At 44.3% G+C, this 72089-nt stretch overlaps 1 protein-coding gene and 1 long non-coding RNA gene across 4 annotated transcripts; both read left to right on the top strand.

The window, feature by feature from the left end:
• Positions 1-18530: 18530 nt before the first annotated feature.
• Positions 18531-36016, top strand: LOC148686541 (uncharacterized). 3 transcript variants are annotated; one of them, XR_015948634.1, is made up of 3 exons: positions 20673-20749; positions 30059-30250; positions 34600-36016. It is a non-coding gene; the product is annotated as an uncharacterized LOC148686541 (long non-coding RNA). The 3 variants fall into 3 exon arrangements; XR_015948633.1 differs by lacking the exons at positions 20673-20749; positions 34600-36016 and adding an exon at positions 18531-19264 and having other exon boundaries at positions 30059-30472; XR_015948632.1 differs by lacking the exon at positions 34600-36016 and having other exon boundaries at positions 20668-20749; positions 30059-30472.
• A 20009-nt stretch (positions 36017-56025) lies between these two features.
• SOX3 (SRY-box transcription factor 3) lies at positions 56026-58251 on the top strand. The gene has a single exon (XM_035125760.3). It carries the CDS (start codon positions 56026-56028, stop codon positions 57022-57024), a length of 999 nt encoding a protein of 332 aa, XP_034981651.1. The 3' UTR covers positions 57025-58251.
• The last annotated feature ends 13838 nt before the right edge of the window (positions 58252-72089 follow it).

Raw genomic sequence — 72089 nt, 5'->3', positions numbered from 1 at the left:
GTGACTAAGCATGATGAAGTTTATGTTCAAGGCACACTAAAGGATGGTGTATATGAGCTTAATGTTTCAGAGAACCAGCAGAACCAGTCTGCAAAGGTGGCGCAACCAAGTCAAAAGGACGAAGGAAGTCTGGAACTCTGGCACAAGAGACTTGGACACAGAGACACCAACGTTATTCTGGAACTACAGAAAGGTGATCTTGTGAGAGGTCTGCAGGTAAAGCAAAGCAACACAAATACACCAACATCAAAATGTATAACTTGTGTTAGTGAGAAAGCAACTAAACCTTCTTTCCCACGTTGTGCAGAGAAGAGAAGCACTAAAGTATTGGACATTGTCCATACAGATCTATGTGGACCAATGAATGTGTCTTCTCTAGGAGGTAATAAATATATTTTGATATTTTTGGACGATTTCTCGAGATTCTGCGTAGCCTACTTTATCAAGGAGAAGAGTGAGACAGTGGAATTGTTCAGGGACTATCTTAACATGGTCAAGAACAAGTTCCAGCGAGCCCCTTCCATTTTAATGTCCGATAATGGTGGGGAATTTTGTTCACATGAGATGCAGGCCGTCATGGCTAGAGAAGGCATATCACACGTGACCACAGTTGCCTACACACCCCAACAAAACTCAATTGCAGAGAGGAAATTTAGATCCATTTTGGAAATGACAAGGTGCATGCTAAAGGAAGCTAACTTGTCACACAGGCTGTGGGGTGAAGCGGCTCGTTGCTCAGTCTATCTTCAGAACAGACTGCCCACAAAAGGCGCAGAGCGCACACCATTTGAACTTTGGCATGGAAAAGCCCCAAATTTGTCACATATACGTGTATTTGGAAGTTTGTGCTACTATCATGTGCCCAAGGAGCACAGACACAAACTTGATTCCAGAGCGAAGGCAGGGATCCTAGTTGGGTACGCTTCTGGAGGAAAAGGATATAGAGTCTTGGATCCGCAAACTGGCAAGACAAGTTCGCAGCATGTAATTTACTTCGATGAGCAAGGCAAAGTTGATACAAAGGACACTGCCATTGATTGTTCCAAGGAGCCACAGGATGAGGAATTTGTGATTTTTCCTTTTGAACCAATACAAAGTACTAATCCAACTTCTAGTGTCGTAGCACCCCCTATAGGTGACACCCGAGAAGACGTGGAGGTCCAGGCCCCTGGCAGCACCAGAGACGAAGATGATGACGAGCAGCTGTATGGGGATATGCCACTGCTGGAGGAGGATGAGGAAGCTGATGCGGTCGAAAGACCAGAGGTCAGACGCTCATCCAGAACCAACAGAGGTGTTCCACCATTACGGCTGTCCTACCTTACAAGGTCGGCGTCTCCACAGGAACCTTCCAAATGGGAAGAGATAGAGAGGATGCCACCAGATGAAGCCAGTCTCTGGAGGAAAGCTGCTCAGGAGGAGATAGATGCACTTCATCGGAACAGGACCTGGACACTCACAGAACTACCTCCTGGTAAGGAAGCAATTGGAAGTAAATGGGTGTTCAAGGTTAAAAAGGGTTCAGAAGGGGAGGTGCAACGCTACAAAGCTAGGCTTGTGGCACAAGGTTTTTCCCAGAAGTATGGAGAGGATTACGATCAAGTGTTTGCACCGACAGTTCGATACAGCAGTGTCAGACTACTTTTAAGTATTGCAGCATCTAAGCAAATGTCAGTTTACCATATTGACATTGCGACAGCCTTTCTTCACGGCGAAATTTCTGAGCAGATTTATATGAAGCAGCCCAAAGGTTTCATTAAACCAAATGAGGCACATCTAGTGTGCAAGCTGCAGAAAGGACTTTATGGTTTGAAGCAAGCAGCGAGGGCTTGGAACCAGAAACTCCATGAGATGCTGGTGCAGCTTGGGTACAAGCAAGGGACTGCTGATAAGTGCTTGTACACCAAACAAAGGAATGGACAGTTTTCGTACATTTTAGCCTTTGTTGACGACCTTTTAATTTCTACGTCAAATGAGAAAGACTATAAAGACATAGTCAAACACCTCAACAGGGAAGTAGAGGTCAAGGAACTTGGAAAAGTGAAATACTACTTGGGAATTCAAGTTGAGAGAGAAGAGGATGGATCGTTCTTACTCAGCCAAAGGCAAAAGATAACTGAACTGATTGAAAGCATGCAGATGCAGGACGCACACCCAGTTGCGACACCGATGGCCACAGACTTCTTGAAGAATCAACAAGGTTCGAAGTTGCTGCCAAACAACACGCAATACAGGTCAGCGGTCGGCAAACTTTTGTATTTGGTTACCACATGCAGACCTGACCTGGCAAGTGCAGTGGGGATCCTAAGTAGGAAAGTAAGTTGTCCCACTGAGCATGATTGGGCTGGAGTTAAGAGGGTTGTTCGTTATCTAAAGGGAACCATGGACTGTAAATTAAAACTGCCAGCTGTCAGAGACCCTAAACTGCTTGGGTACACTGATGCGGATTGGGCTGGGGACAATAAGGATTATAAATCCACAAGTGGCTATGTTTTTATGTATGGGGACGGAGCTATTGCATGGGGCAGCTATAAACAGAAATGTGTAGCTTTATCGTCCACAGAATCTGAGTACATTGCGGCTTCGGAAGCTTGCAGAGAGATCCCCTGGCTGGATCAGCTCCTGAAGGACTTTGGCGTGCCAAGAACGGGACCTGTCAGCTTGATGGAGGACAATCAGAGCAGTATGAAGCTGACACAAAGTGAAAAGTTCCTTGCACGCACCAAACACATTGGGGTCAGGTACCACTACATACGCCAGGTGATCGAGGATGGACTTGTTGAAATGTGTTACTGCAACACTGACCAGATGACTGCAGATGTCCTAACAAAGCCCCTGCCAAGAGAGAAGTTCCAGGATCTTCGTGGCAAGCTGGGACTCTTGGGTGGTTGATTAAAGTTATTTATGTATGTTTTTGTGTATGTTGTGAATTGCCTGAGAAGGGGTTTGTGGGATGCAAAGGGTTAAGTGCAGTCAAGTCACAACAATCCCTAGATAGTCCACTTGGAGGACTGAGGAGGAGGATATGACTAAGCGTAGTTTCCTCTTCCTTCACATGCAAATGAGTTGAGGAAGTGGCAGATAAATCCTGAAGGAAACAGCCATTTTCCCTCTCTTGGACCAGACCTCTTGGACTACACACATCTTAGTGAGTCTCTCCCTCAAGGCCTCCAGCCTAGAGAGAGAGATGAGATGGAGTCTCACTTCTTATAAGTGAACTTCACAATGTATATATTACCTTTTAACTAAGCAAGTCTACCTCTTGAGTGTGCTGTACCTCGAGATGCTTGTAAGTAAACATCTTTTATACTTTTAAGAGCATTGTGTTGTGTCTTTTCTTTTAAGAGGGAAAAAGGGGAAATACCAGGAAAATACACTTTATTTTAGTGGCTTAAATCAAGCCTGCGCAAACGTTCTTCTGCTGTGTATTTTGCAAAAGGGGAATGTTTTACTCTGCTAAAGTTTTGTGCTTGCTAGCGCAAGCGGGGATAGGATATATTAAACAATATCTCCTCATCCACATTCCTGAACATTCCCACAATTCCATCGTTTAAGTATACACTGTGCGAATAAGTTATCTGTTTTTTTGTTGAAGAGTGAAGAAGAGAGTTTTAATTATGCCACACTGGAAAGTCTGTCAAGTGCAGCTCTGTTGGACAAAGTGGGGAAACTGCAAGAGGGGCAATACTCTGGTGGAAAGCTCCACCAGTGACGCCAAAGGTGACCTTGCTTTCCCAAAACGCTGCAAGGGGGGGTATGCTTAGTGGTGTCCTCCAAACTGTGTCAATGGTGGAATGGGAAAGGGGGGGGGGAGCCAGCCTCTCCTGCTCTGACTGCAGTGAGTTGGGGGGGGGGAGTGGCAGTCCCTCTGCCAACAGAGTCCTCCCATCAAGATGCAAAACAAATGCCCTTCCTGTTTATTTGAGCGGGAATCATAGCTCATCTGATTTGCATGCTGAAGGTCCCAGGTTCAATCCTTGGGTATAAATCAACTTCCCATGTCCCTGTATGCAAAGTTCAGTTTTTATTACAGCAAAAGCCAGCAATACAGAATAACATAATTCCAAACGAAAGAAAATCAGCTATAACAACACCAGAAATAAAACAATTACACAAAAGGGATTTGCAATGTGTCATTCAATAGAAGGGATTTACGTTTCTTGATAGCTAAAGTGCAGAATTTAGCCACGTCATATGACACTGGGCTTGAGGAATCTTCCAGAAGGTTCAATCATTGGGTATAAATCAACTTCCCATGTCCCTGTATGCTGAAGTCTTCAAGAGAGAAAGAGACAGGAGGTTGAGGGTCAGTGCAAAATAGCTGGTTTTATGGGCCTCCTAACAATGTCCCTGGATATACCCCACGGAGTAAAATCTGGGGGGAAATGTTGGTGTGTTGGTGTTTTTTAGAAAGCTTTACAAATTGCTTAAAGCGGGCCTTAGTGGTACAGATAATAAAGATGTACGTAACAGCTAAAATCCAGAAAATATTTCTAACTGCATATAAATTTATAATTAATAAATCGTTAAAATGATTATGAAAAACAATTATCATTAAATGTGAAACTTCCTATCGAGCAAAAACAGGATGATGCACTACATTAGAAAACACATGTTTACTTCTACATGTCTGGATAGGCTTGCCTAAAAATAAAAATAAATATGTTTCAAGCCATTGCCAAAAAGAGAAGAGTGCCAAGCAGCTGGGAGTTCCAAAGTGTAGCAAATATTAATTTCTTATAAGTATGTAGTGAATATTATGTGGCACCGGTAATAGTGCCAGTTCTGCAAGCCACATAGATGCCAGTATGATATGGCTTGCGTCCTTGAAGCAAGGAATGAGTCAGATACCCTTCAGATTCCTTCTTTGGATTTAATGACAGTTCTACCTTCATTTAAAACCCTGGCATGGAAGAAAGATTGCCAGGAGGAGGGACGGTTCCCCACTTAAGTACTTATTACATGCCTGAAGATCTGATGGAGTGGCCGCCTTCAGATTCTAAACCCTCCCCCCTCCCCCTTTGAAATGTAAAAAGTTAAGAAACATAATTAAACGGCAACTACATTAACATTTATATAAAATATAAACCCGCTGCTTATCCCAAATCGCCAAACAAATTACAGCTGGAACATTATAAAAAAGGAAGAAGATGAAGCAGAAGAAGGGGTTGGGTGAAGGGAGAAAACGCACAGCTACTTATCAAGGGTACCATTTGAAATTACTGCTGGTACTACAACTCTAAATGCATAAGACGCCTTAAATACAAGCCCCGAACATTTACATACTGATTTCATGAGCAAAGCAAAAGGTATTTGCCGGTAACAGTACAGGACTCAGCATTTTTATTGTCTGAGTAATCCTGGCTTGCTCTGATATGAAAATTCAATTATTTTAGAACTGGTCCTCTCATTAAATTTTGACAAGAAGCACAGGCTCAGTACTAGTTCTGGCTCTAAGAGACCCAGGGTGCTTGTCAGCTCTCCGGAGAATTTGAAAATGCAGTATTTTTACAGGACAAGATTATCTGCATTTTTTATTTTTTTTATTTTTTGCATTAAAAATAATAATCAAATACATTGTAATAGGCAGCATTGGTAACTTGGCCTTCATTTACACATATTGAACTTCATTTGTTGCAAAAATGTGTGTGTGTGTGTGTGTGTTTAAGCAGCTCGAAGCACCCTTGTTTATTATGAATTTTTCTCATTCTCTCCACCCCATTCTTTTTTATTAAAAAAAAAATCAGGGGGGAAACACATATAGGTGTCTATTGGAAGGCCAGCAAGCTTCGTCCATCTTTTGTTAAAATTGCTCCCTATTAACAATTTACATCAGTATTTGTGGTACCTGTTCAAAACATGTGTTTTGTTTTAGGTGTATCTTCATATATTTTAAAATTATTTTTATGTTCTCAAATCCACTAGCAAATGTAAGTGTCAGTGTGGGCAGAAAACCCCACTCTACGTTAAAGAAGCTTTGCCCCAGAAGATTTCTCCTCCAATATTATGTTTTTTGGAGTATCACAGAGTTACAATTACTACTCGCCTGATAAGGCTGTATGCATTGCTCTTTATATATAAAACATTTTCTGCAATGGGAACTTCAATTCCATGCCAAGAAAAGGTAAATTCTGCAACCTTCGCAGATTTGTTTTTAAAATTAAAAATAAAATAAAAATCAGCATTTGGGATTGTAATGCATTCAACAACCCTATACTTTTTATTATTGCATATTTATTTATACTTTGCCTTTTTACTGATGGGACTCAAGATGGCTTACATATAGAAATGAGAACATAGGAAAAAAGCAATACTTAAAAAGCCATTAAATATCATTATTAAATACTGATTAAATAAATAGACGTAAACGATATAGCCATACAAAATCTATACAGATAGTTACAATGACAACAGCATGGCATCAGTCCTTTCATTAAAAGAAGCCAGTTCCCAAACGCCTTTTGGAACAATAAAGTCTTCACTTAGTGTTGCCATATTTCAAAAAGTAAAAATGAGGACACCCCAAAAGTTGTTGAGCTTTCCCCCCTAGGAAACCACTGAAATTGTTGAGTTTTTTAAAGAGAAATCCCAAAATTGTTGAGGTAATGTAAATTGTTGACATATGGCAGCCCTGGTCTGGCTTCTCTAGGGAGGGAGTTCCAAAGTCTGGGAGGAGCCACCGAGAAGGCCTTCTCCCATGTCCCCACAGAGCATGCTTCTGGGGTGGCATGGCTGAGTGAAGGGCCTCTCTGAAAGATCTCAGAACCCAGACAGGTTTGAATGAGGGAATACAGTCTTTCAGTTAGCTAGGACCTACACTGTGTAGGGATTTATAGGTCACAACCAACACTTTGAATTGTGCCCAGAAGCAGACTGGTAGTCAGTGGAGCTTTTTCAAGCAAAGGAGTCATATTCTCCCTATAACCAGCCCTGGTTCACAATCTGGCTGCAACTCTTTGAGTCGGCTGAAGCACTTTCCAAAGTCAAACCTATGTAAAGTGCATTACAGTAATCAAAATGGGATGCAATTAAGAACATGTCACTGTGGCCAAATCAGACATCTCAAGGAATGGGTGTAGCTGGTGCACTAGCTTTAACTGTCCAGATGCACTCTTGGCCATCACAGAAACCTGAGCAGCCATGCTTAGGGTTTCAATGGGAAATGTGAAACTGTGTCTTGAGAGTGCTAGTGCATCCAGCACAGTCTATTCCCTGTTCTGCCTTCCCCAAGAGCACCTCTGTTTTTTTTCTGGATTAAGTTTAAATTTATTCACCATCTTCCAGTTTATTGCTGATAGCAGACACCAGGTTAGAACCAAGGCATCTCCCTTGTATTTAGGTGGAAAGGAGAAATAGGGCTGGGTATCATTCAGCATACTGGCGACACCCAACCCTGAATCTCCAGATAACCTCTCCCAGCTGTTTCATGTAAATATTAAAGAACCCTGAGGGAACACACAGGCCAACAGCCAAGGCATCGAACAGGAGCCCCCAGCACCACCTTCTGGGTTTGACCCTCTAGGAAGAAATGGAGCTGTGGTAAAAACAGTGCCTCCAAGTCCCACCCCAGAAAGGCAGCCCATGGTTGATGGTATCGAAAGCTGCTAAGAGTTTCAGCAGAACCATCAGGCACACACGCCCCCTGTCTAGGTGCTGGCATAAGTCACCCACCCATAAAGCAGGGCTAGGAACATTTTCAAGCCTGAGGATGGAATTCCTTCCTGGGGAGGCTTCTGGGAGGTAGTGGTGGGTGTGGCCAGAGGCCTGAGGGGGCACAAAAATCACCTACATGACTATGGAGTGTACTGCACACTGTGTATGTAGTGACATACACGCTGCCACCGTCACAACAAGTTCAAATACAGTAAAAACTTCTTGACCTTGCACTGCGTGCAAAGGCGTGGGAATTTTTTCACTCTTCTTCCTCCTCGCCTAACCCTCTTGACACTTGGGTCAAAATGTAGTAATTTCTCATGTAGCTATTGCAGTAAAGTGATTAGGGGGGTAGCAATACAGCTCCTTGGCAAGGGCCTGTAGGTACGTCTCTGACCAGAAAGAATGTGGGTGGGGCCAGAGGTAACGATGTGACTCTTACCTCTGGACAAGAGGCTGTTTTCCAGCCACACAAAAGTCTGAGGATTCCCCTCATGCTGACACATCTTTCTCCATCCAGGCAGGCAAGAAGTGTTACCACAACCAGGGACGCATTGAAGACCAGCAAGGTAAGAGTCGAGGAGCAATGGGCCAGAGAGAGGTGTGGTTGGGGTGAGCAGAGAGGGCCAGAACACTACACCCAGCTCTCAGGCCTGAGGTTTTCCACCCATGCAGTTAGGTAGATCTTAAGAGCACTTTGCATGCACGGTCTTGTAATCCTTCTAACCCACCCTGTAAGGTAGGCCTGCTTCATTATTCCCATATTGCAAATGGGGGCTGATAGAGGATGCCCTGCTTAAAACTAGCAAACAAGTTTTGACATTCCTGGTCTCAAGCTCAGGCGGAAATCCTTTGTACATTGAAGCCTTCTTGACCTGAGCGTGGTGCCTAGGACCCTCGTACTTACAGGACTGTCTCTCCCGGTGTTCCCTGTGGGACCTGATTTCTTTCAGCAGGGCCTGTAAGACAGAGTTGTTCTGCCTGGCATTTGGCCTGGAGCCAACCTGATCCCCTCCCCCATTTTCTCTTTCTTTCCCCCTTTTGTATGAGGCTGCATTTTTAATTTTAATGTATTTAGTCTTGTTGTTTAATTGTATTTTAACTAGTTGTTTTATATTTGGTGTTAGCTGATGTGTTTGTAACTTTTATTGTTTTTTGTTTTTGTTGTTTATCGTTTAGTTTGTTAGTTTGTTTTCTGTATTGGTTTTAAATTCGATTTTAAGGGGAGGGGTTATTTTTAGTTTGTAATTTTTTGTCTTTGTATTGTTTTATTGTATTAGTTTGTTTTCTGTATTGGTTTTAAATTTGATTTTAAGGGGAGGGGTCAATTTTAGTTTGTAATTTTCTGCCTTTGTATTGTTTTACTGAATTTTTTGATTTACATAGGTTTTAGGGAGGGATTTTTAGTTGGGTGTGGGAATCTGTTAAATTTTAGTGTATTTGTAATTTTTATTGTTTTATTGTGTTTTTCTTTTGTTCTGTTCTTTGCTGTTTTTTACAGAGGTTTTATTTTGTTTTTAAGGGGAGGGGTCAGGGCTGCCCGGGAGGGGGTCCCAGCAAGCAAAATGGCTGGGGCAGATTCCACAGGGGGTGATGCACTGGGACAACCGATCTCAGTAGTCACGGGTAGGAGGAGGAGTTACGCTAAGACCAGACCATGTCATTACCGAGGAGGCAGACTTAGTCGTTGTCTGAGGACTATCCCTGCCTCCGGGTCTGGTCCTGACCGGACGGATATTGGAATCAGCAAGGGATACCCACATGACCTGAAGGTGCTGCTGTGCAATGCCAGGTCGATGATGAATAAGACCACTGCCATTCACGACCTGATTGTGGATGGAGGATTTGACCTGGCATGTGTGACAGAGACCTGGTTGGATGAAGCAGATGGGCCCGTTCTTGGCGCTGCTTGTCCACCAGGTTTCTCTTATGCACAGCAACCCAGGCCATCTGGGCGGGGAGGGGGGGGTTGCAGTGATTTTTAGGAAGTCATTAGTTTGCACCAGGCGTCCTATTGGTAAGACTGAGTTTTCTGAGTGCATGTTCTGGAAGTTGGGCAATAGGGGCAGTACAGGATTCCTTTTGGTGTACCGACCTCCCCGCTGCACCAAGGATTCCCTGCCCGAGCTGCTTCAGGTCGTGTCGGATGTGCTCCTGGAGACACCTAGCTTGGTTGTCTTAGGGGATTTTAACATCCATGCCGATACGACCTTACAAGGTGCCGCTCGGGACTTCGTGGAAAGCATGGCCACCATGGGGCTGTCCCTGAATAAGTCTGGCCCAACTCATAGCCGCGGACATGCCTTGGACTTGGTGTTTACCTCTATGGATGTTGGTGATCTGACATTAAGTAAAAGCGAAACAAAAGAAGTGCCATGGTCAGATCACTTTCTGGTGCAACTGGACTCCTCCACAACCCTTCCCCTCTGCAGGGAGGTGGGACCGATTCGGATGGTCCGCCCCCGCTACTTAATGGATCCAATTGGCTTCCAGAGAGTGGTAGGGGATGTTTTATCCCATGTCAATGGCCTTTCAGCTGATTCCCTGGTGGCCCGCTGGAATGCGGAGTTAACCAGCGCTATTGACTGTCTGGCTCCGAAGCGCCCTCTCAGATTGCATGGAGCCCGGACAGCCCCGTGGTTTTCCCCGGCGCTGAGGGCGATGAAACAGTCGTTGAGACGGCTAGAGCGCCGGTGGCGGAAAACTCATTTTGAATCAGACCGGACACGGGCTAGAGCTCAACTTCGAGCCTACCAAGTGGCAATGGCGACGGCGAAGAGGACCTTCTTCACCGTCTCCATCGCATCTGCAGAAAACAGCAGCAGGAGACTCTTCCAGGTGGTTCGCAATTTAGCGGAACCACCTGCTCCATCCGGGCCCAGTACGGGCCACATGATCTCCTGCAATGATTTTGCAAAGTTTTTTGCAGATAAAGTCGCTCAGATTCGGGAAGAGGTAGACTCCACCGTGGGAGCAGGGCCGGGGCGGGGGAGTGCTAGAGTCCTGTCTAGTCAAGTTTTGTGGGATCAATTTCAATCTGTTACCTCCGAGGATGTGGACAGGCTGCTTCGACGAGTGAAACCAACCACCTGTCTCCTTGATCCTTGCCCATCCTGGCTTATAAAAGCTAGCCGGGAAGGGCTGGGCGATGGGCTTCGCGGGTTGGTAAATGCTTCTCTCCATGAGGGAGCCTTCCCAGACCCGCTGAAAGAGGCGGTTATTAAACCGCTTCTTAAAAAACCATCTTTAGATCCGGCCAATATGGCCAACTATGGCCCAGTCTCAAATCTTCCATTCTTGGGCAAGGTGATTGAGCGAGTGGTTGCTGAACAACTTCAGGCACGCCTGGAAGAAGCGGACCATTTGGATCCCTTCCAGTCAGGATTCAGGCCTCATCATGGGACTGAAACTGCCTTGGTCGCACTGGTCGATGATCTCCGGCGGGCTAGGGACAAAGGTAAGAGCTGTTTCCTTGTTCTGCTGGATCTCTCAGCGGCTTTTGACACCATCGACCATAACATCCTTCTGGACCGTCTAGAGGGCTTGGGAGCTGGGGGCACTGTCATGCAGTGGTTCCGCTCCTTCCTCCTGGGCCGTGTTCAGAAAGTGGTGGTGGGGGATGAGTGTTCAGACCCCTGGGCTCTCACTTGTGGGGTGCCTCAGGGTTCTGTCCTCTCCCCCATGCTTTTTAACATCTATATGCAGCCGCTGGGAGAGATCATCAGGGGGTTTGGGCTGGGTGTCCATCAGTATGCTGATGATACCCAGCTCTACCTCTCTTTTAAATCAGAACCAGTGAAGGCGGTGAAGGTCCTGTGTGAGTGCTTGGAGGCGGTTGGAGGATGGATGACGGCTAACAGATTGAGATTGAATCCTGACAAGACAGAAGTACTGTTGGTGGGGGACAGGAGGCGGGCGAGTGTGGAGGACTCCCTGGTCCTGAATGGGGTAACTGTGCCCCTGAAAGACCAGGTGCGCAGCCTGGGAGTCATCTTAGACTCACAGCTGTCCATGGAGGCACAGGTCAACTCTGTGTCCAGGGCAGCTGTTTATCAGCTCCATCTGGTACGCAGGCTGAGTCCCTACCTGCCCACTGACTGTCTCTCCAGAGTGGTGCATGCTCTAGTTATCTCTCGCTTGGACTACTGCAATGTGCTCTACGTGGGGCTACCTTTGAAGGTGACCCGGAAACTACAACTAATCCAGAATGCGGCAGCTAGACTGGTGACTGGGAGCGGCCGCCGAGACCACATAACACCGGTCCTGAAAGACCTACATTGGCTCCCAGTACGTTTCCGAGCACAATTCAAAGTGTTGGTGTTGACCTTTAAAGCCCTAAACGGCCTCGGTCCGGTATACCTGAAGGAGCGTCTCCACCTCCATCGTTCTGCCCGGACACTGAGGTCCAGCTCCGAGGGCCTTCTGGCGGTTCCCTCACTACGAGAAGCCAAGTTACAGGGAACCAGGCAGAGGGCCTTCTCGGTAGTGGCACCCACCCTGTGGAATGCCCTCCCACTAAAGGTCAAAGAGAACAACAATTACCAGACCTTTAGAAGGCATCTCAAGGCAGCCCTGTTTAGGGAAGCTTTTAATGTTTAATGGATTTTTGTATTTTAATGTTTGATGGATTTCTGTATTTTAGAATTTCTGTTTTGTTGGAAGCCGCCCAGAGTGGCTGGGGGAACCCGGCCAGATGGGCGGGGTATAAATAAATTATTATTATTATTATTATTATTATTATTATTATTATTATATTAGCCACTCTGAGCCCGGCCTTGGCTGGGGAGAGCGGGGTATAAATAAAAATTATTTATTATTTTTATTATTATTATTATTATTATTATTATTTATTAATTAATAAATGCTGTAGGATACCAGTTGCTGGCCCAACAGCTAGAGAGGGTGATTGCACTCAGGACCCCCTTGCAGGCTGCCCAGGGTCATACTGTGAGAAACATTATGCTAGGTTAGAGAGGCCTTTGGTCTGATTCAGTGGAGCTCTACTGACGTGCTTCTGATGTTCTTAGGTACCATAGATTAACTCCACAATATTCTCTCTTTTAAATGCACCTTATCCATAATGGCTGGCTTGAGTTTCACATCCCTTATCAGCACTATACATTTAAAACAGTATCATACAACTTTTTAAATTGCATTTATTAGTTTTTACCAGTGCTTTTCTCTTTAAAAAAGTGTTTAGGGGTACTCTCATTTTCCTACTTATATTGAAATACTGCCCCTCAATGAGGCCAAACTTAGATTCACAAAATGTTTAGGGGTATGCGTACCCCTGTGAAACACGCCCCCCCCCAAGGAAAAAAGCACTGGTTTTTACAAACAAACAATATGGAGCAATAACACGATACATATAAGTTAACAACAGGTGGTGCCATTGCCATTATAAGATCGCAGTAGTTTTCTATTAGAGCAGTTGTACAGATTACCTGTTGCCATCCTTCTAATAGTGTATCATAGCATTTTAAAGAGTTGTGGCTTCCTGCAAAGACTCCTGGAAGCTGTAATCTGTTAAGCATTAAGCATGCTGAGACTTGTTAGGAGACCCCTGTTCCCCACACAGTCACAATTCCCAAAGTTCCCTGGGAAGGGGGATTGAGTGTCGAAACACTCTGGGAACTTTAGCTCTGAGAGGGAAATTGGGGTCTCTTAACAACTCTCGGCAGCCTAAACAATCCCCAAAATTCTCCAAGGAGAAGCCACGACTGCTTAAGGTGGTATGATACTGCTTTAAATGTGTTTATTTATTTTTATTTCATTTATTTATTAAATTTGTATACAGCCCTTTATCCGAACATCACAGGGCAGTTCACAACATACAAATGCAAAATGAAAACACACAATAAAACAAAAACAGTTGTGTCCAACTCTTTGTGATCCCATGGACCATAGCATGCCAGGCACTCCTGTCTTCCACTGCCTCCCGGAGTTTGGTCAATCAAACTCATGTTGGTACCTTCGAGAACACTGTCCAACCATCTCGTCCTCTGTCGTCCCCTTCTCCTTGTGCCCTCAATCATTCCCAACATCAGGGTCTTTTCCAGGGAGTCTTCTCTTCTCATGAGGTGGCCAAAGTATTGGAGCCTCAGCTTCAGGATATGTCCTTCCAGTGAGCACTCAGGGCTGATTTCCTTCAGAATTGAGAAGTTTGATCTTCTTGCAGTCCATGGGACTCTCAAGAGTCTCTTCCAGCACCATAATTCAGAAGCATCAATTCTTCGGCGATCAGCCTTCTTTATGGCCCAGCTCTCACTTCCATACATAACTACTGAGAAAACCATAGCTTTAACTATGCAGACCTTTGTAGGCAAGGGGATGTCTCTGCTTTTTAAGATGCTGTCTAGGTTTGTCATCGCTTTTCTCCCAAGAAGCAGGCATATTTTAATTATTTGACTGCTGTCACCATCTGCAGTGATCATGGAGCCCAAGATTTAGGGCAGCACAACTGCTTCTGACACACTGGGTGCTGTGCCTAGGGGGCGCTGCAGGCATCACAACTATGACATAGTTGAATGGAAGGTGAGAGGCAGGGTTGCCAAATTTTGGCCTTGCACAGAGCACCACTGAAATTTGTAAGATCGAAGTCTTCTCTCAACAATACTGAGTTGGATGGGCCAATGGACTACATAAGTTAGCTTCCTTTGTTCTTATTTTGTAATTTGCCCAGTAATACACCTAGATTTATGGAACTGATTTTTTTTTCATTCAGGGGAATTTCCCCCTACCTCCTATTTTTAGAGTAGATTTCAGTTTTATCTCCTATGTGATTATCCAATAAGTGTATGAGGAACCTTAAGTACCATCCAAAAGAAATATGTGGAGGGCGGAGTGCTCTGAAAACTAAACTTGAAATTATTATTATTATTGAAGTTCAAACCAGATTTGGAGAATTTGCAATATTTCACCATTATTGAAAACCATCCCAATTGAGGCTAGCAGAGAAGTATATTCCTCCAGAACAAAACTGAAGAATAAAAACCTGGTGTTCAAAGGTGAACATTTTCAAGGGGACTTTGATTAAGCAAAAGGAGTTTTATCCTCCGTTATCAGTTCAGAGGAGAACTGTCACTAATATCAACTTCTTAGAAAGAATTGGTTTGTCTTTTTTTCTTCCCCTCTTCCAAATTTAATTAACTTTTGTGAAGGTCGCGTGTTTCTCTATCTCTAAGATACCTAGGGTGTCACTCATTCTGAAAATATTGCTTTTGCATTATCTTGCAAAAGAGAAACTCTTTCCTCACCACTACCAAACACACACATATATTTAAAAGTGCAGTGGTAGTAACTGAGCAAACTGGATGTCACCATGCTAGGTAAGCATTTCCCGTGCTATATTATTTGCAATAGAAGGGAAATTTTCATAATGGAATTCAGTTGAGTGCTAAATTGTAGCTGGTTTGTATCAAGAAATTATAACAATGGGAATGGAATTCATATCGTGGCTCTGGTAAGAGCAGGAAATTAAGACTTTGCAATTAAGGTGGTAACCTAAAACTTTAAAATAACTTAAATGGCCACTGAATACACGTAATGTCCCATAGTTATCTGGAAATGTGGGATTGGCAGCCTTTTAAATGAATACAAGGGAAATATGCACAAGGTGTGTGTTATATCCTTGAAACAGAGATCTGTCATTTTCTTCATTGTTCGCAAATGCCCTGGTATTGAATATCTCTTTCCCACAAATTCACAGGCTCTGAGGGGGAGAGAGAGAAACAGTGTAACGTTATCGTTAAATTGAGGTTTGCATACACTGTCCGCGATAGTGCCCTGACAAGTGCGGGTTTGTGAATTCACCAAGAGCAACCTCTCACAAAGCAATTTGGTGAACATGGGTCTGTAGCATAATATCACCTCTCCCGCCCCTTCAGAAGGGTAGCACCACAATTTCCTTGTAGGCCTAATCTGCTAAATTATAGCAGGCAACGAGAGTGCCAGTGGCTGACACAATGGGAGGTTAGGCCTTTGTGGCTTTTCCAAATACAGAAGGATGTTCGGCTATGCATGAAACTGTCCTTACAACATTTGCAGAGACAAATTTGGTATCCTTGACATGCAACCAAATTTGTATTTGAACCGAGGCGTCTTGGTGTGTGTGTTTTAACCTGCCAGGAAGGTTTCTAAACCCAGTTCCATCTTCTGGGATGCCTCAACTCAGCCCTAATAAACTTCTCAAAAAGTGAGACCCTGTCAACATATAACACCCTCTGCTCAGAGAGCAGCACTGGTTGTCAATTTGCTACTGGACCAAGATCAAGGTGTTACTCTTAGCAACACACTTAAGAGTTGGTGACCAATTTACTCACACAGTTGCCCAAACTCATTTATGCCCATCCATCCACTTCAAACTGTAGAACCGGCACTGTTATAGGTCCCACATAATACATGTTCTCTCCCTCCCCCCTCCCCCCTCTCTCCCTCTCCCCCCCCTCTCTTTGTGTGTGTATTAGTGTTGCAGCGCCCACACTATGGAACTCCCTGCCTATTCATCAGGCAACAGGCTTCACTCTACTCTTTTCAACACCTTTTTAAAATGCTTTTGATTAGGCAAGCCCACCCAGACATGCAGAAGTAGAAATGTGTTTTAATTGTTTTTTTTAGCTGACTGTCAGTTTTAAACATCGTTTGAATGTTTTAAATACTTGTTATCAACTATTCTTATTGATCATTTTAATGTTTTATTTTACTCTCAGTCACTTAGAGGCTTTATTACCATCAAGTGATGCATACCCTCCAACATTTCTCTGATGAAAATAGGGACGTCCAGTGCTTTTTTTCTTTTAAAAAAAATATGTTTAGGGGTATTCTCATTTTAACTCAAGAAAATAGTTCATATCGGGGGAAATAAATACAGTAAATGGACAAAAGTACCAAAGATTCACAAAATGTTTAGGGGTATGCATACCCCAGCGTCGCCCCAGAAAAAAAGCACTGGGGACGTCCTAAGGAAAGGCAGGGATTCCAGGGTCAAATCAGAAACCAGGACCGCTTCTGTAAATCTGGGACAGTCCCTGGAAAATAGGAACACTTGGATTGTCTAGTGATGCATAAATTTTCTTAAATAAAATAAATGGGTGTGCAATAGTCAATGCATACAAATATGTGCATTCAGTTAACTGCTACATGCAAGGATTTGTGGAATTGAGAATATTCAATTGAAAATAATAAATTAAAAATTATTATTAGCAAATGAACCATTGGGGGCTTGCAACAAAATGTTGCAGTGTGGGGTGCTCCTGTTCAGGGTTTCAACCAGCCAGCCATGCTTGTTTCTATGATCGTTTGCGCTCCCTCCCCCCTCTACCCAGTTTTCTGTTTACACCACCCCACATCCCAATAGTCGGCCATCATTCCATTCCAAACATCCTTAGGTTGTGTACATACTATCTCCTTAAAGCACATTTCATATACTCTCCTTCACTCAAATAATTATCGACACTGTTGTTTACCCCTCACAGTTACCATTCCCAGGGACTCCTAATACACTTCAGTGCCCAAATTCTTTGAGTAACTAGATGGAGGGTGTTTGCAGAATTTGTGCTGTTAAAATGGAATGGGATTAAATCATCGCAAGAGATGTTGAAATTTTGCTTGGTTGGGTAGTTGCAATGGAATGGTCTCGGTGGTGGGGTGCACATTTTTATGATTATTACTTTCTGAAGAAGGAGAAGGAGAAGAAGGAGGAGGAGGAGGAGGAGGAGGAGGAGGAGGAGGAGGAGAAGAAGAAGAAGAAGAAGAAGAAGAAGAAGAAGAAGAAGAAGAAGAAGAAGAAGAAGAATGTCTATTTTTTTTAAAAAAAACTGTAGTTCTCCTAACAATTCTCAGCACCCTTAAAAATTCTAGCTCCCGGAATTCTTTGGGGGAAGCCATGACTGCTTTAAGGTGGTATCATACTGCTTAAATGTTTAGCTCTAGACACCAATTACTCCCAGTTCTATGGCAGAGTATTTCCTTTGCACATGGAAGGCCCCAAGTTTAATCCACAACATACTGACTTCAAGTGACCTCAGGAAGAGTCACTGCCAGTTGGAAGAGACTCCATGGACTTCACAGAAGACAGATTCACTAAAGGTTGAAAGTTTCTCAGTATCCTTGAGGTTCAAAAAGGCTGTGTGGAGGGATGCATCGTCTTTAAGGTGCCTGCCAAGACCAGGGGTCAGCAATGTTTATCTTGCCTGGGCTGGATCGGTCCCACAGAGATCCTTCCGTGGGCTGGATTGCCCCTCCCCCCAGTGATTTTCGGCATCTGCCTCAGCGCAGACATGATTTTCAGTGCCCTAGAAGCAAGTCCCTGCACCGTGCTGCACCGGTTTAGTGCAGCACACGAGCGGGCAACTCGGTTTGGGGGCGGCTCATGGGCCAGTCTAACGACCTCCAAGGGCTGCTTCTGGCTCATGGGCCTTAGGTTGCTGACCCCTGACCAAGAGCATTCTACTCCTAAACATTACATGAGAACATTACATAAGAATAAGAGCATAACATAGCCCTGGCTGGATCAGTCCAGTGGTCCATTTAGTCCAGCATCTTGTTCTCACAGTGGCCAACCAGATGTCTATGGGAAGCCTACAAGCAACATCCTGAGCACAGCTGCACTCTGACCACCTACAACAATCCCAGGAAGTGGTGTTCTCTGGTATAATACTTCTGACTATGGAGGCAGAACATAGCCATCACAGGCAGTAACCATTCCTCGTCTAGAACATCTTCTGCCTGAAGCTGTTGCCTTACTCTATTGAGCTTGCAGGTTTCTTGGAAGACACATTCTTGTGTGGGTTGGGGATATCCCAGAGGGGGGCAAGTTCAGAAAATAAATCAACATGGATTGTGGCTTCTGTACCCATTGATAATGGCCCTTATTAGTCGCCATGCAGATATACACAAACACAACTTTCTGCTGAAAATTCAAAACAAGTCATTTTTTATTATTATTTGGGCAATATATCTCGTGAACAAAGATCCAAACATCCACTTCATATAAATCACTGGAATCAATACCTTCAATAAAAAATTAAAACCACATTTTAAATATTTGATAAATGGATTATTGATCAGTACAATTCATTGATACAGTCATTGTGGCTCACAGCACCTTATGATTATTGCTTGAAGCACAGCAAAATGCAAACAATGACCTTAATTGATTCCTCCCCACCCCCACCCCTACCCCTAGGTTTTTTTACAAAGTAGGAAGGACATTTACATTAGACAATTCATTTTCTCTCTTTTTTCCCCCCTTGACAATGTTTTTACTTGCTGAACCTACAGTCCAGGCTAGTCCGCTCTCCGACTTTTCCTTCCTGCCTTATTGTCTATTCTGTTCAGCTATTTAAAATATGTTGAATATCAACAATAGATTTCGTGAGCGTATTGTCAACTTTTGTATGGAGCAATCTTGCTTGAATGAGACGATCCTGGGGCTTATAGTCTTTTCTTTCCTCCTCTGCGCTGAGGCTGGATGCCTACTTGAATGTGAGCGACTGATAATGGGACATATTTCGACTTTTTGTTATTGCATTTCATCCACATTATTCATTTTGCCAAAATCGTTTTTTTTGGGGGGGGGAAGCTTTACAGCAAATTCCACGGCGTGCACCAGGTAAGCGCTCATCTTTTGCAGAACTAGGGAAGGGAGGAGGGGAATATCTTGCCTACCTTGTCCTGTTAATTATACATGTGTTTATATTATGGCAAGGTTGCTCAATGCAATTCTATGGTTGCCTATGTGGCTTGCTTGCCTTAACACCCTTCGATGACCACATAAGAATGTGTGGATTTTTGCTGGGCCTGGAACTGCTCTAGTCTGAGATCTGGAGCATAGATTCATTGCAATAAGTGAAAAATAATTTCCAGAGAGTTAGCTGCATTAGTCTCTTGCAGCAAAATCAACAAAGAATGCTGTGGCGCCTTAATGTTGCCATATATATATAATCTCACACACACATTTCTTGATGGGGGGATTGTAAACAGTGAGGTCAGATGAAAATGAAATGCAGAAAAATAGAAATAGTCATAATTGCATAATTAACAATGGTAATTCACACAAAAAACCACTAATTAGTAACATGGACATTCTTTCCTTGGTTAGACAATTAATGCATTTAATGTACTAAAATCCTTGGTCTCTCTTCGACCTGCAAAATGATTGTATTGAATTTCTTGATTAATTGTATGATGTATAGTGAGAACGATACCGTAGTTATTTACTATGGAGCTGTAAGCCTGCAATTTAAGGTGAAAAATCATGTGTTGTTCTTCTCATCAGAGTATATATAATATAGCCTTGATCTCATTATATTTATGCCTACATTTTATTGCCACACAGTATTGCTTAAAATAACTGTTGTCTCAGAGGATGTGAAATTCTTGGAATCACAGGGGAAAATCAGCTCTGTGCAACTCAAAAGTTTCCTATGATTCCATCACCATTGAACCAATAAATGAGTACTAGTCTAGATTCTTTCTGTTTGGGATAGAAGCTTTGCATTTGGATTTGAAATGGTTAGATCTGATTTATATCTCCTTTTTCATCACAAGAGCTGCAGGTAGGTTAGAATGCAATATGTGCAGTTCATTTTCCGTTAGAGCAGAATTAAGTTTCCTAATCATGTTTCAAAGGATCCGCAGATACTTCCAGACAGAGGCTTTATTGTTAGTTCAGTGGAATTATTTTTTTGCAGTGCCTACACAACACTGTTGGCGTCAAATTGTCAGCCCACATGTTCCTCCTTTAATCCACATTTATACCCTTTTAGAAAAAAAGAAATATCCAATACATTTAAAAACACTGTTGTCCATGATGGATTTATGGCATGGGTAGGCAAACTAAGGCCCAGGGACCAGATTCGGCCCAATCGCCTTCTAAATCCGGCCCACGGATGGTCCGGGCATCAGCATGTTTTTACATGAGTAGAATGTGTCCTTTTATTTAAAATGCATCTCTGGGTTATTTGTGGGGCATAGGAATTTGTTCTTTGTTCTTTTCTTTTTTTCAAAATATAGCCCAGCCCCCCCACAAGGTCTGAGGGACAGTGGACCAGCCCCCCTGCTGAAAAAGTTTGCTCACCCCTGATTTATGTTACAGGTAGGTAGCCATGTTGGTCTGCCATAGTCAAAACAAAATAAAAACATTCCTTCCAGTAGCACCTTAGAGACCAACTAAGTTTGTCATTGGTATGAGCTTTCGTGTGCATGCACAGTTCTGCAGATACCGTACCTTGGTTTATGGTATCTCAGTGGTTCTGTTTGGAAATCATTCCCCCAACTGGATGTGCCCTTTGGTAAGTAAGCATTGTTTAGGCTGGAAATAGTGGACATAGGAATAAATAAATAAAAGAATTAACAATGTTCCTCCAAAGGGAAATCTTCTTCAGGGCTTCTTCAACCCTTGTTTGTGAAGCTGTGAACACGTGTTGGGGTTGAGCACTCCTTCCCTCTCCCTTGTGCTTTGCCCTCCCGTTGCACACCACCTTTGCCAGTTGGATCTTGGTTTATATTAGGCCACAATATCCTTTTACTTTTGAACCAGGAAATTCTAGCATGTTGTTGGTTAAGAAACCATGAAAACAGGCCAGGATGTTCTACACAGACATGTATTATTTTGTTAAGATGGTATGCTGAAATAGAAAGAGGTCGTTTGAATTTTGAGCAAAGACTTATTGGGGAAAGCACCGCGCAATCCAATCTATGTTTACTCATTCCAACAGTTTTCAAGTTAGTGTGTCTGGCTCCATCTCCTTTTAACTTCAGGTGGCTGGTTAAGACACAACTTTTCTGGTGGGACCCTTGAGAAGAAGAGTCCTGATTTGATCAATCATAGAATCACAGAATTTGTTGAAGAGTGGGTGAACAGAGCAGCCAACACTGTGATTTCTCCAAGCAGCTCTTTATTTGGAGGCTGAAACAGAACTGAACTCAACTGCTGAGCCAGCCTGCTTTTATAGAGGCTGGCTCAAACAATGTAGCAAACATAACTCAAAGTTCCCGCCTAAAGTTCCCGCCTAAAACAACTGATGAGAACCTGAGGGAAAACTCCAATACATAACAGAATTGTAGAGTGGGAAGGGACCATGAGGGTCATCTAATCCAGGCCCCTGCCCAAGATACCTTTTGCCCAAGGTGGGGCTCAAACTCACAACCCTGAGATTAAAAGTCTCATGTTCTACCAGCTGAGCTATCCCAGGCCCAATGTATTTGTTCTTGCTGGTGTTGCAGTTAGGCAATTGCCATCTAATGAGTTGCTGGGTATTTTGTGGACTGTATGATTTTATGGATTGCGTCTTCTTTTTATTTGGTCCTCTTGTGAACCATCCTGTGGTTACACACCATGGGTAGCATATAGATCATTTAAATAAACACGTAGAGAGGTTGCTGCTCCCAGGAATATATAGATATCTATATGATACTAAAGGAGTGCATCTGATAGGATAAGAGGATTGGTCTTATTGTGGACTGAAAACTAGTTAAGAGACAAGTGGGACACAGAACTTTACACTTATCAGGGCATTGTTAGCAGCAGTGGGTCGTGAGGAGGGGTGCATGGATGCAGAGTTGTCATGCCCATCAGGTTGGGAATGGAGCGTGACCAGATGGCAGCAAGGTGGGGGGGGCTCCAGATAGATAGCAGCCCCACAGATGCGTGCCGCTGACCCCAGAGCTCCCCCAAACTCACCACAGTGCCACCCCACCCCATCTCAATACTGCCAGTAGGTACGTCAGCCCCAGGATGTTTTAAGGGATGTGATTCACAAATAAAATACTAAGTAATAAGCTGGCCTGCAAGCCAGAAGTTCCCTGTCCTTAGACTGAGAATATAAGAAGGACCTGCTGGATCAGGCCTGTGGCCCATCTGGTCCAGCATCCTGTTCTCACAGTAGCCAACCAGATGCCCATGGGAAGCCAGAAAACAGACCCTGAGTGCAACAACGTTCCCCCCCCCCACCTTTGCGATTCCCAGCAGGTGGTATTCGGAGGTCTGATCCTGGAAGTCCATACTTACCGGTTCTTAGAAGCATTGCGTGCCATTATAGCTGGCCCTCTTAGTACTCACAGAAGCTTGTTCCTGGTGAGCAAGAGCAGGATTAGCTCACCCACCGTTGCCTCTGTTTCTGAAATTTGCTGAAACCAGAGCAAGAAAGCTGAGGGTTTACTCCGCCAAAGCAGGCCATATTCACCTTCTTCTGCAGTTGGTCAAGGTTACTGTTTGGTTTCTTCTCTTCTGACATATTATCAATTATCTTGCCAGGAGACAGATCCTCTGGACCTTCCCGATTTTTCTTATAAAATAGGAAACCAACTTTAATTAAACTATCAGTAACTGGACCTAATTATTCTCGACAGTATTTAATTAATGTTTTCACAGGTACCTCACACAATTAATATTCCTTTAATAAGACCTTCTGTGACATTAAAATATATGACCTTTATCTTACTTATCAAGCCCACTTTGACAATCCAGATTTGTCATTTTCCCTAAAAGGTGCGGTTTGACTAAATAGGACCAGCCGTGAAATAATCTGGCAAATTAGACTTGTTTGTTTCTTTTTTTTACACTCTTCTCAAAGCCTAATCAGTGAAGCCTTTTAATTAGCTATGGTAGTACAACTGTACCACACTATGGATCTAATTGTTAGCTTTAACAAGGGGAGGAGTATATCTATAGGCCCCAAAGGATTGTGTGTGTGCGTGCGTGCATGTTCACACATGTGACAAAAAGGGATAGCCAGCAATATTTTATTAACCATGGTGACAGACTCAATCTTTAAGATACGGAAAAATAATGGACTGTCCTATTAACAATATCTGGCAATCGTTTGAAATTTGATGGTGTTCTAAGAGCTTTTGTTTTCCCTGCTAATTGAATCGTTAACTTTTTCACAAAGTTGAAGCTGGTTCCTGTATGCTCATGTATATCATCCAAGGTCTGTTCCCATTGTGATTTAGTGGTTGATTACTTGCACTGGGACTTCTAGACCACCTCCATCCGTATCTGTGCTGGGAAAACTTTTTCAACCCAACTTCTGGGCAACCCTTTGAGGGCCAGTGGATTAGCACAGCCAGAGCCCAAAGTGGATGGAGCAATGAATGTAACATTTACAGTAGATGAGGTGCTATGCACACTCACACACCCCTCTCTATCCTGCATCTGGGCAAGCAAGATGCATTATCAGAAGTCAATGACTCATTCCAGCCAGGGAAATTGCAGCCTGCAAAATAGGAAACTGAGAGGAGATATGATAACCACCTTCAGATATATCTCAAGGGCTGTCACATGGAAGATGGAGCAAGCTTGTTTTCTCCTGCTATGGAGGTTAGGACTCCAACTGATGGATTCAAATTACAAGAAAGAAGATTCCAACTAAACTTCAGAAATAACTTTCTGACAGTAAGAGCTGTTTGACAGTGGAACGGTCTCCCTTGTGAGGTGGCGGACTCTCCTTCATTGGAGGTTTTTAAGCACAGGTTGGATAGCCATTTGTCATGGACATTTTAGCTGAGATTCCTGCATTTCAGGGGGCTGGGCTGGATGACCCTCGGGATCCCATCCAACTCTAATTCTATGATTCTGTGAAATGCACTTGCAAGTGTGAAGCCAATGAGGATATGTGGCCTGGGGAATCCTGGGTAGTGCAACTTGTTAAGGATGCTTAGAGTTGTTAGGAGACCAGAGCTACAGTTCCCAGACTTCCCTGGGAAGAGGGGTTGACTGTTAAACCACTCTGGGAATTGTAGCTCTGTGAGGGGAATGGGGTCTCCTAGCAACCCTTAAAATAATACAATTCCCAGTATTGTTGATGGCGGGCGGGGTGGGGTGGATAAAGTACAATACTGCTTTAAATGTATAATTCAGATGGGGATAAGATGGCAAATAACCACCTAAAACTGGAAGGCAAATGCATTGATTTAGCAGAGGTTATTTTTACAGGTAGGTAGCTGTGTTGGTCTGATGTAGTCAAAAAAATTTTTAAAAAAATCCTTCCAGTAGCACCTTAGAGACCATCTAAGTTTGTCATTGCTATGAGCTTTCATGTGCATGCACACTTCTTCAGATACACTGAAACAGAAGTCACCAGACCCTTATATATAGTGAGAGGGTGGGGAGGGGTATTACTCTGAAGGGTGGTGGGAATGGGTGATTGGCTGATAGGTGTGGTAAACCTGTGGACGACTGTTAATGACTGCAATTGGTCTTACAGGAAAAAGCAAGGGGAGAGACGGCTAAAAATAGCGTTATCATGTATAATGAGATAAGAATCCAATGTCTCTATTCAGACCAGGTCTCTCCATGGTTTTAAGTTTGGTAATAAGTTGCAATTCATCAACTTCTCTTTCCAGTCTATTTCTGAAATTCTGAGCAAGGTCAGAACTGGTGGGCAGGGGGGAGGGGGACTGTAGTCCAACAACATCCAAGGGGCCACAAGTTACCTATCCCTGTGTTGTAGCAGAATTGTTGGACTACAACTGTTGGCCATGCTGGCTGGGGCTAATGGGAGTTGTGGTCTGACAAAATTTGGAGAGCACCAAATTGGCAGCTGAATATAGGCAAATAGACCAAAGTCAGACCTAGGGTCCAAATGCAGCCCTCCAGACCTCTCTGTGTGGCCCCCAACCCTCAGAAGTCCTGTTTCATATTTTCAAATCAGTGTGAAGGCTATCAGCTTGCAAATCTGGTCAGAGAGTAGGCTTCCCTGTTGCAATAACACATACATAGAGACTTGTTGAGGAAAAATAACATTGTTTATTATAGGAAGTGCATGACTTGGACTGGATACATTTTTTACTTCTGTGTTGAGCCAGATTTGCTGGAGAAAACACAGATGGCCCCTTTTGCCCCTTTCTTCTCTTGAAGAGGTAGATCCAAGATGTCCTTGTGGCTTTAGGTCCAATAGAGAAGTCTGAGAGGGCTGCAGAAGCTAGAGAGAATTCAGTCTTAATATCAAAGTACATGCCAGCACAAAGGGCAAAGTGGGGGCTCCTATTGCATATGCAAACCCTTTACTGCACCCCTACTTCCAAATAATATGTTCCTTGACCTTGAGTGTTTTTGCCTGGCTGCAATGTGTCCTTGAAGTCTGATTATGCCTCTTGCTTGCCTGAATGTACAAACTAACCTACAGCAGAAAGGTAAAAGTTACATTCAGTGCTCCAATCCCCTCTCACCACTAGCATGTGACCCTCAGAAGGTGGCCCTAAATCTGAAAAAGATTCCCCACCCCTGAGATATTGGACGGATACTTCTAGTTTCTTAAACCGCAGTCTTCTGTTAAGTCCACCTTGGGAAACTCTTAATTTCAGCAGTTACAAACCATGGTTTGCAATCATTATGTCTAAAGTGTGCATAAAAGCAAATATTATGGGGTTTGAGAATTTAAAATAAAAGTGCATTTCAGGTTTCAGAGGTTTGCGGCCATGAAACAAATTTAGGCATAAAACCCAGTTTGGTGGGGACCTACACAGTCATGACTTGCTTGCAGTCCACAAGCCAAGGTTAAAGGGATTACAGAGAGGTTCATGTCAACAGCACCCGCTAGTTAGCTTGCTGAATGCTGGGTTAATGAGTGAGGTTGTCACAGCATCCCAGAGAGACCTCCTGCCTCAGGCAGGTGCTTAAAGGTAAAGGGACCCCTGACCATTAGGTCCAGTCGTGACCAACTCTGGGGTTGTGGCGCTCATCTCACGTTATTGGCCGAGGGAGCCGGCGTACAGCTTCCAGCTCATGTGGCCAGCATGACAAAGCCACTTCTGGTGAACCAGAGCAGCACATGGAAACGCCGTTTACCTTCCCACTGGAGCTGTACCTATTTATCTACTTGCACTTTGATATGCTTTCGAACTGCTAGGTTGTCAGGAGCAGGGACTGAACAACGGGAGCTCACCCCATCACGGGGATTCGAACCACTGGCCTTCTGATCGGCCAGCCCTAGGCTCTGTGGTTTAACCCACAGCACCACCTGCATTAAGGCAGGTGCTTAAGATGCTATTCATTGAGGTTGACAGAAGGGGAGGTAGCTGCTATTCCTTTGTTTTTGAAGCCTTGCATAGAAGCTCTGCAGACCAAGAGAGGTAACCCCCCTCCATCAGTACGACATGGTTCATACCTTATATGCCTTGCTTATAGGGTTGCAACCTTTATATCTTGTCATGTGCCTTTGACAGTTAAAAGCATAGATTGTGATCTTGTTACAGCTGTGTGTGTGCGCACACACAAAGATTCAGTATCAGGAATATATTCCTAATACTGAATCTTTGTATTCCATACTCCTTATATTTTGGAATCTGTTTTTTTTTGGGGGGGTATACTTTTTAAAAAAATCTAAAAATATTATTTTATTCTAAAAATCTGCATCCCTCAAACAAACTTAACATGCCCAACACAATTATTAAAAATAAGATGTTAGAGTACTCTCCTCATCCACCTCAAAATAGAAAAAATAGAAAAATAAAGCAGCAACTCCACAAAATTCAAATGTAGCAGTGGAGGAAGAATAGGCTAGGAGTGCTGGGCTAGGAGGACCTCTGGGAGACAAGGGTTCAAATTCCCATGCAGCCACCCAACTCACTAGGTGACCTTGGACCAATCACTATCTCTTAGCCTAAACTCCCTTGCATGGCTGTTCCGAGGATAAAAATGGGGAGAGGAAGAACCTTTTATGCCACCTTGAACTCGGAGAAAAGGTGGAATGTAAATGTAAACATTAAAAATACATATATTGCCAAACAAAAATAATGAGCAAAACAAAAAGCAGCAGCTCATGGAATGGGAATATAGTGTTCGGTTTCTGATAATTGGTTTTCATGGGAAACTTACAGATTCTTGCTTCACACAATTAACTCAAGGCAGTGTCAATTTACTCTTGGCAGAAAGCCAAGGTCTGCCTGGCCTGGCAACAACTCTCTCATTGGTTAATGACCAGCACTGAACTCTGTTATCTAGGAATGCTAGCACAGTTGTTTCTTGTTGGGTGTTAGGAGTAGGAGTGCTGCATATGGTGGGGGGGGGAGAGAGAGAGAGAGAGTAAGGATTTGATTTGATTTGATTTGTATGCAGAAACTCTGCTGGTTTTATTTTCTTTTAATAAATCCTGTAAACAGTTATTCTGCGTCTAGCCGACTAGTCATTTCCACCTCAACTAGCTTCTGCGCTGTGCAGGGAAACTCTGCTACGTTTGGGCTAAAGCCACTAGAGCTATGCCTGACACTTCAAAATTCTAAGATATAAGAAGAGCTGGATCAGGCCAGTGGCCCAATTAGTCTAGCATCCTGTTCTCACAGTGGGCAGCTAGATGCTTGTGGGAAAGCAGCAAGCAGGACTTGAGTGGATCCAAGTAACTGCTCTAACCCATCTTTTTATCCAAGTAACTGGTCTTCAGAGGCATGATGCTTCTGACAGCAGATGGAGAACATAGCCATCATAGCTAGTAGCCATTAATCATTTACTAATTTGTCTAATGCTCTTTTTACTAATTTGTCTAATCCTCTTTTTAAGTCATCCAAATGTTTTCCTTAAAAGCTGGAGAAGGCACCAAATACATACAGCATCAGGCAGCTCTCACTGGGGAGTGGGGCCATTCCATAAAGCTTATGACACCACAGAAAAGGCTCCGGGCAGACAGCAGTCCAAATTAGAGCCAGAGTAAGACCTGAGATTCTGAATGGAACACATGAATGGAGCACATCTTTGGGAGCAGCTAGCCTTTCAGGTCCCATTTAGAGCTGGGCCAGTCAACAAAGTGCCCTCTAGATGTTCGAATCTAGGCTACAAATCTCATTAGTCCCAGTTAGAATGGCTGTGAGCCCAGTAGCACAACTATGCAAATATGCTTCACTCAACCAGTCCTGCCCCAGCCTGTACCTAGCAAATGCATTGTGTACCAGCTGGAATTTCTGGATACTTTTCAAGCCAAGCTCAGAGGCTCCTGGCAAGTGAAATAACCATGCCCAGGTTTGATATTTACGCATCTACTGATGTGGTGATACCATTAACAATTGTGTGGGACACTGGCCTCCAACACTCAAAGGCCCAGGATCCACCTTCAGCAATTGGACCCACATTTCATGATTTCATACATACCAGTTTTCATAGGAATGTAGAAAGGTGGCTTACACAGAGTCAGACGGCCAGTCCATGTAAGTCAGTATTATCTACAGTGACCAGCAGCAGCTAGCTGTCAAGGATTTAACAAACTTTACTTTGAGAAATCGACACTGTACATGTTTGCACATGACTGATGCTTTTCTGAACGGTGCAATGGGCAAAATGTTCCTCTCGCTGCACAGGCTGTTTCTGCCATGGTATTCTGTCTATTTCTGTATATGCTTTTCCTGCATTGGAAGGATGGAGGTGTGACTCCTGGAACTAATCAAGTCCTGTTGAGGCAGAGGCAGCACTTAACGTCACGACATCTGCAATCCCATCCAAGGAAAATGAGCAGAAATTGAGAAAAATTGGAAGTCTAGCTCATTGCAATTATCTTCTGCTCTATCATATATATTTTGTTCTTATTAGCACTGCAGACAAAAGGCAGGCTGCCTATTTTATTAAAATGAAGCCGAGTAAAGTATTTCCAAAAAGAAAAAGGGAAATGGTAACAGAAAAGAATTACAAGCTAGATTCTTGTTGTATTTTCTCTGGCAATGATAAAGATGAAGATGATATTGATTCTGAAAAATAACAATAATAATAATAACTCTCTCTTGTGGCCCTTGAGGTGTATATTTTTAGAACCCATTTTATTTATGTGATTTTATATTGTCTTAAACTGCTTTATAATGTTGTGTTTTAATTGTTGTGACCCACTTGGGATCTCGGTGTGAAGGATGAGTGAACAACAACAAATATTAATAATGAGGAGGAGGAGGATAATCTGATGGTGATTATCATAATCCTAATAATTTATGGTGGTGGTTGTACTACCATCAATGCAATAACAATAATACTAATAACCTTTTCCTTCCCTGGGACAAAGAGGCTTAAGCAGAAGAACTGCCAAGTATAAATTGGTTATCAGTTCCAAGGATTGATTTACCTTTCTCAAAGAGGTTTCAGAGGTCTAGGGAGAGTGTCAGGAAACACATGCAGGGCTGGAATTGGAGGTCAGCATCGTCAGGCATCAGCCAAGGGCTCCACTGCCAACCTCCAGAGCCTCACTTGCTATTGCTTCTTCCTAATTTTATTTTATTTTATTCCATTTGTGACCACAGCCAAAACACCTGGCCAGAGGATCAGGATGTTGCACATTTAGGGCTCATGTCTTCACAGTGAGGCAGGTACAGGTGTTATTTTCACTGCTGCTTTTTGGTCTTCAGACCCTTTTCATGCTTGTTTAGTCTGTGCCGCATGGCATGTGTCTTCTTAGGCTGCTGGTCTATAGGCTTGTACTTCTTGCCTTTGCAGAACTTCCTGAGGTTTTCCTTCTGCGTCTGGTTAATGACTGTCAGCACTTTGGAAATCGATTTGTGAACCACCCAGATCTTGGGAGAGTTTGGAGACTGATCCACCAGTCACCTTGGCAACCTGCAGCTGAGAGAGAGCCACCTTGAGGTCATCTAGCTCCTTCAACAGCTCTTCCTTCTTCTTCCCTCATATGTAAGTCATGGGCTTTGATCTTGGCCATGGCTTTGATCTTGGTCCCAGGCTACCAACATGAAAAGCTTGCTGATTCTTAATTCACCACCTTGGAGCAGCAAAGCTGAGAGAGAATGAAGAGGACAAATATCTAGAGCGAAAAAAAGGTCCAGGAACAGAGAACATCTATTTGCGGTTCGAGGACCCACCCCCACGAGAAATAAAGACATAGTGACACATGGATTTGAGTTAACGGGTAAAATAAGGCCACACTCAGCGGGGGGGTCATATAAGGTTAACACCCCGAGGGTGGAGCCTGTTGACGCTAATACAACTGAAAGCTCCCCCTAGTGTCACCGGGGGTCGTGCCATGGCCCTAGCCCCCAGCAGCGCATTGGACGGGATCCACAACTGCCGGATCCCTTAAGGGGTTACCCCTATAAGAGGAGGGTTGGATGATGGCCACAACCAGTCCTCAAACAAACCAGACAACTCCATATTCCAATGCCTAACTGCCACCCGAGCCAAGAGGCTCGCCACCAATACCCTCACCACTGTAACCAAGCCCTAATGCTTCTTGTGATACGGTATCAGCTAACCAGATGTCATTTTCTTGATTGGAAAGATGCACGCCATCACCACGAAAGAGATTAACAGTAAATCTAAAAGATATCCCTTAACTGTTATTTCTGCCCCTGTTTGGGAATCCTTTTTAAACAAATACTTTATGTCACCAGAATCTAATTCTAACATTCGAGATGTCATACCTGACCATCTGCCTATCTGGCCGCCCACCGACCCAGATGAAATCCTAGAACTTATTGCCAAACTTAAGACTGGCAAAGCCCCCGGACCTGACTTAGTTCTGGCAGAAGCTATAAAATTCCACGCTGTTGGGTGGGCAAAAATTCTTGCCATCATGTTCGATGCTATAAATGCAACTGGGCAGGTGCCAAAAATATGGAAAGATGAGATTATTATTCCAATATATAAAAAGGGCTCACCCAAGGATCCGGGGAACTATAGGAATATTAGTTTACTGTCAATAATCGGGAAAATATATGCCCACTTCTTGTTAACTAAACTTACCCAATGCGCCGAGGATAACAACCTGATTGGTCCTGAACAGGCAGGATTTAGGCCGAATCAGTCAACCACAGACCATGTTTTAGTTTTAAACCATCTAGCCCAGAAATATTCCGCCCCTAGCAGAGGCCAACTCTGTGCGGCCTTTATTGATCTAAAGGCTGCATTTGATAGTATCCCCAGGAGATTACTTTGGGAAAAATTAGCCCGTTGGGGAATTGATGGAAGGCTCTTGTGGTTGATAACTCAATTACATGAAGGGTCAGCTTCTAGGGTGAGAATTACCCCTGACGGCGACCTCACAAACTCTATACCTATTAATAGAGGAGTCTGTCAAGGATGTATTTTAGCCCCTTTTCTTTTTAATTTGTTTATTAGCGACATGAGGGTGCCCCTGATGGAATTTCAAGAATTCATCCATGCTCCCCGCCTTGCCCAATACATATGTCCCCTTTTACTTTATGCAAACGATGCAGTGATCCTATCCTTCTCAAGAGTTGGCCTTAGGAGAGCTCCAAAAAATTTCAGTTCCTATTGTAAATCTAATCTCCTTACTATAAAGCATGTTAAGTCTAAAGTTTTAATTTTTTCTAAAAGTCAAAAAACTTATAACTGGAGATTAGATGGGAAAGCTATTGAGCAGGTCTTTAAATTTCAGTATTTGGGAGTTTTTTCCAACATAACATGGGTTGGAAGGCTCATCTGGCATATATCTTAGAGCTAAAGCCCTTTCCTTTGCGCTCCTGCGCTTTTTTTCTCAGACGGGGCTTTTCATATTCCATCTGCCTTAAAGGTTTTCAAGGCCAAGGTGATCGTGACTTTGGCATATGCGCCTCGGTCTCAATATGGGGGACCACTGTAAATCTAATCCCTCTGGAGGTGATTCAAAACCAGTTTTTGAGGCGGCTTCTAAAATTACCCCGATGTGTAAGCAATTCTGCTATTCATTTGGAATTAAATATTGTTTCCTTAGAAAATACTTCATGGAAACACATCCTCAGTTACTGGTTGACGTTATGGCACAAACTTCCAAACCTCCACTTGATACAGTGTCTCTGGAGAGATGACTTCTCCAGCCCTTTTCAGCCGAAGGGCTACATCCCCATCTGGGCAACCTCCCAGGGGTCATGTGCCAGTGGTGGGTGGGGTCAGAGGCAAAAGTGGGTGGGGCAATGAATATAAATCTTGGCTTTGTACTGTAGGGTAGTTTCTACAAGCATTCACATACACTCCTCTCTATCTGTCTTCCATTCAGAGAAGCAAGAAGCATGGACAGAGTTTTAGCCATGCAGGAGCACTCAAGCAGGGTGCAGGGGTGTGGTCTGGGAAAGGGTTTGTGGCCTGAGGAGAATCCTGAAAGCCAAATGGAGAAGCCTAAAGGGTCCACCACACCCCTGGACAAAAATGTCTCAATCTTAGCAAATAGATGCTTTTAAAAAATACAAAAGCTTTAAAAAAAACACAGGTGCCAAGCACCATTTCTTTTAAGGTAAGGTAGAGGTTTTCAACCTTTTTGGGTCCTTGGCTCTCTTCAAGTGCTTTCCCTTGGCAGAAAAGTGTCCTCAAACTTTTGTCCTCTGAATAGAGGAGGGAGAGGTGGTGATAAGAGACAGGGGCAGGATGTGGGCAAACTACTAACTCTTCATGGTGGGAACACAGCCTACACACAGAGGAAAGAGTCACATCTGATGCTCCACACCCTTTCCCTCTGGCCCCGCCCACATATGGGAATGTGGCGCTTGAACTGAATTTTATTCTCTGCTCCTGGACTGAAGCTATGAGCAGGTGTTCTTCCTCTTGTACCATCATGTGAGGAAGGAGAGCAGAGAGCAGGGGTCAGCAAACTTTTTCAGCAGGGGGCCGGTCCACTGTCCCTCAGACCTTGTGGGGGGCCAGACTATATTTTGGAAAAAAATATGAACGAATTCCTATGCCCCACAAATAACCCAGAGATGCATTTTAAATAAAAGGACACATTCTACGCATATAAAAATATGCTGATTCCTGGACTGTCCGCGGGCCGGATTTAGAAGGCGATTGGCCCCCGGGCCTTAGTTTGGGGACCTCTGGCAGAGAGTAATCCACACGCTGCAACTCAGCCTTGGGAAGAATATATTCCCTCCCCCATACAATTCAGAATGCTGAACTTCCAGACCTCTACAAGCGGGTGAGGGTTGTAGTTCTGCAACAGAGCACCTGCCTTGCATGCAGAAGGTCTCCAGGTAGGGCTGGGGAAGTCCTGTCTGAAGCCGTGGGAACCAGCTGCCTGTTGACAAAAACAATACTGAGCTGGAAGGACTATTGGTCTGACCATGGGCAGATTCTTATGTTGCTAAGTAGACAAGGGCCCCTGCTGCAGACAGGCAGCTCTGAAAACACAAAAAGGCTGAAAGGCCAGCAACAGTTACATGAGGAAGCAGGCAAAGCCAGGGAGGACATTATGCATGCCTGGAAAGGAAAAAAAACCTGAAGTGGGTGCAACATTTCTTTACCTGGGTTTCATAAGCTTTGTTGACCCATATTAATCAGAGTACCAAAGTTTGCACATCACTAGTCCTAGCTAGTCACTAGCTAGCAGGACCAGTGATCAGGGATGATGGGAGTTGTAGTCCAAGAACAGCTGGGGACAAAAGCTTGAGAAACACTGGGCTAGAGCATTGGACTAAGAGTGGAAGACCGAGGATTGAATCCCTGCTCAGTCATGAACCTTGCTGGATTACTTTGGGCCAGTCAGCCTGACCTACCTCACAAGGTTGTTGTGAGGGAAAAGGTGGAATATAAATGCAGAAAATAAAATAAAAAACGTTTTCCAAAACATTGATTTTGCTTCTGACCATTTTTGTTTCTCAGTGAGTAAAACAGGCTTGTAGAAGGAGCAGGGTAACTTGGTGATGAAGCAAGAGAGGGAGATAGAGGGAATGCAAGGGATTAGGGGGCTTAATCTACTAGCAAGAAGCTGATCAATAGTGACAATTCTCACAGTGCTTAATCAAACATTAAAGGCAAGTGGCAAGGCAGACAGTCAGTGGCTCGGGTTCCTGAACAATAAAAGCAAACAGACTGTCTTGTCAGGACATGTCAATTTATGGCAGGCTCCCTCGATGCCTCTCACTGAACAGAGTTTGGCTTATACAGGCAGCAAAGGGGCAGGCAGCAGGATGACTTCAACAGGGCTTTGAGGAAAATCCTTACGCCTTTCCAAAAATTACTCATTTTAAGTGTCTTTCTGGGAGTTACAGCTGGCCAGCTACTTGTTGTGACACCTCCTTCTTGCTTGTTCCCAGGTGAGCTGTGAAAACAAGAAGATTATTGAACTGTGGCCATCAGCCTTCCTTCCCTACTGATGGGCCATTTATCATGCAAATCGGCTCTAAGTCAGTGTACTTCCGAATACTATTCTCTGGGAAGCATTTAAGAATCTAAGAAGATCCTGGCTGCAGGATCAAGCCAGTGGCCAATCTAGTCCAGAATCTTGTTGTCACAGTGGCCAAACCCCACCACCTTCATGCTAACCTGTTTCAGTATTTTAACAGTATTTTAACCTGTTTCAGTATTTTAACCTGTTTCAGTATTTTAACTTCTGTATGTTTGAAAGGTGGGTTGTAGATTTTACTTATATTACTGTTTCGCCTTTTTTAAAATCGCTTTGAGGGTTGTTGTTGTTTAATTACAATAAAGCAATATACAATGTTTAGAAAATAACTAAACAAACAAACAAATAATCAAATGCTCTATAAAGCTCAGAGATAGGCCCTATCAGCATAATATATTTTAAGCAGTATCATACTTCTCTTATTGTTTGCACCGCAACACTTTAGGGCCCTCATAGGATGTTACTTTTCACAGCTGGATTTCAACATTATGCAATTAAAGTGGACCTGGAGCTCTTGCACAAGAAACTCTCTTCCACTCCCTCTCTGCCTTGCAGTAAGAAAAGTGATGAGAAAATGTGCTGAAAAATGTGGAGTAACTATTGTTCAATGTAATGTTGCATAACTCCCCACAAACCTTTCTTCAAATTTTGTACAGACAAATAAAAGCAAATGCTCAATGAACAAGACATCTGGATGTGACGTTGAACAAAGATGGGGACTCCATTGTTGGACTCCAATTCCCATTAGCCCTAGCCAGCATGGCAAATGGGAGTGGAGTCCAAATACCATCAGCAGTATTATATTTGTGACATTTTTTTTATCCCATCCTTCCTCCAAGAAACTCAAGATGGCTTACCTAATTCTGTGAGATAGGTTAGGTTAGGGAGAAAGAGAAAGAAAGAGTTGACTGAACAGAAGTGTATATTGGATGAGGATCTTCAATCAGAAATAAAAGGAACCTCAGTTTTCTCCTGTCTTGAGAAACCAAACTTAAAGCAAGTTAAGGCAATACAATTTTAGCCATGCCAAAAGAAAAAGAAATAAATAATGGTTGGGTTCCTCCTATCTGCATAACAACTGAATGCAAATATGAGCTTAATAGGTGCATACATAAACAACTAACTAATGGCTCATTTGGTTATTTCCAGGTGTTAAAACTCTGTATGGGCCCATCATGGCAGCAAATTCATATGCAAAGTATGATTTCATTAGCATGTTTTATGCATTACCCCTGGGGACATCTACAGGTAGAGGAATGAGAGGAACAGGAAGCTGCCTTTCCTTCTCCACTCATTTTATCCTAAATGGGTTTTTAGGGATAAATCAAGTGCAGTTAGAAGTATATTTAAAGTTGAAATAAAAAGTACGCTTTTTAGAGAGAAGGTCCCAATCAATTGCACAGGCCTTCTGTTGAGCATTTGTTGGGAAAATATTGGAGCAGGTGTCCCCCACAATACCCATGGGTTCAGCCTGGATGGGCAAAATAATCCTGACCTGTTTGTTTATTAAACTTTATTATCTTTATTAAAACCATTGCAATGCAGTTTGGCCCAGCCCCAAGTAAGGGAGTTACACACACCAAGTATTTCAAACAGCATTATTTATGCACTTTTCAAGCAAAGACAATTCTCAGCTTGCTAAGCCATCCTCATACACATTTAGTTCTATAATTTCAATAATTTCCCTGTCGCATGTATAGGACTCGGCTGTAAAGGTAAAGGGACCCCTGACCATTAGGTCCAGTCATGACCGACTCTGGGGTTGCAGCGCTCATCTCGCTTTATTGGCCGAGGGAGCCAGCGTACAGCTTCCAGGTCATGTGGCCAGAATGACTAAGCCGCTTCTGGCGAACCAGAGGCTGTAGGGATTCTTTAAAAAGCCTAGGAGATTTGCTTTATGCCCCCAAATAAGGTAGGTAGGAGGAAGGAAGGAAGGAAGGAAGGAAGGAAGGAAGGAAGGAAGGAAGGAAGGAAGGAAACTGCATTTGTGAATAGGTCATTCCATGCCAAATCACCTGATTTTAATACTCGACCATGCTCTCACGACTCAGATTTTCTGCCAAAAAAAATTATGTGTAGATACCTATGAGATAACCTCAAAAAAACATTTTAACATTTTTGGGCCCAAAATTGGGTGCAGGAGAATTTGTTGAAAATTTCAATTTTTGCACAATTTAGGCTAATGCAATTTCTGCGTCAGTGTAGAAAAAACCTCCTGTTTCGCTTATTTTTCAACCGTTTGGGCTTATTTTGGTATCAAAATAAAGCTAATTGTGGTCTCTTTCCAAATAAGATATAAAATGGTATTAAGTGCCAAAGAAAAGGGTCACTGAGCATTCGAAGTGAGTTTTTGTCATTTTATTCCCGGTAGGTTCAATAAGCCATAGCGTGCAAATCAATACCAACACATGTATCATACTTTTGTTGTAGAATGGGCTAACCGTGTACTTGCTATGTTTTAAAAAGAAGGAGAGTGATTTTTGCAGTTATAAAATAAATTGAATTTGAAGTATTTTGAGGTTTTTTCTACACTGATGCAGAAATTGCATTAGCCTAAATCACGCAAAAAATGAAATTTCCAAAAAGATTCTCCTGCGCCCAATTTTTGACCAACAAATCTTAAAATATTCTTTTGAGGTTATCTCATACGTATCTACACATAAAAATTTTTGGAAGAAAATCTGAGTCGTGAGAGCACAGTTGAGTATTAAAATCAGGTGATTTGGTGTGGAATGACCCAAATATGAGGTTGTAAGCTTCATGAGACGGGGAACTGCCTGTTAACCTTTAAATTTGTATTGCTGTTGGCACCCATCTGTCTCAAGAGACAAGGAAGTGCACCTTGGGGGTGAAGTCAAAGTGACCTCTCTAGCCTGTAAGCCACATCTTCGTCTCCCTGATGTGCTCCAAAGAAAAGGAAAGCAATACGTTTGGCACCAACTTGGCTGCAGGAGTTGCCAGAAGGAGGAGTACAAGGCACCATCCAACTGCCTTAGGGACTCCTCTCCAGATTTGTGTAGGGTTTACTCCTTAGCCTTTTATTCTCCCAAAGATATCTCAAAAGACAGTGGAGGTTTAGGATCAGAATTTTCCTTCTCCCGGGGGGGGGGGGGGGCTACCTTCCCAGGTTGATGAGCCTCATCTGCCCCTCACTTCCCTCTACAGCATGTGCAGAAACCACCTTATTGACTGTTGGACCCAGGGCTGGCTCTAGGGGAAGGTTGGGTGGCGTGGGGTGCCAGGGTGCCGGGCTGCCACGCTGCGCCCACCCACCAGCTGCAGCAAGAAACAGGGCGGGGCGGGGGCGCCGGAGCGATCTCCGCACCACGGCGCCAGGGTGCCCAACATGCTTAAGACGGCCCTGGTTGGACCCACGCAGTGGCGAAGCTGCATGCTTCAGCACCGGGGGCAGAGAGCAGATGGGGGCGTGGCTGGCAAGTGTCACGGGGGTGTGGCACACCGCCCGCTGGGTGTGATGTGCATCCTGGGGACGTGGCACACTGCCCACGGGGGCATGGCACCTGGCACAGTGGGGGGGGGTGGCACATGTCTGGGGGCAGCCACAATGGTACCCCCTCCCCAATGCTGCAGGGGGCGGTGCGCTTCCCCCGCTGTCGCCCCATTCCTCCGCCAGTGGACACACAATTGGTCTTGTCTGTTCAACCCACAGAGACTCTCTTCACATGCAGAGGAAGTCCGTCACTGAGGGTGTGAGACCCATTTGACTGCCCTCACATGGTTTAGCTGGTAAGTCAAAGCCATTTCCCAGGGTGAGGCCGCTGTCACATGTCGCCAAGATCTAGGAGCCCCAGATGAGAGCTGAGTGCAGGGTGGGGACAAAAGGTGGGCAAACTACCCCAGAAGGATCACAATGTGTCCCCCACCAGAGGTACTACCCTTCCCCTAACACACCATACGTATAATAGAAAAGACTTTGCAAAGCTGGTACCCTCCAAATATTTTGGATTACATAAGAACATAGGAAGCTGCCTCAAATCAAGTCAGACCATTGGTCCATCTAGCTCAGTATTGTCTACACTGACCATAACGGTGTCTGGTCTTAACTAGACCCCCCTTTCTCCCATTTTGAACCTGCCTCACATCCTTCAACGCTTTCCCCCCACTTCCTTTTGTTTTCTTTTTGTATTGCATTTCCAGAACTGAATTGCAAACCTTGGCTGAGATGTAAAGGGCTTTCCACAAACACGCCACTCTTAAAATCATGGGGGGGGAGTCTTTCAAAAGCAGTCCATGTTATGCTGTAGGATTGGAGGTCTGTTGCTAAGCAAACAAACAGGAAAAAGTATCAAACATATTTGCACAGACACCTTGAGCATGATAAAATATCTAATTAAATCCATGTTAATTACAAAATTTGTTCCAGAAATTATACACTTCTTTTTTTCTTTTTCTTTTTGGTATTTGGTCTATTCACTTCTAGAATGAGAAATACATCCATTGTTTTATCTATCAATTCATCAATAGCACTTGTCTGTGGTAAATCATAGGTGCATTTTCTATCATATATTGCACTGGCATTGCCACACTGCTCCCTCTTCTGGCATCACTTGGTATCTTCTTCCTATGTAAAATTAGCTAGAAATGCAGCAAGGTCCTTGTCCTATCCCTTTCTGCTTTTCAAGTCAGAGAAGTGGTGGGAATGTCATCATCTGATGCACATTACCTGACTTATCTCCCTGCCCTGAGCTTCAGTTCACTGAAGCTGTCTTCTGAGCATGTGCAATGGCCGTCTCAAATGTACACACCTCAGCTTAACTGCAGCTTCTTCTTTTTCAAATTGGGAACGTGCATCAAACAGCAGGATTTCTCAAGAAGCTGAAGGATAGGTATGGCTTGAGACTAATGGCATATGTACTCAGCTCCTTCAAACACCAGTGATGAGAGCATGCTAGAGTCAGCAAGCAATTATGTGCATACAACCCTAGCTGACAGTTCACCAGACAATTAAAGGGCTTCATAGGGGATGAACCATAGTGCGCTGTATGTAGAAAGTCACAGGTTCAATCCTGGGAGTCTCCAGGAAGGGCTAGGAATAGTTCTTGCCTGAAACCCTGGAGCATCTCTGCCAGAGTAGAAAATTCTGAGCTAGGTAGACCAATAGTCTGACTTGGTATAAGATATCTTCCTATGTTGGAACATGTGTTATACCAAGTTGGACCATTGCTCCAGATAGCTAAGGATTGTCTACACTGATGACAGCAGCTCTCCAGGGTTTCAGATGGGAGACATTCACAGCTCCATCTGGAAGTGCCAGGGAAAACATGCAAAAGAGACACTCTGCCACTGAGCCACAAGCCCTTCTCCTCACACAAGGAATTAATGTGCACCAGGTGTGCAATGCCAGAGGAACATAGGAAGCCATATTACACAGAGTCAGACCCTTCATCCATCCATGCCAATATTGTCTACACCAGGGGTCCTCAAACTAAGGCCCGGGGGCTGGATGCGGCCCAATCACCTTCTAAATCCGGCCCGCGGACGGTCCAGGAATCAGCATATTTTTACATGAGTAGAATGTGTCCTTTTATTTAAAATGCATCTCTGGGTTATTTGTGGGGCATAGGAATTCATTCATATTTTCCCCCAAAATATAGTCTGCCCCCCCACAAGGTCTGAGGGACAGTGGACCAGCCCCCTGCTGAAAAGGTTTGCTGACCCCTGGTCTACACTGCCGAAGAGTGACTATCCAGGATTTCAAACCTCCCAGTCCTGAGGACTTCTATATGCAAAGCAGATGCCACTTCCCCTAAAAAGTCATGATCCGCTTTTTTTGCTTTTTGCTTTTGTATAGGTTAGAGAGTAGTAGATCTTGCCAATGTGTTGGTTCTTTTTATATTCTATTTGTACAATTATGTATCTTTCGTTTCTTTTGTGTTTGTTCTTTTTTTCTCGCATTTTTATCTTGCATATTGCTAATAAAACTATTTTTTAAAAAAGTCATGATCCATTTTTTAACAAAAGAGGGACTTGAAACCAGAAGTCTACATACTTTTTTTAAAAAAATATATTATTAAAGATTTTCTTGGTTTACAAAAGTACATGCCTTGTCTCTTTCTTCAAGTTGTACAGTCTTTTCTACAGATCAGTTGCATTTGTTATGAGACATTAGTGTTGAGGACAGTATAAGGTCAGTAAGAAGAGGGGGGAGGGGTGGTGGTGAAATTTATATTTTTTTACAGTGTACATGTGGGGTTTTGTGTCAGCTTCAACTAGATATGTTCTCTTTCTATTTGCTTGTTACATTCCCTTGGTATTGAGAGAGGTTGGGAGCTCAGGGTGTTGTTGGTTGTCTGTGGTTGACTGCAATGAGGTTTGTTTGCATTTGTGGGGGGGGAGGCCTATTGGGTCAGGTAAACCAGATTAATTTAATGTGTTGTTGACGGGTTCTTGTTGCTGTCATGTTGGATCGTGTATGTGATAAAGAGGAGCCATACTGGGGTGAAGGTATCCAAGAACTGTACATACTGAATCACTTTGCAGTTGCTTGCTGAATGTCAATTTACTGCAAGAATTTGTCAATTTACTGCAAGAAACCTGGATTTTAAAAATGTTCTGTGCCTCTCCTTTGGGCACACACTTAATATTTAGCAATTTTTGGAGACTAAACAACAGGACTAAACAACTTGCCCATCTCTATATAAATAGCAGCTTGAGACAGTTTTGACTCCTATGTGCAGAGCAAACATCTTGGCCTTGAGATTTTCTACATCTCCTCTCTCTCTCTCTCTGTGTGTGTGTGTGTGTGTGTGTGTGTGTGTGTGTGTGTGTGTGTATCTGACCCACATTTGATCATCAGCTATTTTTTTTGAGACTAAACATTGGGACTAAACACCTAACTTTGCTGTTTTGCCCAACTCTCTTTGAGCAAGCGGCAGTTTGAGGAAGATTTGACCACAATGTCCAGAGCAGATACCTTGATGATAATTATAAAATACCCCCAAAGGCAAACATATATTATGGGCAATGTGCTTTTCTTTGGATCACATCAGTGAGGGCAAGGGGGGGTCTTGTCATCTGGGCAGCCCAGGACCTCCATAAACACTGCCTCAGGCTTGGGCTACAGGAGAGGTCACTTCACTGCTGCTAATGCAGCAGTTTGACTTTAAACTACCACATACCCACAACCACTTCAAATTTGGTGATGACCTGTTCCTCCAGATCAGCGGCACAGCCATGGGCACCCGCATGGCCCCACAGTATGCCAACATCTTCATGGCAGATTTAGAACATCGTTTCCTAGACTCCTACCCACTCAAACCTCTCTTGTACCTACGATACATTGACGATATTTTTATTATCTGGACACATGGACAACAGACCCTGGAAACCTTCCACCAGACATTCAATGACTTTCACCCCACCATCAACCTAACAATGAACCAATCTATGCAAGAAATACATTTTTTGGACACTACTATAAAAATACAGGATGGACGTATAGACACCACCTTATACAGAAAACCAACTGACCGACAAACATATCTACATGCTTCTAGCTACCATCCCAAACATACCAAACAATCCATCGTATACAGCCAGGCCCTACGTTACAACCGTATCTGTTCCAACTCTACAGACAGAGAATCTCACCTAAGAGATCTACAGCAAACCTTTTTAGAACTAAAATATCCACCTGATGAAGTTAAACAACAGATCAACAGAGCCAGACTGATACCTAGGGAGAACCTGCTGCAAGACAGACCCAAAAAAGAAAATAACAGAACACCACTAGTCATCACATACAGCTCCCAAGTTAAAACAGTACAACGCATCATCAGAGATCTACAGCCTCTCCTGGACAATGACAGCTCCCTTTCTCAAGCTCTGGGAGGAAGACCTTTCATTGCCTACAGACAGCCACCCAATCTTAAACAACTCCTCACCCACAATAATACAACCACCAGACTTAACATGGACACTGGTACCAGAGCCTGCAATAAACCCAGATGCCAACTATGCTGCCACATACACCCGGACAACATCATTACTGGCCCCAACAACATCCAACATACCATCTCAGGACTATTTAATTGCTCATCTTCTAACATTGTGTATGCCATCAAATGCCAACGGTGCCCTTCAGCTCTCTATATTGGACAAACAGGCCAAACCCTACGCCAAAGGATAAATGGACATAAATCTGACATCAGGAACCATCTGACTGAAAAACCAGTAGGAGAACACTTCAATCTCCCAGGACATTCTATACAAGATCTCAAAGCAGCTGTTTTATTACAGAGAAATTTCAGGAACAGACTGGAAAGGGAAGTTGCTGAATTGGAAATCATTACCAAGCTTAAAACCATGGAAGCACCTGGGATGAATAGAGATATCGGATTCTTATCTCATTATGCATGATCAAGCTTTCTTTAGCACCTCAGCCCAGGACTAATTGCAGCCATCAGCAGCCATTAACACCCATCTACAGGTTTACCACTCCCATCAGCCCATCTCCCATTCCCACCCACCCCCACCACCCTCTGTATATATATAGGGTCTGACACTTCTGTTTCTAGTGTATCTGAAGAAGTGTGCATGCACACGAAAGCTCATACCAAAATATAAACTTAGTTGGTCTTTAAGGTGCTACTGAAGGAATTTTTTTATTTTGCTTCGACTCAGACCAACACGGCTACCTACCTGTAACTACCACTACCCCTGCAAGACACACCCCATTGCCTCTGGAGACACAGATTGATGCCAACAATTGTGGTCATTGTTTAGATTTAAGATCAAATGCAGGTGACAAATGAAAAAATTAAAACCACTCCTTAGAGCTTCAGCTTGCCAGATAGGGAAATGAGGCATGTGGGGTGTGTTTTGCCCAGGGCTATACAGTGGTACCTTGGTTTACGAACTTAATCCATTCCGGAAGTCCATTCTTAAACCAAAGCATTCTTAAACCAAGGCGTGCTTTCCCATAGCAGTGGGGGACTGAATTTACACTCAACAGGAAGCAGAACATGTTCTGCTTCCAAGGCAAAGTTCACAAACCAAAACACCTACTTCCGGGTCTGCAGCGTTCTTAATCAAAGTTGTTCATAAACTAAGCTGTTCCTAAACCAAGGTGCCACTGTATAGCAAAGCCAAGCAGAAGCTGTCCTCCACACAAGGAAACCAAGATATAGGTGGAATTGTATCCAAGTCACCTGAATACCAATCCTAGTCCCAACACGGCTCACTTTGCTGCTGATTCTGCAGTTGTCTCCCCCACTTCTAAGAACACCAAGACTGATGGCAACTTTGAAACTGTATGATGCATGTTTATTCAGTACTCTGGAAATGACAGTGTTGCCTTCTCACCACCAGCTACCTGTGGCTCACTCTGGGACAAGCTGTTAAAACAGAGAGTAGAAAACACCTAACAGTTGTAATCAGTCCTAATATGTTTGTAAAATGAAGTGTTTGGGGGTGTTTTTTTTGGAGGTTGGGTAACATTCAGATTGTTTGTTATAGGCATTCTTCGAAACTGAGAAAGAAAGCAATTTAAAAATTATTCTACAACAAAAATGGCAATGTATGATTATTATTATTATTATTATTATTTCACAGCATTCATTCAATTTATTAGTTAATTTCTATCCAAAGGATGGAAAACAGATATGCAATTTAAAAGCAAACAAAATGCACTTTGAAACTCATATTCTAAAAATAATTACAGTGAAAAACTTCTAATAGCAATTTCAGCTAGAAACATACTTCCATCCAATGATGTCAGGGTTGCCAGGAACAGGATTCTTCAGGCACAAGATGCCCAGGAATGTTTTCAAATTCACCCTGAAATTTAATAATGATAGAGATAGGTGTACCTCCCCAAGGAGGCCATTCCACAACTGGGGAGCCACCACTGACGTGACCTCTTCTCCTTCCTGGAGGGGAGGGGTTGCGAGCAGGAGCCATTTTCCCATGCTTGCAGGGGGGCGTGTTTGGCCCCCTGCATCAGCCTCATCCCGCCGCAGTGTTAAGCCCCTCAGCCGGCCAATAGGGCTTGCTGGGGGCGGAGTCTGGCTGCATATAAGCGGCCGCAGCGACGGGAGTTTCGCTTACTCCGCTTCCTGCTTTTATCGGATCTCCCACCCTCCCTCCCTCCCTTTAGGTTTTGCTTTGCTTTGACCTTGCTTGGTTGCTTTGCTTGCTTTGGCCTTGGGCCTTGGTTGACCAAGGGGCCTGGTAGGAGTTTTTTATCCATGTGGCAAATTGGCACCGGCCTACCTCATAGCAATTCATCACAACTTTTGGTGTTGGTGGTTAGGTATTGGATTATTCAATATGTGATGTATCTGTGTTCTGTGTCGGAGGGCATATTGTGGTTATCACCTACCTCCTTTGGGTATCTCGTTAAAGCAGGGGTTCCCAAACTAAGGCCTGGGGGCCGGATCTGGGTTATTTGTGGGGCATAGGAATTCATTCATATTTTTTTTCAAAATATAGTCGTCGTCCCCCACAAGGTCTGAGGGACAGTGGACCGGCCCCCTGCTGAAAAAGTTTTCTGACCCCTGCGTTAAAGGAATCCGGCGGTCGTGGATCCTGTCTGATTCCCTGGTGGGTTAGGGCCATGACACGACCCCCCCCCAAGTAATGTCAGTGGAAGTTTCAGTTGTATTCGCATCAACAACCTCCTCCCACTGTTTGTTAACCCTAAAGTGACTCCACACCAGTTGAGGTGGAGTCACGTGTTGTGTTCCCGTCCAATGCCTAAGCCAATACCACTCACATGCCGAAACCAATAAAGTTGTGGCCTTAATTTGCCCATTAACCTAAAATCATGTGTCCTTGTGTCTTATTTACTCCACGTGAGGGGCAGGTCATTGACTCTTCCATCTTGCTAACTTTTCAGTTTGCAATTCCAGATCCTGGAGATCCCCAGGATTGAATCAGGAAAGTCTGTACTGTCCCCCTGAGTGATGGCCTCTATACAGGAACCCAGCAGAGCTTCCTTCTGGATAAATGCAGAGGAATCCGCTGTTGGTTGCGTAACTGGAAGTCCCTAATGTGAACCTCTACTCTGCTATGAATAACTGCCCTGAGGAAGGTGTGCAGAAGAGAGCAACCAAGATGATCAAGGATCTGGAAACCAAGCCTTATGACAAATGGTTGAAGGGGCTGAGTGTGTTTAGCCTGGAAAAATGGAGAGTGAGAAGAGATGTGATATCTCAATAATATGTCACATAGAAGAGGAGACAAGCTTGTTTTCTTCTGGTCTGGAGGGAAGGACTCGAACCATTGGATTCATGGTACAAGAAAGGAGATTCTGACTAAACATCAGGAAGAACTTTCTGAGCTATTTGACAGTGAAGCATTCTGCCTTGGGAGGTTGCTCTTTTGCTGTATGCAACCCATCTAAGAAACCCAGGCATGGAATCTTCCTTCCCCATCACCACCACAAGATAACAAAAAGTAAGAGGAGCAGCAGAGACCATCTGGTTGAATGCTCCAGCCTAGGTTTTTAATGGCGCAACAGTTTTTACCAGGCTGTGTTCTTTCTCTCTCCAAACCCACCCACCCGGTTCAACCACCTCATCCTTCTGTGAAATGAACAGCTGTAATTGAAAAGCAAAGTCTCTTCCCCAGTTTACAGGAGAGGTGCTGTTAAGAGCTGTAGCCATCTCATTCGCTTCCTATTGCAGGGGCAGGCTTCTATTGTCTGTCTTTTAGAGCTAATTTCTTCTCTGATCAAAAGGCCCACATCACTGAAAAGGTAGTAATGACTATTCATTTGCTTGCAACCTCCATTCTGTGGGCTGCCTCGTGCTTTATTTAGAGAACTGCTTTTCCCCACCATCACCACCACACTTTTCTCTCTTTTGCTTAAAAAGAAAAGGAGGCAGGAGTTCGTTTATAGCCTCTCTAATCTCAATTAAAGTAGGCTATATTTTAATTATTTCTCCCTTAGAGAACCCTTTTCAGGATCTCAGTTTGCTATGATGTTGGGGGAGGCTCACTTGGGAAACAATATATAATCCACTGTTGCCCACACACAGTATGTGGACTGACATGTATTGAGAGGGGAATATGTCATGAATGAAGAGAGTTCACTTACAACCCACTGGGAAGTTAGAGCTGTACAATTAGCAATTTCTGATTTCAATATTAATAATAATAATAATAATATTGGTGAGTCTTTATTTCTAGGAAATATTGTGGGTTGTTCAATGCAGAAACAAAACAGAAAACATGGGGGGGGGGGTTGAGCTTTCCCACAAAAGGGTTCTTATAAATTGTGGGTAGATAATGTTTTGGAAGGGGGAGTGTTTAGAAGTGGGGAAAGCTGCATGCCTCTCCTTGCTTTATTTTGATCTGGAGAGAAAACAGTAATTTATCATTATGGCAACAATGAAAAGTAAGCGAACCATTTGGAAGGAAAGCAATGTCATAGGAATGGGAGAAGCAATCACTCGAAATCACTTTGAGCTTTGAACGCATAGGCACACAAATTGTGTAACAAAAATGGACAGCACAGAAACAAAAGTTGAGTTCCAGTTACACACAAGGATAATGGCATTGCATTGCATGGTACTTCAGATATAAAAATAATAATTAAAAAAAAAACAGGTGACAAGTTTCTTTTATGTACAATTCCTAACCAAAGGTAATTTCTTTATCCAGAAATGTTCAGTGGCATTTATTTTTTATACTAGGCTGTACCTGTAGGTCAGGCATGTCAAACTTGCGGCCCTCCAGATGTTTTGGCCTACAACTCCCATGATCCCTAGCTAGCAGGACCAGTGGTTGGGGAAGATGGGAATTGTAGTCCAAAACATCTGGAGGGCCGCAAGTTTGACATGCCTGCTGTAGGTGAACTCAACCATGGCATGACATTTGAACAAAAGTTCCCTCTGCTTCAGTTTAGCATGTTTTTCATTGCCACTCAGTAGCCAAATTAGTTACACCAACAGATAATTGGCCAGTGGGGGTGGGGGGAGAGCATTAGGGTTGCCAGATTTCTAAATGGCCCTTGTAGCTATGCCTTTAGCAGCAGTTTAATGGCAAGTGGTAAAAGGCATTGCCGTGCTGTACAAAGTTTTGACACATTGATTTCTGCAGATCAAACCAGGGCAAGCCTGTCAGGTTTTCTTTTCAATCAGTTGGCATTCTAAGGAATGGAGTCTTAATTAGCACTGCCCTTTCTGGCCTGAATTTTTTTCTTCTATTTAATATTTATTTATAAAATAACTGGACATCTGAGGGAGAAACTTAACGAAGGCAGGGACATGTTAACTCAACATTTAGTGTAACTCTGTGTGAGTTGTGGTTCTTCGGGGCTATGAAGCATTGCTAGATGACAAATAAAAACTTTGTGGGTGGAGTGATATGGGCAATGTTTTCTTTGTGCAAACTGGAGGGTGCTTTGCTAATAAATAATAAAATTTAATTATTTTTCTGTACACTGTAGAGGGATTTGTTCACACAAACACTTGGGTATATACGTACTGTATGTATACTGTTTAGTCAATTTTTTTATAAAAAAACCTCTAAATAAATATAAAGACTTCCAGATCAGCTTACATGCAATCAGTTCAAATAAGACTGTCTCTTGTTTGTCACAGACTTACAATCTTAAAAAAAAAAAACACAAAAGGGAAAAGTAACAGGGACGGAAAAGGAAAAAAAGCAAACTGAGGTATAGAAAAAGCTCAGGGGGTAGAGGAGCCTGTTGAAACTAGTCTTTAAACTGAAAGTATGAAGCTGGAGATTCAAACAATCATAGAACTGCAGAGTCATCTAGCCCAACTCCTGCAATGCAGGAATCTCAGCTAAAGCATCATGACAGTTGGCAAACCGGCCTCTGCTTATAAAGTCATCCACTGCTGAACAGCTTTTGCTGTCAGAAAGTTCTTCCTGATGTTTAGTCAGAATCTCCTATTTTGTACTATGGATCCAGTCTTTCATATATCCTTAAGATATTTGAAAATGGCTATCATATCTCCTCTCAGTGTCCTCTTTGAAAGTGAAACATACCCAGCTCCTTCAACCATTCCTCATAAGGCTTGGTTTCCAGACCCTTGATCTTATTAGTTGCTCTCTTCTGCATATATTCCAGCTTGTCAATATCCTTCTTAAATTGTGGTGCTCAGAATTGGACACAGTACTCCAGGTGTGGTCTGGCTAAGTCAGAACAGAGTGGTACTATTGCTTCCCTTGATCTGGACACTGGACTTTTACTAATGTAGCCTAGAATAGCACTAGCTTTTTTCTGCTGTTGCATCATTCAGTTGACTCATGTTAAGTCTGTAGTCTACTCTATAAAGTCCCATCGATCCATTTCACATGGCAAGCCAAGTGTCCCCATCTTATATTTGTGCAGCTGGTACTTCCTGCCTAAGTATAGGACCTTACATTTGTCCATATCGAAATTCATTTTCGCCAAATTCTCCAATCTGTTAAGGTCATCTTGAATCCTAATTCTATTTTACTCAGATTAGCTGCCACTCCTAGTTTGGTGTCATCTGCAAATTTAATAAACTTCCCCTCAATTCCTTCATCCAAGTTATTTATAAAGATGTTAAACAATGCTGGGCCCAGGACATCACCTTGCAGCACCCCACTTGTCACTTTTTCCCAGGATGATGAGAAACCATTAGTGAGCACTATTTGGGTACGGTCAGCCAGCCAGCTACAAATCCACCAAACAGGCAGCAGATACCTAGGCTAATTTGCACCCTTAGCAAGGAGCTATATTGGCACACCCCACCCCTTCACTTCATCTTCAGTCCTGGCAACTGCTCCATAGGAGCAAGACCTACTGGGAAGTGTTGCTGAGACCACAAGGCGGATATTGTATGTTTGTTTCCTTGAATAGCTAACTTCACTGATAATGGAGGTCTGGTTCCTTTATTGCTGACCTGCATCTGACTCCAGACCCGACAGGCAGGCTTCTAGACACCCCAAAGCAGAGTGAAAGGTGCCATTTTTGTTGCCATCCCCCTCCTGGCCTGTACCCTTGGAAGGGGTCAACCTGACCAACACCTAAATACTGGGGGGGGCAGGTAAGCCCCACATAGAAAGCCCATCAACGTGGGGGGGATGACTCTTTCAAATACGGTATTTACCAGTAATTGTGGGGGGGGGGAGGCCCCTAGGCCCCTAGGAGTTGGCTGCTATGCCTAGGAGTAGGACAATTCAAGAAAGAAGAATGATGCATATGCTATGGTAACATATCAATAGAATCATAGAATTGTAGTCGGGAGGTATCACTGCCTTATGTGGGAACAATTCTCATGTTGCAGGGGGTTGGACTAGATGCCCCACTGGGGGTCCCTCCCAACTCTACAAGCTTATGATTTTAACAAGTTCCCCAGTTTAACTATGTGCTGGTACATGAAGCATTTTGTTTTACCCATCCTGAATATCCCAACATTCAGCTTCTTTGGAAGTCCACCAGGTCTAGTGACATGAAAGAGGCAGGATAAACTTTTCTGTATTTAAGAGAAGCAGGGATCGATGAAACATTCACGGCTGCATCTTCAGTTGAATAATAGCAGGGGTATGGGGTGTGGCTTGTTCTGTAGTAAATATGTGTGGCCTTACACGGGAGTAAGTTCCTCTGTGTTCGGTGAAGCTCATCTCTGAGTGGCAACCAAGGAGAGAAGGAGAGGCTGCGAGAAGGTGTTTCCGATTTACCTGTTATCAGTTCCTAGCTGCGAGAAGAAGAATCCTTAAAAGTTACAGAAGTCCAGTTCAAAATGAGTGAACTCTCTGGATGAGAGCTCACAGAATGTCGGCTGAAATTAGGAAATTAGAGAGAGAGAATAAATTTTCAGAAAGCATGTCAAATGTTTTGGGTTGATGTGAAAAGGGTGTTTAAAACAATGTGTTGTTGTTGGTGCTGCTGTTAAACTATTATGAGGATGATATCATAGCAGTTACCAGAACGGGTTACAACATAAAATACAATATTAAAACCTGTAGAACAATTTACTATCAGAATACAGCGCAAAAAGGAGCAACTAAACTTTGCAAAAAGTCATGAAAGAATCACCTTAATCATATCTATTTAGAAGCATTTTTAAAAAAATGAAAACTGGAAACTTGCTGAGAACTAGAGGGGCTCCTCTCCTCAAGAGCTTAATCGTTTCTTGCCCTCCCCGCTTCAGCCACACACACACCCCAAAAAATATTACACCAACTAATTTGAAAGTATTAATTGGTAGACACCTTCGGGGTGTTTGAAAGCATGGATAAGTTCTCTGTGGGATTTAAATCAGGATCAATATAAGGTTGCCGTTTCATGAGCATTGATTTGGGAATAAACCCCACCGGTGTGAACCCAGTGGGGGATTTACTTCCAAATTAGTATGAAGAGCATAGGTCTGTCTCCCTACTTCCATTCAGCTGAGGTGGCTGTTGCTATATTATTATGCTTAATAATATCACTTGGAATGTAAACAGGGACGTGTGAATCCTGCCCAATCCATACGAAAGAAAGAAAGAAAGAAAGAAAGAAAGAAAGAAAGAAAGAAAGAAAATCACTCTCAGGCTGTTTAAGTAAACAAGAAAATAAAGTTTACTCACATTAAAAGTCTTGCCAGGATTCAATGATGAAATTCAAGCAGGCAATAATCCTTAAAAGTTACAGAAGTCCAGTTCAAAATGAGTGAACTCTCTGGATGAGAGCTCTGGATGAGAGGGGCCAGAAAGGTGCGCAACCACTTGTGTGTGTAGCCAAGGGTGGGCAGGGAGGGGCAGCTGCCCCCCATCAATCAATACAAATCAATAAAAATACATAGCTTACTGAGGTTCTGTTCATCCTCCCAACAAAAGGGCTCCCACCACAACAAAAATCCTGGCTGCGCCCATGGCACCACTTTGGAGAAATGTACTTAAATGCAATAAAATAATTTGAAGGAAGAGAATAATAATGGTGGTTCTTTATTCAGATCAGAGAATTTTGTGCTTCAGAATCCGAAAGTTGCCTACTAATTTCAGTTGGGATCTTTTAACTTGTTTTTTTTTAAAAAAAAACATTGTCAGGATGCAAGGAGAGTCAGCTTTCCTAGGCTGATGACTAGCAGTAAAATAGACTGCACATGATAAAATCACCTCTCCTGGTATGGGGGTGCACGGATCCTTTGCTTCCCTTATTTTATTTTATTGGAACATACAGTAGTAGCCTACTGGTGCATTGAGCTCAGTACCGTAGGCTAAGAAGATCAAACCTATCCATTCTGAAGGAAATCAGCCCTGAGTGCTCACTGGAAGGACAGATCCTGAAGCTGGGCTCCAATACTTTGGCCAGCTCATGAGAAAAGAAGACTCCCTGGAAAAGACCCTGATGTTGGGAAAGATTGAGGGCAAAAGGAGAAGGGGATGACAGAGGACGAGATGGTTGGACAGTGTTCTCGAAGCTACCAACATGAGTTTGACCAAACTGCGGGAGGCAGTGGAAGATAGGAGTGCCTGGCGTGCTCTGGTCCATGGGGTCACGAAGAGTCGCGACACAACTAAACAAATGACTAAACAACAACAACCATCGGCCATGGCTAACTGTGGCTTTCCAGAATGTTAGGCAGGAGTCCCTCACCCAGCCCTCCCTGGAGCTGTCGGGGATCGATCTTGCGACCATCTGTATGCAATGCAGATGCTCCGCCACTGAACTACGGCTTTTCCCATTGCTTTCCCCATTCACTTTCCTCGGCCATCTGTAATGCCAGAGTTGTGAATGGTTTGGGAAATGTGAGGGTTTGCGGTGGGGTGGGGGTGGGGGACGCGGAGTGTGAAATCAGAGATGGGGAGGGAGGCTCCCCCCTCTGTAGCTTTCCGATTCCTGGGAGGCGCTCTTTCCCCAAACAACCTTCGTATTCTAGAGCCTGTTCTGTCCGTGGCCATGTGGCCGCTTGGCTAGGAGAACAGACTCCCGAGGGCTGGGCCTCCACCATGTACAGAGTGCCTTTCCTAACTGCAAGGCCATTTTTTTGTTTGTTGGGTGGGTTGTAAACTGCTTTGGGGAGGGTTTACAATCAAGCGGTATATAAATTTTATGAACTAAATAAATTATATAGACATGGGCATAGCCAGGCTTTTATTGGGGGTGGGGGGCAGAACATCAGATTTGTGTTGATTTGTATTGATTTTGATTGATTGAGGGGGGCAGCTTCCCCCGTCCCGTCCCGTCCCCCGCTAGGCCCATGGATATAGATCATGGAAATATATATTCAATAAAATGTAAATGTAAAATATGTCAGATGTTTCTATAAACTTCCAGTAAAATTATTAATAGTCAATAACTGTGGCGAGGAAGAGGAGATCCCCACACTGGAGGAAGAGAACCAGCACTTCTCAGAACGTAAGCAGTTGCAACAATGTTTGCTTACCTCTATCCACCTCCTTCATTTTTCCTTTTGTGTCATGTCTGTCAGCTCGTGCGCCTATGAGCAGAGTTTCTCCTATAGTTAGTGTATGTCCAGTGCTTAATAAACGTAAAGTGGCTTATAAATGATTATATCATTATATCTTCCTTTGGGTGAAGCCTTCCTCTTGACTCCATCTCTATGGGCTTGGGTCCGGCGAGGTGAACCTGGTGGACTTATGCTTGTTTATGAATTTCTTCATTTAGCAGTATTTCTTATTATTAGCATACGTAACCAAGCATTAATTAATTACACAAACGTTGGAAGATAGGTGTCTCTAAAGTGTCTAGGACTGTCTTCAGAAAAGCTCAACCTCGACTTTAAGAAAGGCTTCAGGAAACCGCAGGATTTCTGATGCAACAGCCGGAAGCATTCCGAAATTAACTCACATTTGTTAACCAAGTCTGCCTTTTCAATCCGCATGGGAGCAAGTTTATTTGCTGTCCATACTGGAGAACTATTCCTTTGACCCAACTCTTCCCATTCACAGGCGTGTACCTTGTGTTTGCTAATCTCCTGTCCTGTGTCAATTCTAACTACTGTACCCATTTCCCCACTTGCCTCCATGTGAGTAGCAGGTCTTACATAGTGCTTACCCACCCAGAAGTGCCCGGGAAAACCCCCGAATGAAAATCCATATCCCACTAAATCGAGTGACAGCTTTGCAACAAATGCAGGCCCGCTCAGAATAATATTACTATTTTTTAAAAAAATAATAATATCAGTAATAATAAAGGAGGCTTTTCCAGGGCAGCTTTACTCTCCCTTCCTCTCCCCTTCCACCCATTTTTTGTTGACGTTTCGAGATTGGGGGAAGAGAGGAAGCCGCTTTTTTGCCGTAAAACTCTCTGCTTTCTTAACTGGGTAAGGGACATTCAGTCCTGGAGCTCACTACTGCTGAGCAGTTTCAGTTGATCGGAATAGGGCTACTTGTCTGGCTCTCGCGAAACCTGCCACACTAGGAGAAAATGGGGGGGGCGGGACTTGCGTTGGCAACTTGCACAACGGAACGATTTGCTCAGCCAAGAAGATCATCCATCCAAGTTGGGGGGGGGGCGGAGAGAAGCGAAGTGCCTTTAAGGCTGCGTTCAGCCTGAAATGGAGTGGGCCTCGCAGGTGTGTGCGCGAGGGGGGGGGAGAGAAAGAGAAGAGGGGAGGTCCCCTTGATTGACAGTCCCAGCGAACTGGCCCTTCCACCCGCCCCCACAAAAGTTTCTTTTCTCCGTCAGCCAGCGCTGCTGGGTGGTTGCCATGAAAACGGATTCTCCCTCCCCCACACTCCCCCGCCCCAAAAAGAGAAATTGAGAGTGTGTGCGCGCGGGGGGGGGGACAGGCCGGGCGCCCCTCCCCCAAGCAACCGAGTGGAAAAACTGAATTGGGGAGATACATTCAGAAAGCGGTATAAGGTGGGGCAGATATGGGCAGCAGTAAACTCTGGTTTGTTTTGCCCCGCCCCACCAATATCCCTCTGTTACTTTCCAGGAGGGAGGGAGAGAGGGAGAGAGGGAGAGAGGGAGAGAGGGAGGGAGGGAGGGAGGGAGGGAGGGAGAGAGAGAGAGAGAGAGAGAGAGAGAGAGAGAGAGAGAGAGAGAGAGAGAGAGAGAGAGAGAGAGAGAGAGAGAGAGAGAGAGAGAGACCGTGGTCTCATTGCTGCTTGTTTATCCCCAAGGGGGAAAGGGAGGCGGACCTTTTTCTCATGAGATTTGGGAAACTCAGGAACTGTTCTGTCCCCACCCCCATCACACATACATGCTCTTCTTTCTCCCCCACCCCAAATGCTTTATTGCTCCCGCGTCCCAGGAGGAGGCTAATTCAGCCTTCTTCATTCCAAGAAACCCACTCTCCAATATTCCCTCCTTCACTTTTCCAAAGTTTGTTCTCTGTACCATCATAAAGCACACAGGGCATCCGTCTCTGCCAGTTTGTCCTGCGTTTCTCCCCAAGGTTGCCAACTTTCCCCCCTGGCAGGGTTCGTGTGCGGCTCCCTCTAATTCAGTTGCATTTTCTTCTCTCTTTTTTTTCTTTTCTTTTTGGAAACTCGGAATGGAAAATGGTTTTTCCTTCTTCGTTCCTACCATCCTTCCTCTCCACTGAAAAATGGAAGAGGGAGAGGGAAAAACAAACTCGCAAGCTCAAATTGGCTGCAAGGTTACTTGAGCTCGTAAGCAAGACTCTGCTTATTAAACTCGAGTCCTTACTCCGAAGTTAAATGTTGCTCCCCTGTCCATGAGGGTGTTTTAGAGATACCTACACAGGAAAAAAGTACTTGGTGTCTGCAGTGTGTGTGCACAGGATCCGAACTGCAGAACACACCCACAACCCCCCCCCCTGGTTTTCTTCTCAAATTGTGTGAGCGCGTGGGACTGGAACGGGGTGGGAAGGGAAAATAGCGCTTGGGTATATCTTTTAAAAAAAACTTTATAAGTTACCCACTCAAATAATATTCCCGATGGAGGAAGAAAAGTATTGGCATTGGTGTCCCATAGCTATAAATGCCCACAGTGGGGGGCGGGATGAGGCGGGAGTGGGGCATAGAGGAAAAATGAACCCTCTAAAAGTTGCAACTTTGGACGGGGTGCGCGGGTGAGTGGGAAGAAGGGAGGGGAGCAGCTTGGGAACCTGGTCAATTCCCCGGGAGTCAGGGGCCTGTCGAGGTCTGCGCTCTGATTGGCCGACGGCTTCTCATTTATAGGCCGTCAATCAAATGGCCCGCAGAGAAAGGCTACAGCGGATAGGGCCGGAGAGCTTGGCGAGCTGGCAGCAGTTGGAGAAGAGAGCCGTCCGAAGAAATAGCAGATCCTAAGAGGGGCTCGTTCCGCTGCCGGAGAAGTTAGTAGCCAGGGTCTCCGAGACTCTTTTTGAACTTAAAAGTCTTTTCCCCTGCCCTCCTCCTCTTTCTTCTTGTAAGTCTAATATATTTCTTTTCCCACCCGGCAGCAAAGCTGGCGCATCTCCTGCCTGCCCCAGCCATGTACAGCATACTAGAGAATGAGTTGAAGGCACCCCAGCCTAACCCCGGAGTAGGCTCGGCCGGGAACGGCGCTCCGGGAAGCAACTGCAAGGGTGGCGGAGGCGGCGGAGGCGGAGGAGGGGGAACCGGAGCCACGGACCAGGACCGGGTCAAGCGGCCGATGAACGCGTTCATGGTGTGGTCGCGGGGCCAGCGGCGCAAGATGGCTCAGGAAAACCCCAAGATGCACAACTCTGAGATCTCCAAGCGCCTGGGCGCGGACTGGAAGCTGCTGAGCGACGCGGAGAAGCGCCCCTTCATCGACGAGGCCAAGCGCCTCCGCGCCGTCCACATGAAGGAATACCCGGATTATAAATACCGGCCACGTCGGAAGACCAAGACGCTGCTCAAGAAGGACAAGTACTCTCTGCCGGGCAACCTGCTGGCCCCGGGAAGCGCCGGCGGAGGCGGCGTCAGCAGCCCCGTCGGGGTCGGGCAGCGCCTGGACTCCTACGCGCACATGAACGGCTGGCCCAACGGCGCCTACGCCTCGCTGATGCCCGAGCAACTGGGCTACAGCCAGCACCCGGCTATGGGCAACGCGCAGCTTCAGCCCATGCACCGCTACGACGTGAGCGGCCTCCAGTACAGCCCCATCATGTCCAGCGCTCAACCCTACATGAGCGCGGCAGCCTCCACTTACACCATGTCTCCCGTTGCTGCTGCTGCTGCTGCGGCTGCCGCTTACGGCCAGCAGCCGTCGGGGCACTCGATGAGCTTGGGGACGATGGGTTCCGTAGTGAAATCTGAGCCCAGCTCGCCGCCGCCGGCCATCACCTCGCACTCCCAGCGGGCCTGCCTGGGAGATTTGAGGGATATGATCAGCATGTACCTTCCGCCCGGGGGCGACGCGGCCGACCCGTCGACAATGCAGGGCACCCGGTTACACGGCGTCCACCAGCACTACCCGAGCGCCGGGACTGCTGTCAACGGCACCGTGCCACTAACTCACATCTAGCCGTGTTCCCTCGGATCGCCCTCTAACACCGCTTCCTCAAAACGCTGGCACCGAACGTCTCGCCTACGGTTTGGTAGCGGGAGAGATGGTTTGAGGGCAGAGGGGGTGTCGCTGGCTCTCCATCTTAACCAGCGAGTCTTTTGGGCGCTTCTTCCCAAGGCACATCCTATGCGGACGTCTCCCCAGGCATCTTAACTCTCGTTGTAGGTGGCCTCTCCCACTCTAAATTCCCACACTATTGAAGTTTATGGTTTTGGTGTGGGAGAGGCGCGGGAGAACTCCAAAGGAAGGTAAAGCGAACTTTCCCCAACTAAACAACTCAAAAGAACTTTAGATGTGTGAATAAAACACACAAGGGGAGTTGCACGTCTGCATAGAGCACAATTTTATGCTCACCTTGGAAGAAGCCTCTGCGAAATATCAAACATACTTCCTTATAGATATACAAGTTTTTTTTGGGGGGGGGTCTTTAAAAAAGTTTTTTGCGGGGTGGGTGGGTTGGGAGAGCAACGTGGCCAACTGGCCTCGGTCTTAAATGTTTACATTTTGTCTTTTACTGTTCGGGGGCGAGTTGTTTGTTTCTTTGCTCCCTTCCTCTTGCCTGGAGTCCTTTAAATCTGTCTGGAGTCTTTTAATTTTTAAGATATTTAAATATATGTAACCCCGGCCCCACCTTCCCGCTTATATCTATATATCTATCTATATATATACGCACACACACATACATACAAATTGCTATGTGGGTCCCCGGGTAGATTTCAGAACATCAGTTTTACTCGCACGTTAAGCAAGTTTGTCTGTCCTTTTTTAGGCTCAAGTTAAGTTTGAGTAAACTTGCTTCGCGTGGGCGGGGGTTGCGGGCGGGTGGAAATACCCTGCTTTGATGGGAGCCTTTGGATAACCCGATTGTGATTTTAATCTTTTGAGGGAAAATAAAAATAATTCGCTGATAACGGGAGAGGAGGGGATGTTTTCTGGTTGTCTCCGTGGCGCTTGTAAATTTCTGTAAATTCCCCTTCCCTTTTCTGTTTTGTGGATTTAATCGTGGGATAGTTTGGCGAACAGAACATATCAACCCTACGAAACAGGTCATTTAGATTTTTAAAATATTTTGTTTTGTTGTGTTCTCTGGTTTCTTTGAAGAGAACACGTCTCTCGCCCCCTCTCCCATCCCTCTCCTTCCTCCCCTCAAAGAAAGAACTTTAAGAGAGATCAATAAATTTTATAACAGGCGCTTTGGATGTGTGTTTGCTATTTCTTGTTTAAAGCGGCGAAAAAGTTTCTGAAGCTGTCAATTGTGCCTTGTTCGCGCTGGTACTACTCTGGAGTAAGTGTCTTTAAAGGGTTGCGGCTGGGATAGGGTTTGGGTGACAACCTACGTTGATCAGGCGCTCCCGTACCCCGGAGCAATGTCTGAAGGGTGGAAATCCGAAGTATATTTAATGCGGGGCTAAGTCACCCCGGGATAATTTTTGCTTCATTAAAATTGTGTTTAGGATAGAGGGCTGCAAGTTTTGCTTGGGGATTTCATTCGACCCTATCCGTGAGATTTGAGCACCGCTCGGCTCAAAAGGATTTACTCCCAAGTAAGCGTGCAGTGGACAGCAGCCTTAACCAAGAAAACAGTTATTGCTCTTTATGCTAACAACGTTGGGGTGAGGGGGGGATTAGGGGACTTTCTGTAGGGCTGCTGCAAAGTTACTGAGGCCGGAGGGACGGCAGGAACGTCAGCAGTGCCTCCAGGATTGCAGGTTCCGAGAGGAGCATGAATTGTAGGGGGGCAAAGGCTGCAATCCTAGACCACATTAGCGAGCAAGTCCCGTTGCGCACAGGCTTGAGAGTGAACCGGGGAAAGCATGGCGCTGCAAATCTGTGTCGAAAGTCCCACCAAAACTGGGTTTGTTATCATTCTGCTAGCAAACCCTAGAAATCCCATTAAAGTCTGTGGGACGTCGACCTTTCAAAGGACCTGAGACCGACGTAAGGCAGCAAAGCATCGACGAAGGAGGTTTGAACTTTACGCACGGCGTTTTAATACTGACTTAAGTGTTTATTAATCAGGTTTAAAACGCTGCTCCCGCGTTGAAAGTAAAGACAAGTAAAAAAAAAAAGCTTCAACGTGGATATTCGGAGCGGGTTGGAATCCTTGCGTCCAGCTCTTTGCTTAAGAGGCTTCCTCCCGCCGCCCATCTTTAAACCGCCCTTTTGACTGTTGTTCCCCGCTTGGCCGCTTCCTCCCCGTTTCATAATTCAAATACCAAAAAGAAAAGAAAAACACCTTAATTTGGTTTACATGTAATCGCCATTTAAAATTCTGCCCTCCCCACCTTAAAATAAAGTTCAGACCTTAGGCGGAGATTGCAGCAGCGTAAACTCTCTGTTAAAACCGGGGTAGTGAGAGCCTTTACTGTACTCTTGTAAAAACGCCTGGGAGCGTTTTTAACGTTCCTTGTGGAATCTTCAATTTACGTCTAACAACTTTTATTCGATCCCTCCCCCCCCCCCCAATTCCCGGATTTAATTATTTTTTCGGGGAGGGCGGCTATCTTCGTAAAAGAACTCGGCCCCTGACATTAGTTCCTTAAGGTGCTGTGTCTACAGAAGAGTAAATGGTTTTAAACTTGATGCCGTTACCGTTCCATCTTTAGACATGTAATAAAAATACTTCTATTCATTACCGGAATTCTGGAGGAGTCCAACTTGGAGTCAGGAAGCGCATCTGGAAGTGACTGCTTTAAAAGTAGACGGCGCCTTTTTTTACATACAGGTACCGATCCCTTTTGCCTGTTCGCTTGGGAGTAAATGCGCAGAGGTTTGCTTCTACCGGTCACGATTACGATCGCAGCATTCATCTGCGACTATAAACACAGCTGGTTTGGCATTAAATCCTATTGACCTGTTTTCACATTAAACAGGCAGGACGCAAGAGGGGATCGGGGTCTTTTTGCAGCGGTCCTTCTTCGGGAGAGCAAAGTCCCTCTCATTTCGGTCAAGCTTGCTCCCAAGGAAGTGTATTTAGGATCGCTTTTAAAAAGTTTTGTGCTGGGGAGGGGAGCGCGCGGGGAAGAACTGAATTTCGTCAATTTTCCAAGTTGGACACGAGAAAGCCGATAGAATGTTATGCTGAGGTCTTTCTCCCCACCTTCCCCTAAGAACATTCTCTTTTGACACTTGTTGCTTCCTACAACCGATTCTTTTCCCTGCCAGCGCGCGCGCTCAACTTCCCCAAGGAAACTGCGCCCTCTGGATCCTTTTCTTTCTCTCTCCTCCGATTCTTCCTCTTAAGCCTAGGAGTAATTTGAGAGAGAGCCTTGTTCAAGGGCGGAAAAACCGTGTCTTGCTCTGAAATATTTACAAATGTGTGAATCCGGTTGGAGGAACCTTAATTAGACTCTATTAAAAATGAATTAGGGGATAGGACGCCTGCAAGCTCTAAATAATTGAACCTCTTTAATTGTGTTCGCAAATCATCCTATTTCATTGGTTTAGTTTGTTTTAGGCTTTTAAACATGTTGCATTAAAAAAACAACCCCAACACATATTGAGAATCAAATCTCTCTTTTTAAGATGTAATAATAAGTTTGCAAATGACTGCTTTTAAAATCCGGTCTCAACCTGCACCTTCCCTTCCGCCTGCTCCCTCCCCCCTCCGCTGCTTATGTGATACCATCAGTGCACATGTAGATTAATTTCAACTAGGAGATAGGGGAATAATGGATAGGTCCCTGCCCCGAAGCAGGTTACACTTAAAATCAATCGGTGGGAAAGAGAGGGAAAGGAATCGTCTCGGCAGCTACGTTTTCTTTCTTTTCTTTTTTTTTAATTACTCAATTTATTCTCAGTTTGAGGTCCTCATTAGTAGTACGATGCAAAGATTGGGACTACCCCCCACCTCCCCAAGAAGACGAATCCAACAAGCGATCACTTTGGCTGAATCCGTTCGTTCTCTTGACGGGCTCTACCTCAGCACCTGTTCGGGTAGGCCCGGGTGTAATACTATTTAGCTTTGAAACTTTAGCATTCGGTTCATTCCATAAAATGGGTTTAAAATTATCTTGGTTTTGATTCGTTTCGATAGATCTTTATTACTCTCTCTCGGAGTAATAAGATTTTGACGGGAACAGGAAATCCCACGAGGTTCATAAGGAGTTTAGGGTCAGTTTGCACACTGCGCATTTTTAACTACGAGGAAAGTTCTTCTAACTTTCAAACAAACATGATTTCCATAGATATCCATCTCTTATTTTTTTAGGGGAGGGGAAGAACCCTTCTTAACAGGCATGGCAATGTATATCTGGCTCTTTCGTTAATTTAGCTTTTTAAAAAATAAAATAAAATAATCAGCCATCCTGCATGTTTTTTAGACCATTACCTGCATTGCAGGGAGTCGGACTAGACGTCCTTCAGGGGTCCCTTCCAAGTCGACAATTCTATCCTTTACTCTGGCTCTCTCCACGTATCAATCTGGGGTTATACGCTTTATGCTTCTAATGAAGGGTCCCTAAAGGGTTACGCCGAAATGAATGTGTGTTATAAAAGTCTTTATGGTGCCACTATCCTCTGCCTTACATTTGGACCAAGTTTCCTGATGGTGGGGGGTGCTTTTCTTTTGCACCCGTAATTAGTGGGGTATATAACACTTGGATGCTGGGGGCGGAGCGGAGAAGAGACACTGGATTTGGTTCTGTTGCTTTCTTTCCATCATGTCCTCTGGCTTCCCCATTTAAAGGGATTGGCTTGGCACTCCAAATTCTGCTACCCCCAAAACCTGTAAAATTAGCTCAAGCGTGGTCTCGTTTAAAAGCAGCAAGAGACCCTTTACCGAAAACAGTCAGAAAGAGAGGATGGGGGGAGTCTTTTTGTTTAATTTTCCTGTTTATTTTGCATTACGTTTAAATTTCTGTGTAATGCACTTGAAAGATGCTAACTTCATTCTACCGCCGCTCTCTTAAAAATTAAAATAAATGCAGCCCGGATTTTGAACTGGACTTAAAATTCCCAAAGACGTAGGCAGATGGGTGCAGCTCCGGGGTTGAGCTTCTGTGGCAAATTTGGAACTTCTTTGGGGCTCGGGGCTCGAGACAACTCTTTCTCCTGCCTGCCTCCCCCCGTAAAATAAAAAGGGCTAGAAATGTGGGCCGAGAAACTACAAAGGAAACCCCCTCTGCCAAGCTTCGTTGCGATTAGGAGAGCATGAAAGAGAGGCGGTGGGGGGGGGGGGAGAGAACGAACTTTGGAAAAGTTGCGCGCCCGCTCGGGGAGACTGGAAATCCATTTTCCCTTTAAATTGTTAGAGGATAAATTGATGGGGTATGGGTGCGAGTGGAAGCTTCTCTCTTTTTAAATTGCTACTCTAATGCACCTACCCTGGCCGTAGAACTAACACACAAACAGAAATGCGACCCCTTTTTATCCCCGTAGATGCAAAAATTCTTTTTCCTCCTTCTCGCCTCTTGGCACGGCTTAAAAACCATGCGAAAATCCAATGAAGTTTGATTCAACTTCTAAGGGAAGAGCAGAGATCCGTTATCCTTGAAAGGAGGAACAGTTGGTTTCAGGGCAAATAGTTTACCTCTTTGATTTCCCTCTTTCTCAAACTCTTTTAAGGCGCGCGAATTCAGGACGAGGCTGCGTTAATCAATCTGCTTTTGGTGAAGAGGTAAACTGGGTTTTTGAGAACCTCCACCCCCTTCCCCCGATTTGATCGCCCTAGCCGCGCACTTTAGCATAAGCAAGGTAGCCCACTTGGGGATAACGCGGAGAGACACCAGCTAACCCAAGCAGAAATGAGCCGCATATTTGCAAGGACGCGGAAGCACAGCCTCCTGTTGCTTTCACTGCCCTTCGCAAAAAATAAAATAAATAGAGAATCTGTCCAACCCACCGGTTGTCAAGTTCGGTTTTAAAAACTCGGATTATACAGCACAGCTATGTTTCACCATGTCATGGAGTCTTTAGCTGAGACAGGGTGGGAATAAGCAGGAATCATTAAACTTTTTCAGACTCAGGGCCACATTGCCTTGCAGGCAACCTTCTGGTGGCTGCTTGTGGTGGAAGGTGCCAGAGGCAGAAGCGGGCAAAGGGATATATGTAAACTTTTACCATTTAACAGTAGACTACTATTACGGTAGTGCATTGCTCTCCTCCATCCAGGCAAGCAAAATGCACTATCCCAAGTCCAAAGCCATATTTCAGCCAGGCAAAAAATAACACCTAGGAATGGGGCAAAGCAAGGTCCGCGAGGGGTGGGGCCTGGGGAGAGTTCTGAGGACCAGGTGGAGAGGCTTGAAGGGCCTGAGGTTCTCCAATCTCCATCCTTGGGAAGCAATGAATCTTTTCTCTGTTTTTGGGTGGGAAGTTTGCTGGCTGGTCAGAGTGCAATCACATTCCTCCTATAGGGTTATTTTCTGTGTACAGCACTGCATACATCACTACTAGCATCAACTGTATGTCCTACCTAGAGCAGCTTAGCTGGGAAAAGAGGTATCTGCCCCATTTAGCTTACAATCAAAGACCTTCAACCTGGGTAAAATTAGTTGGATAGCCTCATCAAAACCAAATGAAAAATTATGCTTCTCAATCTAGCATTGTGAGACAGCCGAGCTCAGATAATATATTAGTGCACCACTAAATACAATTATTTTTAGTATGATTTTTAGGGATACCATGTGATTTATTTATTTATTTATTAACTTTTATTGGTCTTTAAACCTGGAACAGTCTAGGTCAAGTCTGGAAAGAACCAAGCAATGACTTGCTCACATTTGAATTAAGCATCCGCAGGACAAAGTCTCACCACATTAATTGGGCCATATGTACTTCTATGAAAAATGTAGCCATGGAATGCAACCCTATCCTTTCATTATCAGAAGTAACTCTTATATTTGAAGCTATGGGGGGAGTTGTCATCATCATTCATTAAAGAAGGGAACGTGAGGGAAATAGAGAGGAAAATTAAGCCTGTAAAATAAATGCATTTGTTTTGTTTTTTAGTGTTCTGTGTTCTGAAAACTGTTGATTGCAATAAGAGAGGAATGCCAGCGTACTTTTGACAAAGGAAAGAAGAATCCAATAAAAGTGCATGCATGTGTTGGTAGAGGGAATCTGCTGGAGGCCAAAAAGATCCCTTTCTCCACAGAGCTGGTGAAGGATGAAAATCTCTCTTCCTCCCCCCCCCCCTGTCTAAAAACAGAGTGCTGCCTTATACCTACACAGACCAATGGTCAACCTAGCTTAGTATTGTATACACTGACTAGCAGCAGCTCTGCAGAAAGGGGTCTCTTCTGGAGTTGCCTTTGGGGATTGAACCTGCACATAAAGCAGGCGTTCTTTTCCCTATGATCTTCCCCCTATAGTTCCATTATTGTTTCCCCAAATTTTACTGCATGTTGAGTGTAATTTCTTTGAAACAACCAAGCCTGAAAATTGAAGCACAGTAAACAACATATCTGGTGGATTCCATCTTTCCCTGCATTCTCTTCACTTTTCACTTCTGTCACAGGGGCCAAGAGGGAAAGGCACATTGCAGCCCGCTAAGCTGTCCATGGAAGTTTAATGTTCAGAACATAAGAGCTCCTCATTCAGAAGTCTGCTATTCATTAAACGAATAAAGTGGTGTTTGGCTCTTTTATTAAGACATGCTGCTTGGGGGCTGTTGGAAAGTCCCAGTGACATCAGGGAGACCACAGGCTCAGTATAGCCTAACAGGGCTGGGGTCTCCATGGTCTGCATCTGCCTGACAGGATTCAGAGTGGGCCCCTTCCCACCCCCAGCAATGGCCTTTGATTTCAACTTCAGCAAGGTAAGGTTGATATGACCATCCAGAACCCCATTCTTGATGCAGATCCTCACTCACCCTATCTGCCTGCAGACTGTTTCACCAGAGTGGTGCATGCTCTAGTTATCTCTCACATGGACTACTGCAATGCGCTCTATGTGGGGCTACCTTTGAAGGTGACCCGGAAACTACAACTGATCCAGAATGTGGCAGCTAGACTGGTGACTATGAGCGGCCGCTGAGACCCCATACCACTGGTCCTGAAAGACCTACATTGGCTCCCAGTACGTTTCTGAGCACAATTCAAAGTGTTGGTGCTGACCTTTAGAGCCCTAAACGGCCTCGGTCCAGTATACCTGAAGGAGCGTCTCCACCCCCATCGTTCTGCCCAGACACTGAGATCCAGTGCCAAGGGCCTTCTGGTGGTTCCCTCACTGTGAGAAGTCAAGTTACAGATGTCAAAGATAAAAACAACTACCAGGCTTTTAGAAGACATCTGAAGACAGCCCTGTTTAGGGAAGCTTTTAAAATTTAATAGATTATTGTATTTTAATATTTCTGTTGGAAGCCGCCCAGAGTGGCTGGGGTTGTTGTTGTTGTTGTTGTTGTTTGTTGTTATTCCTGTTGCAGATCTTTATTTCCCCCTTGTTCCTGATATAGCTATCTGCTCCCCACTTCTTCTCTGGTGTGGGCCTTTTGTGGTTTGCCTCAGGTACCAAACTGTATTGGGCCAGCCCAGGCTCCAGTACCACAAAAGCCCCTCTGCCGCCATTGATCCATGTCAACTATCCTCTTCCACACATGACTTCCTAATCTCATGGACTGCTGCCAACATTGCTGCCTAAAATAAGCCTTTATCAGCCTGGTGCTGTTCAACTCCTGTTAGCCCTGGCAAGCACAGGCAGTGGCCAGGGATGATTGAAGTTGAGTCCAGTCACATTTGGAGGGTCACAGGTTCCTCAACTTGGGCTAGCAGAACATAAGAAATGCTCTGCTAGATTAGACCACAAGCCTTCTGTAAAGTTCGGCTTCCCACGGTGGTCACTCAAATGCCTCCAAAAAGCTCAGAAGTGGGGGCCCAACACCTTGTTCAATGTTATTCATTTAAAATATGTAATACCCATTCTTCTGTGGGACAGCAACTCCAGAGCAGCTTAATGAAGAATGTAACATCTGCCATAAAACATCATCAATCAACATATTGCCCTCAGCTGCCAAAAAGAGAAAAGTAAGCCCAAATGACTCATGGTCTTCTTCTTCTTCTTCTTCTTCTTCTTCTTCTTCTTCTTCTTCTTCTTCTTCTTCTTCTTCTTCTTCTTCTTCTTCTATCACTCATAGCCGAGTAAGATTGTCTTCCATAAACATGGTTTTAACAATGGGTCCGTGACTGTGGAGGCCAATTCTGGATCCTTCCACAGTGGGGACATGGGACTCATGATGTCTTTCTTGTGGGTTTGAGCCTCATGTTAGACCAAGGATTCCTGCATTGCAGTGGGAATGACCCTTGGTGTGCCTTCCAACCTTACAATTATGTGATTCTATGACTTCAACAAGCAGGGGCACTTGCAAACTAAGAGCAGTGGACAAGCCCACTGGACTGTACCAAAGGGACCCATCTAGCCAGCATCCTGGTCTCACAGTGGCCACTCATATCCCCGTGGGCAGCCTGCAAGCTTGACATGAGCACCACAGCATTACCCATCTGTGATTCCTGGCAACTGGTATTCAGAAGCATGCTGCTTCTGACAGGGGAGGTAGAACACAGTCATGAGGTTTAGCAACCTCATCCTCCATGAACTTGCCTAATCCTCTTTTAAAGCCATCCAAAATGGTGGCCATCATGACTTCCTGGGGGAATAAACTCCATAGTTTACATGCTGCATGGAGAAGTACTTTGCGATACTAATGCCCAGCAAATGCCTGAGTGAAAAGGCAAGACTTCAGCAGGTACCTAAATTTCATAAAAGCCATCACCAGCTACAGTGTGAAGGGAAGGGAGGTTCCGTAACTGGGGCACCATTGCTGAGAAAGCCATTCCTCAGGTTGCACATGTATCATTTATCAGGCTCTATCTGCATTGTACATTTAAAGCAGTATCACACCACTTTAAAAAGTCATAGCTCCCCCCAAAGAACAGTGGGGACTGCAGTTCACCAGTAATGCTGGGAGTTGGTAGGAGACCCTTGTTTCGTTCCCAGAACTACAATTCCCAAAGTTCCCAGAGAAGAGGGATTGGTTGTTAAACCCATCTGAGAATTGTAGCTCTGTGAAGGGAATACGATGGACAAGTTCCATAATAAAAGTTGTACTATTCAGAGGGAATAGAATAAAAGAATTTAGAATTGAGGAGCTGGAAGGGACCCCAAGGATCAACTACTAGTCTAACCCCCTTCAATGCAGGAATCCTGCCCACAGCCATCCGTGGGTGAACCACCAAACACAAACAGCCAGATGCATTGACCCATTGTTTTTGGGACTTAACTCCCTGACCATGCTAGCTGGGCCTGATGGAAACTGGAGTCCAGCAACTTTGGGGGGGGGCTGGTGGTTCCCTAGATGGACTGCAGTAGCCTCATTCAGCAAACCGATCCCTGAGTTCTTAAAGCTGGAAATAAGCAATGCTGAAAAAGTTCGAGCACCTTGTCATTTGAAGTATGAAGGCTTTTTGCCTTCTCTGAGTATCTTCATTTGTTTCCTGAGCTGCTTAGCATACATTCTTTCAAAGCCCTAGCAAAATAGTTCCTTTGCTCTGTGATTGCACCATACCTCATGGATTCTCCCAGTTGAACCTGTATGGGGATCATCCTTTCATAAATCACTGCTCACAGTTTGGGGTCTCGGCTCTGCATATTCTCATACGTATATGGAGCAGTAAAGAGCATGACTTTGCCAATGCAGAAGGGCTGGCAGATGTTCCCTTTTTATTTATTTATTTTTTGTGTGGCAGAGATGGCCAGATGTGACATTCTCGGAGACCACTTGATATTCCAGTTATTGCTTTGCAAATGGACTCCTGTTGTGGATAGCCAGATTCCATAACAGAGTTTGTACCATTTAGCAGTAAGGGATGCTAAAGGATTCAGTACCTCCTATGGTGTGTGTGTGTGTGTGTGTGTAGAATGTGTGACCCTCTGGAGATTATTGGAGCACAGTTCTTATCATACTTGACCACTGACCATGATGTCTGCAACTGATGGGAATTGGCATCCATCAACATCTGGAGTGACACAGAATCTTCTTGCTTTTATTCATGTTCAGGAGGCTGCAATGTTACACACAAGTGTGGATTTTCTAGTTCTTCCACAGCTTTTGAAAATGCAGTTGTTTTCTTTGGGCATGAAATTGCGAGCAATTTTTAAAAGCACACCTGGATTCTGGAAAGTGCAAATTTAGGGTGTACAAAGTTAACAATTGCTGACTTTCCAAAACTTGAACATAACATACAGTATATTGTATTTTGGAACTCACCTGGATAGAGGTAACCTCCCAGCTGGATTATTATTATTTTAATAATATTTTTATTAAGTTTCCCAAAATTACACATCAAATTCCAATTTAAAAAAATCTTTTCTGTTTTTGACTTCCCATCCCATTTTCTGTGATGTTCTTCTTACTCCCCTTAGTTGCAACCTATCTTGACTCTTTTTTATCATAATCATAACATGGTAAAGATATATCTATTTTATCACGATCATAACAACTGGATTAATGTGAGTGCATTATATGTGGGGCTGTCCTTAAATTCAGGCCAGAAGCTTAACTGGGTGCAGAATTTGGCTGTTACGATTTTGACAGGAATACAAAGAATCATCATTTAAACCCTGCTCCTAAAGCTTTGTGTTGGCTGTCTATGCACTTCTGAGCCCAGTTTAAAGTGCTGATGCTTACATTTCAAGCTCATAACAACTTGGGGTCCAATTAACTGAAGGCGATGTGACTGGTAGGGCAGAAGGCAGGGTGGCGCCAGAGCCAATGACAGTCAGAACCAGCCCATTATATTTTTGTCCCCATCCTCTTGCCTGCTTAACTTTACAAGGAGCAACACCTGAGACTAAGGAGATGGAGGAGACTGGCAGCCAGGGCCACCACCCCCTCAGCTAGATATAAGTAAGAAGGTCAGCAGGCAGAGGCTGATTGAGAGCAGACTGTATTGGGTGGAGCTATGCCCCCAATTGCCCAAATGGAGTAGCTTCCACTGCTAAAGTCCTTATTTGGAGACTGGTGGTACTTCATCAAGTATATTGTACATGGATGGTGATGTTCTGGCAACTTAAACATCCATGCTTGAATGATTAAGTTCACTTGATATGAAATGAGAGGTACTGGCTGGAAGTTCATAGTATTCACCCTGGAAATGCCTTCTCTTGGTGTTTTGAAGCTGGTTCTCATTATGCAACAGTCAAGGAAAGTATTTGGCACATGCTCAATAGCATTTTCATCTTCCCTTCCAGTGGCCTACAGATCTAGGGACAAAGTGAGACTAGTGGGCTCCACTGGTGATAACCTCTCAACCAAAAAGTCCACAAATATCTACAGTGGTGTTTAAAAAAGTTGGATATAGCAAGGACAATACTACATAGCCTTTGAAAAGTGCTAGGGTAGGCAGAGAGAAAGAAGTGGGGGCAACCAGTTTCCTCAAATGTCTTGTCTGTGTAGTGGAGGAAGAGCAGGAAGAAAAATAATGGAGTTAAAAAATAGTTTATCACCTTGAAGACATTTGGGCTTTGCTGCCAAGGGCGATAGAAAGCTAGAAAAAGGAAGAAAATGGTTGGTTCCTCCCACCTCCCAAGTGCCATATATTTAAGGGTTCTTATTCAACAGGAGCCAAGGCTGCAGGTTCAATCCCTGTATGGGGTAGCTGCACATTCCTGCATTGCAGGGGGTTGGACTAGATGATCCTCAGGGTCCATTCCAACACAATTCAGTGATTTCAACACTACAATTCACTCCTTCACAAAGGAGCCCAGGGTAGCAAACAGATACCGAATTTCAAAATGAAAACAAAGCAAAAGCATTCTAAAACCGTCTAAAAGCTGTTTCATTTGAAAATATTTTAAAAGTGGTTAAAAACATCATTCTAACCTGTGATCTTGTGGTTCAGCCACCAAACGCTTGGTTAAACAGGAAGGTTTTCAAATTCATCATAAAAGTTAACCGTGATAGGGACAGGCACAGCTCATTAGGGAGGGCCTTCCACAAATGGGGAGCCATCACTGAAAAGATCCTGTCATGGGTCAGCACCAACAAGGGGAGGGAAAGTGGGAAGGTGATGCCAGAATAGACTTAGGAGGACATAAATCCCTGTTGGATGAGACTGAGGGTCCTAGGGGCCACCATCAGAGAATTAGGACCAGTGTGGGTTGTGGTATTGGGTCGTGGCACTGAATCATTGAATTGTAGAGTTGGAAGGGATGCCAAGGGCCATCTAGTCCAAACCATTGCAATTCAGGAATTTTTGGCCTAATGTGGGGCTTGAACCTGTAACCCTGAGATGAAGAGTCTCATGCTCTACCAAAAGAGCTATCCCAAAGAATGGACTGCACAGAGTCCTAAGGGTCAGAAAGAGAGGCCACATTTACCCCTTGGGTCTCAGGTTCCCAACCCTTGTTGTATACTAGTCCATATATAAGCATAGACAAAGTCATCCTGATAACTAAACAAGCTTGTGCTCTGTTACGATATTCTAGCTCTCATCCCTGAATGTTCAGCTTCAATCGCTTTTAAATTACACTTTAGTTCTCTTATTTCCAAAGAAATATACAACAGGGTTCAGTGAATTGCTAATGTTAACTTCTAAACCCTACTTTTTACTATTCTATCCAATGACTGCAGAAATGCATAGTTGGTTGGCATGTAGTTTGACAGTCAGTGCGGGTTTCTTTCTAAATTGTATTAAAATTACATGTTGCGCCTTGTCCCCTCCTGTAAAAGTAAGTTCTTAATCCCTTTGGATAGTGGCAAAAAGGCTTGGAGTCATACCAATGTTTCTAGATCTCAAAACCAAAAGACAATTTAAAAAGAAGTGTGAACCCATTGTTTTGCAAATTCAGGGGAGAGCTCTCAGCTTCAGTGGGAGAGTTAAGCACCATTCTGCTGTCCTGAGCAAAATATGACTCAAGGGGTTCAGTTTGTTTGTTACACATTTCTGCCCCTGCAACTGTGATTATATAGCTGGGAAACGGTGTCACAGGATTTGCCTCCGCTGTGCTGCATTCGTTGAATCAGCGAACGGCTGCAAAATTCCAGGAGGCTACTCTTTTCACCGTTCAATGACCATGTAATTGGCCGCGCGGTTCATTCAACCTTTTCATTCTTCTGGAAGGGAGTATTCCTACCCAGGTTTAGTGGTTAACTTCTACAGATTTCTGCACCATGAACTGAATCTTAAGTATTTACCCTGTCCCTTTGCTTCTGTATTTGCAAATAGAGGCCACAACATGCTGTTCCCAAAGAAGAGGTTTGCATTATCATAATACTGGTTTCCAGAAATAAAAATACACCCTTTTAAGTCCCTGAATAATAACTGGAATTATTTTCATCAGGGGTCTGTTGTTTTCTTCCAACAAGCTTTCATCGCAGTGGAAGCTCCCTTACATGGAGTCAATGACTGGTCTGTTGAGTTCAGGATTGTCTCATAGAATCATATAATTGTAGAGTCACAAGGGAGCACCAAAGGTCATCTAGTCCAATTCCCTGCTATGCAAGAATCTCAGTGAGATTAGACATGACAGATCTGCAATGGCTGGCTGTGGTTTGCTGGGATTTCAGACAGGTGTCTTTTGCAGCCCTACCTAGATATGTCCTTTCTACGATATGAAGAGAAACCAGAGCATAACTAGATATGTCACAGATTGAACCTAGCACCTTTCACATGCTCCTTCAGTGCTGGCCAAGTGGTGAGGGGGCACCACAGGGTTGCTGTGACAGCCCATGCCAATGCCTGCATTCATCCACTGAGGCACCCAGAGGAGCCTGCATGCCTTCCCTTCCCAGAACGGCAGAGAAGTGGCCTGGAGAGCAATGAGCTAAGAGTCTAGGTGGGTGGGCTCCTAGCCACTCTGAGCCAGAGTGGAGAGGCAGGCTTTTTGTGCCCCCCCCCAGGCCTGTACCCTTTGTGGGGGACAGCCTAGCCAATCCCTAGGTGTGCCCCTGTGAATGAGGAGGCTGTTCTGGTCTGTATCATTGATTGGGCAGGTTGGAGCTGCTCTCGCCCAGGTGTGCTCACTTGGATACTCGGTGCAGCATCAGGGCACAGAGTGTTTGTTCCTGGCATCGGACATAGGGACAG

Source organism: Zootoca vivipara, chromosome Z2 (assembly GCF_965207765.1).
Source record: "Zootoca vivipara chromosome Z2, rZooViv2.hap1.1, whole genome shotgun sequence".
Classification (NCBI taxonomy): domain Eukaryota; kingdom Metazoa; phylum Chordata; class Lepidosauria; order Squamata; family Lacertidae; genus Zootoca; species Zootoca vivipara.
This window is presented reverse-complemented; position numbering and strand designations above follow the sequence as displayed.

Excerpts from the sequence above, each read along its gene's own strand:
- SOX3 (XM_035125760.3), top strand. The coding sequence starts at position 56,026 with ATGTACAGCATACTAGAGAATGAGTTGAAGGCACCCCAGCCTAACCCC.